This window comes from Zea mays, chromosome 4 (assembly GCF_902167145.1).
Source record: "Zea mays cultivar B73 chromosome 4, Zm-B73-REFERENCE-NAM-5.0, whole genome shotgun sequence".
NCBI classification, from domain to species: Eukaryota; Viridiplantae; Streptophyta; class Magnoliopsida; order Poales; family Poaceae; genus Zea; species Zea mays.
This window is the reverse complement of record NC_050099.1, coordinates 220,004,028-220,076,116: the sequence shown is the minus strand read 5'-3', so window position 1 is coordinate 220,076,116 and position 72,089 is coordinate 220,004,028. Positions and strand designations below refer to the sequence as shown.

Genomic DNA, 72,089 nt, shown 5'->3' with positions numbered 1-72,089 from the left:
TCAAATGGACTCGTTGAAAGAGCCAACGGCATTATAATGACAGGAATAATGAAGTTAATCTTCAATCAACCCAGAGGAAAATGGCCAGATCAGTTAACCAAAGTGGTGTGGAGCCACAACACGACAACATCAAGGTCTACAGGCTTCACTCCATTCAAGTTGTTATTCGGTGACGAAGCAATAACTCCAGAGGAAGCTAAAACCGGATCAATAAGGATAGTAGCTTCGGCAGAATCAGATTCCGAAGCTGCTTATTCTATAGAAAAAGATGCTTTAGAAGGGATCAGACTGCAAGCCGTGGAGAATATCAATAAATATCAAGCCGAAACAGTCAAATGGCGGGATAGAAAGGTTTGGCTAAAAAATATTGAGCCAGGGCACTTGGTGCTTCGGAAAGTGGCCAACCCAGAAACAGTGGGCAAATTGCAGTTGAAATGGGACGGACCTTTCTTAGTAGCATCTTCGTCAAGACCCGGTTCATACAGATTGAAGGATATGGACGGCAACGACATTCCTAGGTCTTGGAATGCGGATGAGCTTCGGCGATATTATGTATAATTCGATGTAATTTTTCATATTTTTTATTTTTTTTTCTTTCATGGCACCCTTTTCCTTTCCAAAGTGGGAGAAAGGTTTTTAATGGGGCCAGCATATGTAATTTTCTTTTTTAGTTCTATAAGAGCAAAATCCCCCAAAGAATGTAAATGTAAAAGCTGAGAGCGCACCATCGAGTGCCAAAAAGTAAAGGCGAAGAAGCTCCAAAGTCGTTCCTAAGGGAATGCAGAGCTTACAGCGAAAAGTCAACGCTGATTCCGCCAAAAGTAAAGGCGAAGAAGCTCCAAAGTCGTTCCTAAGGGAATGCAGAGCTTACAGCGAAAAGTCAACGCTGATTCCGCCAAAAGTAAAGGCGAAGAAGCTCCAAAGTCGTTCCTAAGGGAATGCAGAGCTGAGGTGTGATTGTTTTTAAGAAAATAATGGCTATGAATATGGCTTCGGATATGTGTTTGGCCAATCATTTGCACATCACATTACATCATAGCATTTGCATTCATAAACATTCATCTAGGCATATGTAGGATAATCATCTTCATCGCATAAATGGTTGCTTCGGCAAAAAGAGAAAAAAGAAAAGGAAAAAAAAGAGCTTCGTGCACAAAGAAGAAAGGAAAATGTTGTTTTCTATGCTTCGCTGCGTACGAAAAGAAGGGAAGGTGTTTTTTCGCCTTCGGCTCAAAAGAAAATTTCGTTCACATCAAAGCATTTCTCATACACCAATGGAAGGATAAGGATATATACCAAGGTATGAACAGAATTCATTAAAGACAAGTTTTGGCTACATTTACAAAAGTTATCTCAAAAGTTTTTCAAGTACTGTCTACAGTCTACTATCTAAATTTCCAAGGAGCTTCGGCTTCGGCGTTATTTTTAATCATCAGCTTCGGCTTCGTCATCCTACATGAATAAGGTCGTTGGAAGTCAAAATCAAGTTTACAGGAAAAGGTAAGCGCAAGGTATGGTTTCTTACTGGTTCAAGGTGACTACGAGCTTCGTCTCCAGCCTTCTCTCGCCCTCCTTTTGTCCATATCATTTTTACAAATCTGTTCGAGATACTTCGGGCAAGGTCGGGAATGTCGTCCAGGATTGATGGTGATAAAGTGAAATTTGGCCTGTTGACAATCTTCCCATGATCACAGCCAGCCTTCAGGAAAGCTGCAGCAGTCCCTCGAGAAGCCACCCAGGCACAGAAGTCACCATGCCCAGCTATGACTTCGTCGAGCTCGTCAATCTCCCCCTCAATATGTTCGAAGGTCTTCGGTAAATCTTCAGCTGAGGGGGTGAATTTTTCACTGCTGGCTCCAACTGAGTAAAAAATCTTTCTTAATCGTTGAATGCACTTGTTGCTAAATTCCAAGCATTTTTCTTGAAGACTTGTCAGTAGTTTTCTCAAATCTGAATTTTGCTGAGCTTCGGCTTCAAGTTTTGCATTAAGATCTTGTCTTTCTTGTTCGAACTGCTCAGACTGACGGAGAAGCTTCGTGTTCAGTTCTGATATTTTTGCTTCAGCTTCCGCCAATAAACCTTCGGTTGCCTGAAGCTCAAAGTTCTTTTTCTCAAAAGCATCTGATTGCTCCTTTATTTTGTTTTCCAAATTTCCAATTATAACTTCATGCTTTTTATCTTCAAGATCTTGCTGCATTTGCAAGGCTTTACTCAACAGCATACTCTACACAAACACAACCTTCGTCAGACATGTTTTTATTAGAAGCAATAAAAGTTAAGGGACAAGTTATTCACCTTGAAGTTGGAGTAAAATAAACTACCAACGACATGTTGTCGTCGGTAGCGGCTGATGTCTGCTTCTAGCTTCGGGAATCCAATATTCTTGGACAGAGTACTGATAACTTTGGCCCCTGTTTGGTCTCGAATACACTCTAATTTCTCATCATCAACGCCTCCGAAGAGGAGTGCTCCAGGTTTGTACCCACAGGATTTGGCATACTCTTTAAGCTCTTCTATTTCAGCTTTGGATAGATGTTCTCCAACTAAGTTTTGGAACACGAAGGCTTCGTCTTCTGAAGCTTCATCAGCAACTTCTTTTCCTTTCTTTGACGCTGCGGTCACGACCTCTTCGGCAGCAGTGGTAGCTTCTTCTGCAGCCATGTCTAACAGTATTTGGTCAATATGTTCAATTGTGCTCTCCAAATTCAAATCTTCAGCTGAGGCAGCTTCGGCAGCTGCGGCCTCCGAAGGTGCAATTTCAATATCTGCCCCCTCTGCAGCCGTTTGTGTTTTTTGGGCCGAAGCTCTTGGCGGCGTCTTGTCAATCACTTCTGTCACAGTGATAATTCTTTGTTTCTTTGCCCTGATTGTTTTCTTCGATTTCTCGGGCTCCTTGTCCTTCTGAAAAAACTTTGTCAGTTGAGGACCCAGTGGACTTAGCTTCGCAGGTAAGGATTCAGTCATTACCTTCAGAATTTCCTCAACGTCAGCAACAGCAGGTGATGCGGGGGTTTCTTCTGCTTCGGATATTTGTTGCTTCGGAGACGTTTTCCTCTTCTTCGGAATTTTCTTCTTTAATGGTTCTTTTTCTTCATTCACGGCCTCAGTTATCCTTTTTCTTTTTTGACCCCCAGCACCTTTGTTCAGGTTTTCATAATCAGGGTAATCAAAGTCCAAGGCATCCAACACTCGATTTAGCCTTCGTTTCGGACGGGTTCCGAAGGCTGCGGTCATCAATTGATCTTCTTTTTTGGAATAGTTGCCAAGTATTTCATTGCACATTGCTTCAATTGTTTCCAACCACTCTTGGCAAGGTGTTTTAAAATATTTCTTAAATTTAAAATAGTAAGGCAAACGCACAAGTTCACCTTCTTTCTTTTTCCCCTTCAGCTTCGGCATTTCCCATTCTTTTAAACTAGGAAAGACTTGGAAAGCCAAGAACTCCTGAACCAGGTCTCTTGTACTAATATGCTCTGCAACAATTCTGAATTCATCCATTGCTTTTTGTGTGGTACCGTCTACTGACATGTTGCAGAGAGGCCGGGTCTCTCCGAAGATTAGTTCGAGTGGACTTTGCACGAGTTTCTCCTTGTCATCATTAACCTTAACATAAAACCACTCAGACTTCCACCCTGCTGCCCATTTACTCCGATAGCTGATTACAGGAAACTTCGTAGTCTTCCGATAAGCAAAGTTGTAGCAACCAAAATTATCATGCAAGCCATCCTTTCTAGCCTTCGTCTGATAATGCAGTTCGTGAACCCGGCAGAAGCTGTCCGCAAATGGCTCCACTGCTTGGCTTCGGAGTGCCCAGATATAAACACTGAGCCTAACGATAGCGTTAGGGGTCAGCTGGTGAAAATAGATACCGAACCTCTTCAGCACCTCTGCAATAATCCCGTGAAGGGGGAATCTTAATCCAGCCTTTAAAAAGCTCTTAAAAATGACAATTTCATCCTTTTCCGGCTTCGGGGTAGTCTCTTCTCCCCCGAAGCGTAGTAGCTTCTTCTGATCCTCATTGAAAAAGCCTGACTTTACCATTTTGGAGAGATCAGCCTTCGAAACGGTGGATTTTCCAAAGTCCAAGTGGCTGGGCTTACTTGGCATGGCAATACGATAATCGTCCTCGGGATCAGTTTCCTCAATAACTTCTTCTTCTACTCCGGCAGCTGCTTGTTGTGTTTGTTCTGCACCCTCACCAGGAATATCTTCAGAAACTACCAGCCCGGATCGTTGCATGGCTTCGGAGATGGGAACAGTCTCCGAAGCTTCAGTTTCGCCTCCCTCACGCTCAACCCTGGCAGTAGAACGCACTCTGGCCATTTAACTATGAACTTGCGAAACTTTAATACTTTCTTCCTCCGAAGCAGGTTTCAAGCTGGAGCTTCGTTCGATTCCGACGGACAAGCTTCGGCGATGGTTAAAAATTTTGGCAGCAAAACAGTACAAATAGCAATGAATGCTGTGGTAACTTCACACCTACTCGTCTGTTTATATAGTGCTGCAGGTAAGAAGGCGAAGCGCCAGAATCTTTACACCAGGCGGACACCCGCTCGCACTCGCTGCATGGTGGACCGCAGAGACCGAACAGTAACTCTGCAAGGTGGGGCCGTTACACGCTGGGAGATTGAATCGTTTCTCGACAACGAGCTCAGGGGAGGTGTTTTTTAGACCTTCGGCGCCCCGAAGCTTAAGAGACTTTTTTCACGGATCAAGCTCGTTACGAAAAACGATCTAGCACCGCGAAAGGGGCTACTGTTGGGCTTATGCTTCGTCGCCGAAGGTCTTATAAGAAGAAGTGGTCCTCGGCTGAAGCTGTTTGTATAAGATAGCCGAAGGTTCTTCTTCGTGAAGCTTCGGCATTATAAACCGACTTAAAGATAGAATGACCTTTTAGTCCATAAAGGTCTGAGTCAATGTTGTAAGTTTTTATAAGGGGCATACTTGTAATTCCTCACAGGCTGCGTCCTGTGCCTATAAATAGTGAACAGTATTCCGTTACTGTTCACGCATTCTGACGATTGCAATCGCATCTTTCGGAATTCAATCTTTGCCAAGGCATAGGTATTATGGTATTTGATGATTCAATATAGTAAATAAATGTAATATAATTAGTATATGATTTATTTACATATATTATACCTTTTTGTATTATCTTGAAAATGCCTACTGAAATATGATTACAAAGGTTCAACTTCGTAATCATATTCTTATTAACCTTCGTCCAAGATTCATTATCCCGAAGGGAATAATGTTTTAAGGACGAAGGGCGTTATTATTTAACATTTTATGTTGCCTTGCTCTTGATTTATAGCATTTGAGAGCAAGTCTCCAACAGGCCGGTACAGGATCGCCGGAGATCGGCCTGACGCCGCTCACCGTCGTGGATCGGGCGGTGTAAAGAAATAGAAATCCAGGGACCTTTCTGCAGATGTCAGCGACTCATGAAAATAGTGCAAGAACTCGCTTCTGGTTATCCTGAAAGGCAGGGCTCTTTATGCAAAATTGCCGCGCGGGCGCGCTTTCACCCATTGTTGGGCCGCCTGGATTGAATTCGGCTCAGCACTGTTTAAGCTTTTCCCTTTTCTTTTTCATTAAAACTTTGGAAATCTGTAGAAAATTGTAGAAAAATTCTAAAAATGTCCAACCAATTTTCCTAGATTCCTGATTTTCCATAGTATTTATTAAAAATAGTTTCATGATTTTTAGGTCAAATAAGGAATTTTGGAGCATTTAAAATAGCCTAAAACATTGGTTCTAGATTTTTAGAAAATAGATAATAATTCCAAAATTGCCCAAACTTTTTATTTGAACTCTAAACATTATTTAGAAGCCTTGGGTAGAATTTGGTTTGATTTGGACCTTGTTTGATGCTTAGAACCCAAAACCCTACCCCCTGCTCTTTGAACTTCACTGTTGACTCTGGAAACCCTAAGTTCTCGGAGTTCCGTGAAGCAAAGTTGTATTCAAGACTTTAGATAATAAACTCTTATTATCTTTGCACTCTCATGAACATTACATGGCATTCATTCTTATATATATATGGTTATATTTAGAAAACGAGGAAGAAGTTGAAGTAGAAGAGAAGACTTCACCACCACCACCTGCGGAACATCAGGCAGGAAATTGGTTTTACTTTGACATCTGCGGATCCGAGTCTGACTCACCTATAAACGAAGGCAAGCACCGGTGCATTTGCCAACACCTTGTGTTCTAAAAATCTTTTTCACTTGCTTGATGCATTAGGTGATAGGAGTTGATTGCTAAAACAATTCCTGCATTACCTTCCTTGATCACCCGTTTTACAAAAGATTTTTTATGCTTAGCCTTCCTTTAGAAAAACAAAATGTTTTGTTTTTACAAAAGATGATGTGGAAAAAGTGGCTGGGATGTTTTTGAAAATAAAACTTGATGGTGGATCCATCATGGTCGTGATGGGTTCAACATCGGAAAAGATGTACCTCTGCCAGGTACCAGACTTTGGGTTTGAAATGATTAAGCTGAGACCGGGCGGGTGACTTGCACGAGAAAGGAGTATCAGTGTAGTGTCTCCGTCTGATTCGATTAAGGATCGCCTCGATGTAGGTTTGCTGACCGAGGACCCTTTAACTGGTCACACGCCTCGTCATGGGTAAGCTTTGCCTCGGGCAGACTAAGGCCAGAATAAGATAACACACAATGGGAGTGGAGCGATGGCGAGAGTAGCGTGTACCCTCCGTGGCAAGAGGCTGGACGGTGGTGTATCTGTGCTCTCGGTTGACGTGAACCTGATCTGGTCTTAAGAACCCCGGTGGCGGGTTGACATATGCAAGGGTTAAGTGCTACATATGTCGTGTGATTGGAGATCCTCAGCTGAGTATAATCGATTCGGATCGCCGTACCTTCGCAGTTATGAAGACTTGGTCACTGACTTATACGTAGAACTCCAGTAAAGATTAAGGGTTGTTAAGAAATTGGCTAGTGCAGGTCAAGTGTTTGAACTAGGGTAGAAAGAACTCTAGTTGCAGGTAATCTTACTTAACCTGACAAATTAAAATTGGATTTTTAAGGATCCACTTTTAGTAAGCATTTCTGCAAAACAGAGTCTTTGATCATTGAGAAACCTTACCTTGACTCCCTTATAACCAGCATACCCTTGAGAGTCTTTTCTTTAGTCGGGTAAGACTTGCTGAGTAATTCCATACTCAGGGTTTTATTCCCCATTGTTTTAGGTGAGGAAGCAACCAACTTTTGTTGCTTCTGTTCTAAGGTGGTACCGAAGGAAGAACACCAGGAGTAAAGCTGCGGGAGGAAAGGATCCTCCATAGGAACTTTTGTTTGATACTTATCGGGAGGGGGTTTTGCCTCCCTTGGTGTGTAATAATATTACTCTGCACTCATAGGTTATATTCTGGTCTGTAATATTCAACTCTATCTTACTTTTAAATAAAGGTAAGTTAATGTAATTGCTTCCGCATTTTCGTAACTCCGATGCTTGTAATGTCTGCGTGACGGGTGAAACGCTCTTGGGAAAGGTAAGAAAAGTAGATACCGAACTTGTCAAGTGATTCAGGGGCACCTACAGGGTTGTCTGAGGTCCGTTGGACAAGGACAACTATAGGTGGGCCTAATGACTTGGGAGGTTCTGCCACATGTTTGGCATTTTACAAACTTTGTCCTTTCAAATCTTTTACCATGTGCGAACCCTGTTGTCGAAAGTATGATATTAAGAGCATCCTAAATTTTCAGATGGCAGGAAGAGCGTGCCGTGGACAGAATGAGTGCATTCCTCCACCACTGCCGCCGCCTCCTACCATGCAAGAACTGATGGCTCAGCAGAATGAGATTATGCGACAGTTGGCTCAGCGTCAGCCACCACCTCAGCACTATGGTGGTGGTGATCACCATCAGCGTCCCCCAACAGCGGCCACCTATCAGGAGTTCCTCAGCACTAGGGATGGCAACGGGGAATTCCCCGCCGGGGAATAGCTCCCCATCCCCGTCCCCGCGACGAAAAAACTTCCCCGCGGGGATCCCCACGAACGCTTGCGGGGAGCATTCCTTCCCCATCCCCGTTCCCCGCGGGGATAAATCCCCAACGGGGATCCCCATCTCCGTTTAAATTACAATTAAGACATACGTACTTTGCTATTAATGTTAAATATTGTCACTTATACACATTGTCAGATATAAGAAATCATTATGCATACATCAAAATGAACACATTTGTACAATTCGAAGTCTCTTGATAAGGTAATTATTTATTTTTGTCGTTAACTAGTACACAAAAACATAGTCACGTGCAAGTTTAACGGGTCCACGTGGGGAACGGGGATGGGGAATGCTTCCCCGTCCCCATCCCCGTTTACCCGTCGGGGGATATATTTTCCCCGTTTATATCCCCGTGGGGGAAGTTTCTTCCCCATCCCCATCCCCATCCCCTAATGGAGGAATTCCCCACGGGGAATCGGGGATCGGGTCCCCATTGCCATCTCTACTCAGCACTCAGCCGCCATTGTTCACTCGGGCAGAGGATTCGCTTGATGCTGATGTGTGGCTTAGGGTAGCGGAATCCAAATTCCCACTGCTTAATGGAGTTTGTTCAGATGTGGCTAAGGTTCGGTTCACCACCCAGCAGCTTCGCGGACCCGCGCGAACATGGTGGGACCACTTCCTCGCTATGCAGCCATTTGACTACGTGGTAGAATGGGGAGAGTTCAAGGTAGCATTTAGAGGGCATCACATACCGACAGGCATCATGGACCGCAAGCTCAATGAGTTTCTGGCACTCACTCAAGGGAATCGTACAGTGTTGCAGTACGCTCACGCTTTTAATGACCTGTGTCAGTATGCAGGCTATCATGCTGACACAAATGAGAAGAAGAGGGATAGCTTTAGGAGGGGCCTCAGTACTAAGCTCCGCGACCGTCTCAACACAGTCAGGGCCAACAGTTACAATGAGTTAGTCACATGGCCATTTCTCAGGAAGACTGCATCACAGCCCGCCAGGCAGAAAAGAAGAGGAAGACCCCTATGGCAGGACCTTCAGCTCAGCCTCAGCGCTTCAGGATTGTGTCCGACACTCAGAGTAGGGGACCTCAGCAGCAAGGACGATGGGTGATCCGACCACAACAGCAGCAGCAGGCACCCAACCGCTCTCAGCCCTCAGTTTAGAGGAACAACAACTAGCCATAGCAGCAGTACCGTCAGGCCAACGACAACAGATGTTTTACTTGTGGCAACATTGGGCAATATGCCAAGAATTGCCCCAAGAACCAGCAGGGGCAGAATTCAAACCAGAACCAAGGCAAGAGGCAGAAGGTGCAGGTGAGGCAAGGCAGGCTGAACTTCACCACGATGGCTGACATTCCAGAGGGAGCACCCGTCATGACTGGTATCTTCTCCATTTCGAATTATCCTGCAGTCATTCTTTTTGATTCAGGTGCATCACACAGTTTTATCAGTGCAAAATTTAGTGCCAAATGCTAGTTACCTTTCCATCACACAAATGGGGGCATTACAATCTCAACACCAGGAGGCAGGGTTGCCACCTATCAAATCAACAGGCAGGTACCTATAAAATTTGGTAGCCTTATAATTAAAACCTCCCTCCTTATCTTGGGATTGGATAGTGTGGATATCATATTAGGAACTGACCGGTTATCATGGCATCAGACAATAATTGACATCGCCGCAAGGGCCATTGAGATACACTCACCTACTTGTGGTCAAATTACGTTATATCTGCCTAACCAGGGTTGTACCTGTTCCTGTGCCTTCACCCTAATAGAGTCACCTGTTGAGAGAATTCCAGTGGTATGAGAGTACTCGGATGTTTTTCCAGATGAATTGCTAGGGATGCCACCCGACCGAGACATAGAGTTCGCAATTGAGCTACAACCCGGAACTGCACCTATATCCAAGAGACCCTATAGGATGCCTCCCGCGGAGTTGGCAGAATTGAAAAACCAATTGCAAGAGTTGTTGGACAAGGGATTCATTCGCCCAAGTACTTCACCATGGGGATGTCCAGCATTGTTCGTGAAGAAAAAGGATGAGAGTCTGAGATTGTGTGTTGATTACCGCCCTCTCAATGCGGTAACCATCAAAAATAAGTATCTGTTGCCCTGCATTGATGTATTGTTTGATCAGTTGGTGGGAGCCACGGTGTTTTCCAAGATAGACCTTCGCTCTGGCTATCATCAAATCAAGATCAGGGCCAACAATATTCCGAAGACGGCTTTCTCTACCAGATATGGACTCTATGAGTACTTGGTGATGTCTTTCGGGCTGACCAATGCCCTGGCATATTTTATGTATTTGATGAACTCAGTGTTTATGCCAGAGCTAGACAAGTTTGTGGTGGTTTTCATTGATGACATTCTGGTATATTCAAGGAACGAGCAGGAGCATACTAAACACTTGCATACAGTACTTCAGAGATTGCGCGATCATCGTTTATATGCTAAGTTGTCCAAATGTGATTTCTGGCTGAAGGAAATACATTTTTTGGGTCACACCATTTCTCAGGATGGGGTATCAGTCAATCATGAGAAAGTGCAAGAAGTGATGGATTGGAAGCCCCCTACCACTGTATGGCAGATTCTGAGTTTTCTGGGATTGGCAGGATATTATCGGCGATTCATTCCAGATTTCTCCAGGATTGCAAAGCCAATGACTGAATTGTTGAAGAAAGGAGTAAAGTATGAATGGAGTCAGAAATGTGAGGATGCCATTCATGCATTAAGGCAGCATCTAACAATAGCACTCGTGCTAGCACAGCCTGACAACACCAAACCCTTTGAGGTTTATTGTGATGCTTCAGGCAGTGGATTGGGATGTGTCTTGATGCAAGACAACAGAGTTATTGCCTATGCATCCCGAGCACTTAGGCCTCATGAGCAGAACTACCCCACCCATGATCTTGAATTAGCAGCCGTAGTTCATGCTCTGAAGATTTGGAGACACTATCTAATGGGAGCTCATTGTAATATCTATACTAATCACAAGAGTCTCAAGTATATTTTCACTCAGGCTGATCTTAATATGAGGTAGAGGACATGGTTGGAATTAATCAAGGACTATGATTTGGAAGTACATTATTGTCACACCCGGTTTTAGAAGGCAAACCGAATGCGAACCATGTACGTGCCAGGATCAGTTATTCACGTACACAGCAGTTACATAATATGGACATCATCACACAGTGCTCAAAATAGTATTAAAAGGGGAAATAATAGTCGATTACATCATACGTCTGAGACGTCCATATAGTTCTTACAATAAATCAAAGTGCGGAAAAGAAACGTAGATAACACGGCCTTCACAGGCAGCCGACTGGGGGTTGCCGCTAACCCACACCTAGAACTCGTCGTAATCTTGGAACTCCTGGAAGTCTCCTTCCACAGCTTCATCTTCGCCTGAGCAGTGGTTGCAATGCTGACAACCTGGGGGGGGTTTGGTGTGTAGAGCAAGGGTGAGTACACATCAACATACTCAGCAAGTATCCTGTTTGGCTGTAGTGGACTAGCTTTATGTGGGGATAAGTCAAGCAGTTGCTTTTAGTTGGTCAGGTTATTACTTACTAGTAGAAAGCCAGGTTTTAACATTAACCCAAGTTATTAGCCCAATGTATCCTTTCCAAACGGAAAGAATACCACTTACCAGCACCATAATCATAACCAGAACCATCAATCTCATAACCACCTGTACCACAATATCTCTGATCAAGTACCACTAATCACTGGAGCTCCCTTGGCCGCTCATAACCGCGAGCACGGCTGATATATCAGTTTCATAACACTCTGCAGAGGTTGTGCACTTTACCCACAAGCCGTGATTCCCATTCTGCCCGGAGATCATGACTCTCCATTGATCACTACCAAGGTGATCCAGCAGGGCATCACTACGAAGCCTTTACAAAGATTCCCCGGGGCTGTAGCCACCCGTTAGGTTTCCTAAATGCACCGCACTCCTCCCCAAGGGGCGAACCCAAACTTGGCAGAGCGAGCCGCATACACCGAGCCCCATTGACGGCACGACGGCTAAGTGAACTACACCCCGGATCCTCTAATTATTCAGCTAAGGGCACCCCATTCCACCCTCATGGTTGCACTGTTTTCCCGGGCGGTCATCCATAGAACAGGTCCTTACGGAGAGGCACTCGAGAAACCGCTCGAGTCCCCTTGAAAACCACAAGTATAATCATAAAGAAGAGCGGGAAAACAGCGTATCATAGATAGTCACATCATGTTCATTGATTAGAGTTGAGCAATAGCATCAGACTAAGTAGTAATAATCCGACCCAAATAGGTAAACAAGGACATGGATAACAAAAGCTAGTCAATCCTTAGGTATAAATGTGTAAAGCGGGAGGTGAATTAAAGAATGAATAGGACATAGATAGGTCAAAGGACACTTGCCTCCACCAAACGACTGCTGCTCAGGGGCTTCTCCTGCGAATTCCTCGGGCTCTTCGACCGGATCGTTCTCTATGCGAGCGCAAACATACATACATACATCCACATATTTAATACAAAAGAACAGTACACCATACAAGATAACAAATAAAGCGAATATGCATCAAGTATGACATTCGATAACGCATTTGTTATGGTCAGAAAGAAACGGGAAAGGTCTCGCAGGGGGGGTTAAATCTTATGCACTAATGACACAATTGGTTTTTAACAAAAGAATTCTGTTACATATACACTAATGGAAACCTAATCACTTTTAGTTGATCAACATTGCACAGGGTAAACAATTAACTACGTGCATCAATAGCATAACGGAATTTTAAATTACACTTCCTATTTTCCCATAGCATGAACAGTGATTAGCCTACTTAAAATACAGTAATTATGATTACAGAAAGTAAATAAAATAAAATAAAAAAAATAAAAAAACAGAAGGGGGGGGCGGTTGAACCGGCCCTAGGGCGGTTGAACCGGCCCTAGGCGGGGCGCGGGCGCGGGCGGCTGAACCGGCGGGGCAGGGGGCGGCGCAGGGGGCGGCCGAGCCGGGGGGGGGCGGCCGAACCGGCGGGCAGGGAGGCGGCGCAGGGGGCGGCCGAGCCGGGGGGCGGGGCGGCCGAACCGGCGGGCAGGGAGGCGGCCGAACCGGCCATGGGGAGAGGGGAGAGGGGATGGGGGAGGGAGGAGAGGGGGAGGGGGAGCTCACCGGGGAGGGGCGCGACGGCGAGGGGCGGCCGGCGGCAGGGGCGGCCGAGGGCGGCGGTTGGGCAGGGGGCGGCGGCGGCTTAGGGCAGGGGTAGGGGCGGCGGCTTAGGGAGAGGGAGAGAAAATGAGAGAAAATGAGAGGGAGAGGGAGAGGGTTTGGGGAAAAAGGGGAGGTGGGGGGGGGCGGTTGGGCCTATTGGGCCCAGGGGGGGCGCGCAGGGGCGGCTGGGCCGGCCGGGGTCGGCCCACGGCGCGGGAGAGAGAAAAAAAAAAGGAGGAGAGAGAAAGAGAGAGAGAAAAGAGAAAGAAAAGAGAAAGAAAACATTTTCGAAATCCGATCCTTCTACATGAATGCATTTGCACTTTCAAAGCAATCAAAGGAAATGCAAGGTTCGGCATGGTGCATCGAGCAACATAAAGCATTTAGGGTTTTTCTTACACGGGAAATCCAAACCGAATCCCGCTAGAACTTTGGAAAAGGTCAAGGTTTAGCGAGGGAAAAAGAAAAGGAAAGGTAACGCCCGAATTTTGGCGAGTAAAGAAAAGAAAAAATTCAACTGCAAAAATTCGGGGCGTTACAAACCTATCCCCCTTAAAAGAATCTCGCCCTCGAGATTCAGGGCTGGCTAGCAAAGAGCTCCGGGTACTTGGCCATCAGATCATCTTCACGCTCCCAGGTTGCTTCTTCCTCAGAGTGGTGACTCCATCTGACTTTGCACATCCTGACGGTCTTCCTTCGGGTGACTCTATCTGCAATCTCAAGGATCTGAGCTGGCTTCTCAACGTAGGTCAAGTCCTCCTGGACTTCAAGACCTTCCACTGGCAACTGCTCTTCTGGCATACGCAAGCACTTCTTCAACTGAGACACATGAAAGACATCATGCACAGCAGACAAATTCTCTGGCAAACTGAGCTGATAAGCCACTTCTCCACGTCTTGCAAGAATCTGATACGGACCAATGTAGCGGGGTGCTAGCTTGCCTTTCACTCCGAATCTTCTGACTCCTCTGATCGGTGACACTTTCAGATAGACAAAGTCTCCGACTTCGAAACTCAGCTCTCTTCTTCTTGTGTCTGCATAGCTTCGCTGCCTTGATTGCGCTATCTTCAGATTCTCTCGGACCATCTTGATGTTCTCTTCGGCTTCAAGCAAAATGTCTGGCCCAAACACTTGCTTCTCTCCAGGCTGATCCCATTGCAACGGAGTTCTACAACTCCTTCCATAGAGCGCCTGAAATGGTGACATCTTCAAACTGGCCTGATAACTGTTGTTATAGGAAAACTCTGCATAAGGCAATCTCTTATCCCATCCGGACTGATCTTGCAATGCACAGGCTCTCAACATATCTTCAAGAATTTGATTGGTTCTTTCAGTCTGACCATCTGTCTGCGGGTGATAAGCTGAACTGAAATTCAGATGCGTGCCCAAGGCTTCATGCAACTGCTGCCAGAAATGAGAGGTGAACTGCGTTCCTCTGTCTGACACTATCTTCTTTGGCACACCATGAAGACAAACGATCCGAGACATATACAATTCTGCCAATACTGCACTGTTGTAGTTGGTCTTGACAGGTATGAAGTGGGCTGACTTGGTCAAGCGGTCCACTACTACCCAAATGGAATCGTAGCCGGCCCGAGTGCGAGGCAATCCGACTATGAAATCCATACCAATTTCATCCCATTTCCACTGAGGGATCTGCAACGGTTGCAACAATCCAGCTGGTCTCTGGTGTTCTGCCTTAATTCTTCGACAACTATCGCACATAGCCACATGCTCTGCGATTTCCCTTTTCATTCCGTACCACCAGAATTTCTTCTTCAGATCCTGATACATCTTCTCACTGCCAGGGTGAATCGAATAGGCTGTCTCATGAGCTTCCTTGAGAATCAACTCCCGAATAGACTGGACATTGGGAACACACAAGCGGTCTTTGAACCATACCACTCCTTCTGCATCTTCTCGAAAATCTTTGCCTCTGCCATCTAGAATCAATCGCCGAATCTCACTGATCTTCTCATCATTCTTCTGCGCGTCTTTGATTTCGCGCTCCAAGGTAGGTTCCAATTCAACTGTGACTCCTCGAGAATTGTTCAGAAATCCGAGACTCAACCTGTCAAACTCCTTGGCCAACTCATAAGGCATCGGGCGAGCAACCATCAGATTGACTTGACTCTTTCTGCTCAAAGCATCTGCCACTACGTTTGCTTTGCCTGGATGGTAATGAATCTCCAACTCATAGTCTTTGATCAATTCTAACCATCTTCGTTGCCTCATGTTCAATTCTGACTGAGTGAATATGTACTTCAGACTCTTGTGGTCTGTGTAAACATCGCATTTCTGTCCATACAAATAGTGCCTCCATGTCTTCAGTGCGTGAACCACTGCTGCCAACTCTAGATCATGGATTGGGTAATTCTTCTCATGAACCTTCAGCTGTCGGGACGAGTAAGCCACAACTCTTCCCTCTTGCATCAACACACATCCCAAACCTGTGTAACAAGCATCGCAATACACCGAGAAGGGCTTGTGCACATCAGGCAAGACTAGGACAGGCGCTGTTGTCAACTTCTCTTTCAGCGCTTCAAAGGCCTCTTGGCATTTCTGGGTCCACTTGAACTCAACCTTGTTGCCTAGCAACGCTGTCATTGGCTTCGCAATCTTCGAAAACCCTTCAATGAATCGCCGATAATATCCGGCCATTCCAATGAAGCTCTTGATTCCTCTAGCATCTGTTGGCGCTTTCCAGTTCAGAATGTCTGCCACTTTCTTCGGATCCACAGCCAATCCTTCTTTGTTGATTATGTGACCCAAGAACAGGACTTCACTGATCCAGAACTCACACTTGCTCAACTTTGCATACAACTGGTGCTCTCGCAATCTCTGCAACACCATCCTCAAATGATCTGCATGCTCTTCTTCACTTTGAGAATAAACCAGAATGTCATCAATGAATACCACCACGAACTTATCAAGATAATCCATGAATACACTGTTCATCAAGTTCATAAAGAATGCTGGCGCATTGGTCAAACCAAAAGACATCACTGTGAACTCATATAAACCATACTTGGTAATGAATGCCGTCTTCGGAATGTCCGAAGGTCGGATCCTGAGCTGATGATAACCTGACCTCAGATCGATCTTGGAGAACACACTGGCTCCTCTCAACTGGTCGAACAGATCTTCTATTCTGGGCAAGGGATACTTGTTCTTGATCGTGACCTCATTCAAAGCTCGATAATCAATACACATCCTCTTGGTGCCATCTTTCTTTTCCACAAATAGGACAGGGGCGGCCCAAGGCGAGGTGCTTGGCCGGATGTAACCTTTCTCTGACAGCTCATCAATCTGCTTCTTAAGTTCATCCAACTCTGGTCCGGATATTCTGTAAGCTCTCTTGAAGATAGGGGCGGTTCCAGGAAGAAGCTCTATAGCAAATTCAACTTTCCGCTCTGGTGGCATACCCGGTAAGTCCTTTGGAAACACATCCGGGAACTCGGAAACAACCTTGATGCTCTCAATTGGGTCTGCTTCACTGCTATCGACAGCCATCTGATAACAACTTCCTTTCTTTGGCTCAGGCGGGACTAACTCGGTCACCACTTCCTCTCCTAGTGGGGACACCAACTTGATGGTCCTTTTATCACAACTGATAACTGCCTGATACTTATCTAACCAATTCATCCCTAGGATGACATCTATTCCCTGAGTACCCATTACTATAAGGTTGGCGGGAAACGCTATCCCCCTTATTTCCACACTTACATTTAAACAAATGCTATCAGCTCGAATTCTACCACCGGCTGAGTCAATTTGAATGGGGGTTAACATGGTAGTAGTTGGAAGATTATGTGCTTCTACCCATGATGCAGTAATGAAAGAATGTGTTGCTCCAGTATCAAATAACACTTCTGCAATATGGGAATCGACTGGGAACATACCTACTGTCATGCCGGGGGTCTCCTGAACTGCTTCAGCTTCCAAATGGTTCAGCCTTCCATGATTATAGCGCTGCTGAGAGCGATTGCCTGCTCCAGGCTGAGGCACATTCTGCTTTGCTGGGGCATTGGGGCCTGACTGCTGCTGGGCTGCCTTCTTCGGACATTGCATCACCCAGTGGCCTTGCTCTCCACAGTGGAAACATGCCCTGTTTCCAACTTGAGCTGGTGCTGCCTGACTGTTCTGCTGATTTGCTGGGGCAGGAAGACGAGGTGCTTGCTGATTCTGCTTCTGAAACTGACCTCCTGACTGATTGCTCTGACGGTTCTGGTACTGATGCTGAGGATACTGCCTTTGGAACTGCTGATACTGCTGACGCTGCTGAGGTGGACGCTGGTTCTGCCTGAACTGCTGAGGTTGATTGCCTGAGAAACGGGGACGGCTGCTGCTTCCAGGCTGGGGTCCACTGATCTTGCGCTTACGATCTTCCATCTCCTTACGCTTCCTTTCTGTCATGATTGCTCTGTCAATCAGGTGCTGGAATGTCGGGAAGGTGTGATTCATCAGCTGATACTGCAGAGGGTCAACCAAGCCTCTCAGGAAACGGTACTGTCGCTTGGCGTCGGTATTGACATCTTCGGGAGCGTAGCGAGACAATTGCAGAAACCTGTCCCGATACTCACTGACAGACGATGACCCTTGCTTAAGGGCCAGGAACTCCTCCTTCTTCACTGTCATCAGACCTGCAGGCACATGGTACTGACGAAAGCTACATCTGAATTCTTCCCAGGTGATGGTGTCGGGGTTGGCATGGGTGGCGAGGTAAGACTCCCACCATGACTGGGCTGCTCCTCTCAACAGACGGGGACCATACAGAACTTTCTCCCTGTCATCGCACTGAGCGGTATGCAACTCCCGCTCCACAGTGCGCAGCCAATCTTCAGCATCCATGGGGTCAGAAGAGTGAGCGAACGTTGGTGGATGACCTCTCATGAATTCAGCACGCTTATCTCTAGGCATCTGAGGCATCTGAGGCTGGGGTGGTGCTTGCTGCTGCTGCTGCTGCTGCTACTGAATGGCGGCCAAAGTCTGACCGATAGCTTGAACTGCCTGAGTCTGCATCAGAAACATCTGCTCAATCGACATCGGGGGCGGGGGCGGCAGGTGCTGCTGCTGGGGCACCTCATCCTGCGGAGCGGCTCGCTCCTGCTGAGCACGCCTTCCTCCTCTACGCCTGTTCTCTGACATCTGCAGAACGCAACCACACATCAGAACTGATCTGGCAAAGCTTGCAGCATAAGAAAAGAGTATAGAATTCTCCAACAGCACTGAACAGATGAGCATCTTCACTGATCTCCAACACAGACCACACAGCTTCTCAGATAAAGAGGAAAGGAGAATAATGGGTTTCCCAACTATATAACTAACTTCATTGACATAGTATGTAAACCAAAATGCAGGGGATACCCACACTCTGGTGACAATCATTACAAAGATCCAAACCAAACATAGTTCATCATGACAAACATAGATGCACAGGATATAGCAAACTACCCTGTCTAACTAAAACTAACTAAGATCGAGACTAACGCTAAGACTGAAGCTTCCATGTATATATTTCGTATTAATTACAAGATCCAACTCTAACGATCTATGGTTCTAGGTTGATCTTGGTCTTGCAGGCGGGATTGCCATAAGACTGGTGTCCACGCTGAGGTGAGCGGTACGGGTGCTGAGTCCCAACGGGAGCGGGGGATCCACCGTCCAGAAAACGACGTTCCGCGCGCTCAGCCCGCAGCAGGGCGATCTCAGCACGAGCCCTACTCAGCTCGTCTAATGCATGGTCCAGCTCCGTGTTTAGCACGGCGGCTAGGTTGACTGTGCTGCTCAACCTAGGATTGCCCTCACCGACAGGTGAGACAATCACGCCTCCTGTGCTGCCAGATGAACGGCGGGGGTAATACTTCAGGTCAAGGCCGTCAGCTGCCCCACCGAAAACCGAGCAGTAGTGCGAAAGCGCACGCCGTGCAGCATCTTGCATGGCTGCCTCAGCTGAGTCCCGCTCAGAGATAGAATAGTGCTCTGAACAGGCCTCTGCACCCTGGAGACTGTCCTCCGGGCAGCGCACCAAGCAAGTCGCCTCCCAGCGGTCCGGGTAGACCCCGCGACTATGCTGGTAGACCACACAGCGATACTCGACGGACCAAGTATGCCGGTCAAATGCCCGACGTAGCAGGGTGTCGAGCGCATCGTGGAAGTGACACCCGCGAGCAGCGTCGCGAGTGATGGGTCGAGCAACCCATCCTTCCGGCTCAGGATTAGCAGAGAAGTCGGTGTCGTGGCTCGAGCTGTCGTCGCCTCCTCCGTCGTCTGGGTCTCCTCCAGCAGCTACTCCAGAAGCTGGGGCGCCCAGTGGTGGTGCAGGGGGCGGCTCCAGAGAAAGCACAGGGGAGCAGCTCCTCACAGACTCTATCTCCTGGTGGAGCGAGAGGGAAGAGCTCCGCTGCTCCTGTCGTCGACGTTCCTGCTCCTCACGCAGGCGGTGGTGTAGTCTCTCCAAGTGGCTGGACTGTCCGGCCACGGGACGGCGAAGCGGACGCTCAGCAAGGCGGGAGGGTAAGAAGGGGATGACTGACTTTCGTGCAGTGTGTCTAAGTCGAGCCATCTACAAAAGACATCGCAAGCAAAAGGGTGAGAACAGAATTAATATGACCAGCAAATAATGAATCATAAGTAGATGAAGGATTAGAATAAAACATGATTTTCAGCAAGGTATAATATATAGTAGAACATAGGTTTGGTCAGTAGGACCAACTTTTGAAGGGATATCAAAGTCAAGGAAGAGACAGAGGTCTATAATCCTTAGAACGACCATTCTACTCTAGGTTAGCGGTCCTACAGTCAGCACGGCTTTGATACCACTTATGTCACACCCGGTTTTAGAAGGCAAACCGAATGCGAACCATGTACGTGCCAGGATCAGTTATTCACGTACACAGCAGTTACATAATATGGACATCATCACACAGTGCTCAAAATAGTATTAAAAGGGGAAATAATAGTCGATTACATCATACGTCTGAGACGTCCATATAGTTCTTACAATAAATCAAAGTGCGGAAAAGAAACGTAGATAACACGGCCTTCACAGGCAGCCGACTGGGGGTTGCCGCTAACCCACACCTAGAACTCGTCGTAATCTTGGAACTCCTGGAAGTCTCCTTCCACAGCTTCATCTTCGCCTGAGCAGTGGTTGCAATGCTGACAACCTGGGGGGGGTTTGGTGTGTAGAGCAAGGGTGAGTACACATCAACATACTCAGCAAGTATCCTGTTTGGCTGTAGTGGACTAGCTTTATGTGGGGATAAGTCAAGCAGTTGCTTTTAGTTGGTCAGGTTATTACTTACTAGTAGAAAGCCAGGTTTTAACATTAACCCAAGTTATTAGCCCAATGTATCCTTTCCAAACGGAAAGAATACCACTTACCAGCACCATAATCATAACCAGAACCATCAATCTCATAACCACCTGTACCACAATATCTCTGATCAAGTACCACTAATCACTGGAGCTCCCTTGGCCGCTCATAACCGCGAGCACGGCTGATATATCAGTTTCATAACACTCTGCAGAGGTTGTGCACTTTACCCACAAGCCGTGATTCCCATTCTGCCCGGAGATCATGACTCTCCATTGATCACTACCAAGGTGATCCAGCAGGGCATCACTACGAAGCCTTTACAAAGATTCCCCGGGGCTGTAGCCACCCGTTAGGTTTCCTAAATGCACCGCACTCCTCCCCAAGGGGCGAACCCAAACTTGGCAGAGCGAGCCGCATACACCGAGCCCCATTGACGGCACGACGGCTAAGTGAACTACACCCCGGATCCTCTAATTATTCAGCTAAGGGCACCCCATTCCACCCTCATGGTTGCACTGTTTTCCCGGGCGGTCATCCATAGAACAGGTCCTTACGGAGAGGCACTCGAGAAACCGCTCGAGTCCCCTTGAAAACCACAAGTATAATCATAAAGAAGAGCGGGAAAACAGCGTATCATAGATAGTCACATCATGTTCATTGATTAGAGTTGAGCAATAGCATCAGACTAAGTAGTAATAATCCGACCCAAATAGGTAAACAAGGACATGGATAACAAAAGCTAGTCAATCCTTAGGTATAAATGTGTAAAGCGGGAGGTGAATTAAAGAATGAATAGGACATAGATAGGTCAAAGGACACTTGCCTCCACCAAACGACTGCTGCTCAGGGGCTTCTCCTGCGAATTCCTCGGGCTCTTCGACCGGATCGTTCTCTATGCGAGCGCAAACATACATACATACATCCACATATTTAATACAAAAGAACAGTACACCATACAAGATAACAAATAAAGCGAATATGCATCAAGTATGACATTCGATAACGCATTTGTTATGGTCAGAAAGAAACGGGAAAGGTCTCGCAGGGGGGGTTAAATCTTATGCACTAATGACACAATTGGTTTTTAACAAAAGAATTCTGTTACATATACACTAATGGAAACCTAATCACTTTTAGTTGATCAACATTGCACAGGGTAAACAATTAACTACGTGCATCAATAGCATAACGGAATTTTAAATTACACTTCCTATTTTCCCATAGCATGAACAGTGATTAGCCTACTTAAAATACAGTAATTATGATTACAGAAAGTAAATAAAATAAAATAAAAAAAATAAAAAAACAGAAGGGGGGGGGGGGGCGGTTGAACAGGCCCTAGGGCGGTTGAACCGGCCCTAGGCGGGGCGCGGGCGCGGGCGGCTGAACCGGCGGGGCAGGGGGCGGCGCAGGGGGCGGCCGAGCCGGGGGGGGGGGGGCGGCCGAACCGGCGGGCAGGGAGGCGGCGCAGGGGGCGGCCGAGCCGGGGGGCGGGGCGGCCGAACCGGCGGGCAGGGAGGCGGCCGAACCGGCCATGGGGAGAGGGGAGAGGGGATGGGGGAGGGAGGAGAGGGGGAGGGGGAGCTCACCGGGGAGGGGCGCGACGGCGAGGGGCGGCCGGCGGCAGGGGCGGCCGAGGGCGGCGGTTGGGCAGGGGGCGGCGGCGGCTTAGGGCAGGGGTAGGGGCGGCGGCTTAGGGAGAGGGAGAGAAAATGAGAGAAAATGAGAGGGAGAGGGAGAGGGTTTGGGGAAAAAGGGGAGGTGGGGGGGGGGGCGGTTGGGCCTATTGGGCCCAGGGGGGGGCGCGCAGGGGCGGCTGGGCCGGCCGGGGTCGGCCCACGGCGCGGGAGAGAGAAAAAAAAAAGGAGGAGAGAGAAAGAGAGAGAGAAAAGAGAAAGAAAAGAGAAAGAAAACATTTTCGAAATCCGATCCTTCTACATGAATGCATTTGCACTTTCAAAGCAATCAAAGGAAATGCAAGGTTCGGCATGGTGCATCGAGCAACATAAAGCATTTAGGGTTTTTCTTACACGGGAAATCCAAACCGAATCCCGCTAGAACTTTGGAAAAGGTCAAGGTTTAGCGAGGGAAAAAGAAAAGGAAAGGTAACGCCCGAATTTTGGCGAGTAAAGAAAAGAAAAAATTCAACTGCAAAAATTCGGGGCGTTACAATTATCATCGGGGCAAGGCAAATGTTGTGGCAGATGCCTTAAGTCGAAAGGCCCAGTGTAACTGTGTAACTATGGACTCTAAAATCGCCACCCTATGTGACGAGTTGTGCAAGTTGAACATGGAAGTTGTTTCCTCAGGTACCTTGAATTATATCTCAGTGGAGCCCACTTTACATGAGCAGATAATCATGGCACAGATTGGTGACAAGGGTGTTCAAGTCATTAAGGAAATGCTCGAACAGAAGGTGGATAAGTACAAATGCTTCCGTCAGGACGGCAAGGGAGTTCTATGGTTTGAAGACCGATTGGTGGTTCCTAAAAATCCAGAACTCAGGAAGAAAATATTGGATGAAGCTCATCTTTCCAAATTTTCCATGCACCCCGGCAGTAACAAGATGTATCATGATCTCAGATCCTTGTATTGGTGGACCAGAATGAAGAGGGAAATTGCTAAGTATATATCTAAATGTGACACTTGCCAAAGAGTCAAGGCTAGTCATTTGAAGGTAGCAGGTACCTTACAGCCCCTTCCCATACCATCTTGGAAATGGGAGGATTTTTGCATGGATTTTATTGTGGGATTGCCCAACACCTCCCGACACCATGATTCTATTTGGGTCATTGTGGACAGATTAACCAAGGCAGCTCATTTCTTGCCAGTACATACCACCCACAAGGCAAAGAAATATGCAGAGATCTATATCGACCAAATAGTGCGTTTGCATGGAATTCCGAGAACTATTGTATCTGATAGAGGAGCACTGTTTGTGGCACGTTTTTGGGAGCAGCTCCAAAGGTCACTGGGAACCACTGTGATTAGAAGCTCAGCATACCATCCTCAAACAGATGGACAGACGGAAAGAGTAAATCAGATTCTTGAAGACATGTTGCGAGCCTGTGTGCTACACTATGGTAAGAATTGGGATAAGTGCCTTTCATTGGCGGAATTCTCTTATAACAACAGCTACTAGTCCAGCCTAAAGATGGCACCTTTCGAGGCCTTGTATGGTAGAAGGTGTAGAACGCCGCTAAACTGGTCACAAGTTGGAGAAAGAGAGATTTTTAGACCTGACCTAGTGCTTGAAGCCGAGGAGAAAGTCAGAATCATTAAGAAGAACTTGGAAGCTGCTTAGACCAGATAGAAGAGCTATCATGATAAGAGGAGGAAGCCTCTACAATTTGAAGCAGGGGATCACATATATCTCAAGGTGTCACCCGCCAAAGGTGTTCAGAGGTTTGGAATCAAGGGCAAGTTAGCTCCTCGCTATATTGGGCCCTATGAAATCAAAGAGACTTGTGGACCTATAGCATACTAATTGAAGTTGCCACCTCCTATGTCAGCAGTTCATGATGTGTTCCACGTATCTCAGTTACGGAAGTGTCCGCTTACCCACGGAAGTGCTACCTGAACCAGAATTGGAGATAGAACCAGACTTGTCTTATCAAGATCACCCCATCAAGGTATTGGACCAAAAAGAAAGATCAACTCGAGCAAGGTCAATCCAAATGTATAAGGTTCAGTGGAGCAACCATTCAGAAGAAGAGGCTACGTGGGAAACTGAGGATTTTCTACGTTCTCGCTTCCCCGACTTTCTGCCTAAAGGAGTCGGTACGTAACCCAAAACACTCCCCACCTAACCTTTGAATCTAAATATAAGAGAAACCTAGTAAATAGGAGTAGAGTAAGTTATGAAAACAAATCTAGAAGGACTTCCTTCTGAAGTTGCAAAGAGGATGACATTCGAAGAGCAGTTAACTAGAGAAACTTGGTTAAAGGAAACTGCAACACACCAACTTACACCTTCTTGGTACCCCACTAAAGGATCCCTACCCAATCTTGGGACGAGATTCCTTTAAGGGGGGAGGGCTGTAACACCCCAGGTGTTACCCAAGGCCCTGACTCAATACATGCACTTATAGCCTTTTATCACATGTGTTTAAGTGGGGGAGAAGGGTGCACCAAAACTTTAGAAACCATGGATTAATTAAGGAATGATTATGACAAAAGAAATACCCAAGATTTTCATACATCTTCACCTTGGAAAAGGTGGCTCAAACCCTAGACCCCCTCTTGAGCCATTAGACCTCCAAGCATAGGATTAGTGGGAAAGCTATGCAAATGACCATTTCACGACTTAAACCCTTTACCAAAGTTGAAGTACATTTATATATCTACAAGAAATAGTAAGGAAAGTATTCCAAAAAGGCCCCACAAAATACTCAAATTCAGCCCCCAAGTGAAGAACACTCAAGAGCAACCAATTTTTCTCTAAGTTAAAAATCAGCCCTCTTCCAAAGATCAGGGATGTTCACCTAGTTGCTGGCGCCAAATCCATGAGGTCCAATTGACAAAAGGGAGCCAAATTACCTAAGGCACACACTGGAAAAGTTTGAACCGAAGCCAAGACCTTTTGACACGAGTTGACATCCATTTTGTCTCGGGATGAATAGTGCCGACAGACCCAACTTGGCGCCCGCATATCTCCCAAGCTAGGGCATATCTTCCCTTGGAACTCACATGAACTAGGTAGCCCTAGGTGCAGGGAAGAGATCTCACAAAAGTATTATGGCGAGATTCGCATGTTTGGCTGCTCAGCAAGGGCTAGAACACGGGCAGAAGGAAATGGCCACGTGTTTGACGCGCCCTGGCGACGCTAGAGCATGCCCCGGCGCTCGGCCCCGCGCACGCCGCGCCGCGCCAAGCAATACCCCGTGCCCTTGCCCACGTCCGCGCCTATAAAGCCGACCCCGGCCTTGACCGTACACCCCCGCTTGCTCTCCACCTCGCCGGAGCACAAGTTCGCCGGCGATCGCTCTGCGCACGGCGTGCCAGAGGCCGCCCGAGACCCAACCACCGTAGACCGGCCACCCTAGCCATTCTCTGCCCCATTCGACCCTCGGGATAGCCTCTACGGACCTCGGTGAAGCTTCCAGAGCCAGGTATTGAACTCTACCTCGCCGGAGACACCAGATCGACGTCGCCGGACATCACCCGACCACCGGCGCACGTAGACCGAGCTCCACGGTGAGCCCTTCTTCGATTCCTTACGCTGGTAGCACCCTTAGCCTCCCGTGAAGCTTCCTGTGCGGTTTAATTGAACTCTATCGCCGTGAGCAGGCCGGAACATACGTTACCGACGAGCCTGACCACCTGCAGACGTGGCCCGACCAATTCCGGCCATCACCGTCGATGAGCCGTACCTCGACGTGACCGCCAGGACCTCCCGGAGCTAACTCCGCCCTTCGCCGGACCTCCCTCGCCGTCGGTAAGCCGCGCCACGCTATTTATTCCCGCGGTTACTATTTCAAAGGGGGAGGGAGCTCGGGGAAAAAGAAGAAGAAGCCCGGGGGGTTTTGAATAGTCAGTGACTCATGTGAACAGTTCCGCAGGGGTATAAGTTAAAGACTTGGTTTAGGAAAAGCCCAGGGGTCTCGATGTAAACTGGTTTTTCATAAACCTTTTAAACAGTATTCTTTTAAATGTAAACAGAGCTTGTAAAATTCATAGCTTCCGTTTTATCCAACCAAATCTGTTCAAACTAATTTTGCTAGGTTCTAAATAATATGAACAACTTAGGAAAAATACCAAACACCCTAAGTATTACAGGAGATTCTAAAGTTTAGATTTAAATAGTAAACTGACCAAAAGTTAAATAAAGAAGGGAAAAATAGCTACACTTTTAGACTAGGATTCAGAAAAATCAGAGAGGTACTTAACGACTACCTAGCCTGTTTAAAAATAATAAACCCCTCAGTACACCAGATTAGGGAAGGGTTTGCCATTTAAACTCACTTTGACTTAAAGTGAAAGAAAATAGAAAAGGGAGATTAAAATAAGAACCAGGGGGCAACCACATTTTTGATAGCTTACTTCGTTCACATAGTTCACTGGAAATTTTTGTTAAGCCCTCTGTTAGCACAAAAGAAATGCACCACAATTTATTTCATGAAAATAATGAGAAATTAGAAAAATCCTAGAAAAATAATCCTGAGGAGAACCCACCCCAATCCCTGGGATAACTAATAATATGCTAATGTGAATCTAGAAAAAATGTAAGTTCTGTTGTTTGATATTTTTCAAATAACAAGTTAGTTATAAGTACCTTTTTTACTTTAAACTTTAGAAAATCACAACTAAATATCCAGTGGGTCTTTGTGATTTTTAACATAGAAGCCTTTGGAATCATGGCAAAAATAAAATTTAGTGCAGAAACCTCACCTAAAGCAGAGCTATAGTGTAAAGTGCCCTTTTACCCTTACTTTTATCATTTTTGCACAAGGAGTATCTGAATTATTTTCAACCTCAAATTTATAGAGTGAAACCCAGAGGTCAATGTTTACCCACTGTAATTTTTATAACATTTTTGGAAAATTCTAAATTGCCATGGTAGTTCAAAAATACTTAATAAGAAGCACAATAGGAGGAAAAGGGGGAAATTTTGGGAGAACTTAATAATGTATAACTAAATCCTTCTAAGAGTCCCATAGAACCTAAAAGATGTAATTAAAGGTTTTAAGTTCATTCAAAACCCTAAAGATGAAGGTATGAAACCCTTAAGGCTAACAACGGAAACCCTAGTATACCCCTATTTTAATACTGTTTCACTATGCTTAGTGTTTCCAAAATGCCATATCATTAATATGCATATATCTTATTCATTGCATTTGATAGACTGTAATCTCGCTGACGGGGAGTACATCCTCGTTCCGGAGCAAGGAGTTGCTCAGGAGGTAGCCCAGGAGCCAGCACCAGAACCTGCCATCGAGGATCTGCCTGCCCCAGCTTTGGAAGGCAAGCCCCGGTTTTATGCATAACCAATTCTATATGCTATTTTATTGCACCTAATGATTGTAGGCTTGTGTTGTGCACTTAAGTGTAGGAGTTGACTGAAACCCTAGTTACATGAACTCAGGATTCCTTTGAGATGGATACTAGTATGCTAGGTCGAGTAGCTGCTTTACTAATTAGGGATCTCGGTAGAAGTCAAGTGATTTTTCTAGCACTCGCGCGACGTCAGGAATTGATTGTATCCATTTTGATAACGAAATGATGATGGTCTGTGGACACGGATCCATGGGGATGCGTGGTCTACGAGATGAGATTGGAATAAGGATTAACGTGCGGATACCTGTGTCAAGCGTTTGAATGTACTAAGCACATGCCGAGAAATATGGTAAATCGGTAAGCCTAGTACATGAGTGAACCTGCCCGCAGACTTTACTCCTCACGCGACCTGAGAAGTAGTCTCCCATTCCGGTTATGGTGGGTACAAGTGTGGTCACTGCACGACGGCAGTCGGGGTCAGTGAGGCATTGTACGCCAAGGCGGTGAGCCCTGATCTGTTGCCAGGGAATCGATGGGGACGGTTGATGTGTGTGGGGACGGAGTGCCTCGCAACATCGTGTGTTTAGGTTTACCTTGCAAGAATAAAAACTCGATTCGAATCGTCTGCTTCTCGCTGCTAATGAGACTGCTTGATCCATTATACTGCATTGAGTAACAAGTGGAAATGTGTTTGGCAAAAGATATTGATTGCTATATGTTTGATACCATGTATGATTAGCTAGGTGCACATTTAGTCTTAAAAGAGTCACACTAAAACTTGAAAAGCTAAAACTTGATTTTAGACTCAGCTAGTGCTTTTTGGCAAACCAAACCCCCCTCAGCCAAACAGCTGCATGTCTAGAGGTAGTGGAGTAGACTCCTCACACCAGGTAAGTCTAGCTGAGTATTAGTATACTCAGCCTTGCTTGTGGCATAATTTTTTACAGGTTCTCTGGAGGACATGGTTGCTGGAGTGACTTGGCCGTCCATCTTGCCACCAGGTTGGACAGTCGAGTGGGACCCTACCTCGGCAGAGGAGGAGCATGAGGAGTGATGGGCCAGGCTTCCCCATCCCTCCGTTTATCTATCGTTAGTTAAATTCCGCTGCATTCCGAACAATGATCACTACTTTTGATAAACTCCGATGATGTTGTAATAAATTTAAGTACTCCTTAATGTATGGTTTTATGCTTTATTGTATTTGCTCTGTGCCTCACCTTCGAGTGAGTGCGTGGTACTTGATCCTGTTAGTGGCCTCGTCGGACTAGATCCGAGGGACTGATGTTTTATTCCTATTTAAGTGTGTTCTAGCCTCTAAGGCGAGACTTAGGCACTTAAGTTGGAATAATTTGGGCGGTTCCGCCAAAAGTCAGGCCTACTACCAGAGTAGCACACGAAGGAGAAGAAGCTAGAGCTACTGTGACGGCCCCTATCTCAGAAATGATGAATTGTTCTGGGTTAGTTGTACGAGAGGAAGGAAAGTTTGTTCCAACAGAAGATGTTGCTGTTGCTGAAGCTAAACTGACTATTGCCGAAGCCGTTAGTGATGACGAGGAAGATGATGTCATGTTGAGTCCAAACAAACCTAGCCACATAGAGTTTGGAAAATCCCCAGTTAAGGCGAAAGATTTGGTTTTAATGAAGAAATTATGATACTTTGGAGAGAATGATGACGAACTAGTTCAGTTTGCTGGGGAGGAAGTGATTCCAGAACCAAGGAATGATGAAGTTGTAATTTTTAAGAGCTTCTTCAGAGCGGGACTTCGGTTCCCTCTGTACAAAATGATCGGCGAAGTGTTAAAGAAATTTGAAATCTACCTTCATCAACTAACTCCAAATGCCATAGTCAGACTTAGCGTGTATATATAGGCTCTTCGAAGCCAAGGGAAGAGTGCCAACACTGAAGGATTTTGCCGGGTGCATGAACTCCACTACCAGACTAAGACTAGAGCTGATGGACTGCATAAGAACTTTGGATGTTATAAGTACAAGGTGGGCTGCAAATTTCTGTTCTATCGTCATCTCCCTATCAAGATATCCCTCAGCATCATAATGACCCGAAAAAGATGGTATAGAAAATTTAATCTTAGCATAAGGGTCGTCAGGAGCACGATTGTTATTACCTTGCTGGCGGTGTTGGTGTGGCATACCTTCCGTGTTTTGTTGAAGACAGCGATGTAGGCGCAAATCTCTGGTGGCCGCTTCATCATAATTACCTTCTTCATCAAACACCGCATCATCGGGAAGACGTGGACGAGGAGGTGGTGGTGGTGCTTGTTGTTGCGTCTCCAACACAGCAAGTCTGTCGACGATCTGGGACAATCGTCGATCCAGCCTCTCGTAAGTCTTGCCAAGGTTCATGTCAATGAAGGCATCATGTACTGACTTGTGGACCGTCTCCTCCATTTGCTCCTTCAGGAGCTTGTTTTTTGCCTCAAGATCTTGGCGGCTAACACATTCATCAAAGTCTGCAGGGATCCTTGCTTCTTCGTCGTTGCCTGCCATCGAAACACAAAAACAGGAAACAAACGATAACGGTTATCCCTAATAATTTCACTACACGCTCCTCTTAGGTGGAACACAGGAACACGCTCTAATGTATCTTACCAAGCTCTTACAAGTGTCTGATGAAATACAAGCAAAGGATGGTACAATCGGAGGCTGGTTCGTGATACTTACCAAGAGGTAGTGAAACCGCGATTGCAAGGTCAAATCTGTATTGATCAGAAGATATAGTATGTGGAGCTGTAGGACAGGCACAATATGTATGTTAATGTGGAACAAAATCGAGTGCAGATGAGCGAAGTTCAATAAATATCCAAAGCACAAGTCATAATTGCTGGCTAAGAGATGTATCCGAGGCGTATCACAACAAGTTGGAACAAAGAACAATGGAAATAGCAGAATGGCGGTACCGTAAATATTGTACTCGCGAGGCCAAAAAGGCACTAGTAGGATTCACTGGTGATTTCGTTTTTATTTTTTGTATGATTTTTTTGATATTTTTCTCAACACAAGAAGTAACAAAATAGGAGCTACACCAAGTTTCACCTAAAACAGAGATCAGATGTGGTCTACAGAAAATGAGCAAGTTCTCTAAAAAGCGTACAAGAGCTTTGATAATTTTTTTCTTTATTTTCCTGAATTTTTTTGACAATTTTATCGAAACCGAACAGACCGTAGGCAAGTTTGGCTGGCCTCAGAATGGTGTCAACAAGCTCCTGTAAAAATTTCAGATTTTTTGGACACCCGAGTGAAACGTTATGCCCAGTTTAAGGAAGGTACCTCAAGTTATGTTTTTAGAGGCACGACTAGAAAGCGGCGATTAGGGCAAAAATTCCCTATCTGCAATCACAGCGGTTAGGGCAAGTCGATTAATGGGGTGGATCGACTTGTGATCTGGGTAATGGTGGATGGAATAGCGGCTAGCGAGGGCTGTTGATCTACGACAAAGATACACCCTAAACCAGCAACACGACTCGACCACGGACACGAACTGAACAAAGCCAAACTGAAAATGAAATTGCAAAGGCTAAACAAAGGTTCTAGGACAGCGGAAATTTTTTTTGTATGGCAATTATCTGGAGTTATAGGATAAAAAACCTAAACTAAACTAGGGTAAGACTGACGGTAATACCTGAGTCTTTGAATACCACTTGATAGGAACGAGGGTGCCCGATCTTCCGTCAGGTGAAGGTAACTATCGATTTGGTGGAGATGTCACACAGACGACCTGGCTTCTAATCAACACGACTAGAACCCCGCAATCGCAGCACCACTTCTCCTCTGGTTATCAACCGTGCACTGCGCGATTGTCCTCGCCACGAGGGCTAATTCCTTCCTGAGAATCGAAGACACAAGCAAGAACAAGAAAAAACGCAATCTAGAATATTGCGGATGAATGATTAAGCTCACAAGTTGGGGTCTCACAAACCGATCTACGGCGACTGTTCTTGACAGATCTAACTTAAGCAAAACCTGAGCCCTAATGTGGTGGCGACTACTGATTATATAAGGGTTAGGAGCGTGACTCCCTCCCTGGACGTGCCCTAATGGGCCCAACAAAGATACACGACCCAAAGCCCAATTACAGTGTCGCAGCACCGAGACAGATTACGGATGTCAGTTTGGTCCCCACCTTGATCCGAACGTCCTTGCTGGCCTTCCACGCCTCAAAGTCCTTCACCATGTCCTTGCTGATCCTTTCCTTCATTCCTAAGTACAATTAATTCATTAGGTAGCACACTATTCTCAAATGCACAAGAATAAGTACATAGGAATGAGCTCACCTGCAAATTCAATTGTCTTGCGTGTGCGCGAGTAATCGGACCTTGAACATCAACTAGGGGAGTGTTGTTTGTATCCATGGTAGTGATGTCCTCATCAGACACTAAAGCTCCTATGATCGGATATCGCACCAAGTGGCCTACTTGTTGGACAAGTGAATGGTTTTATGTGAGAGCTAATGAGAAGAGAAGGGAGAAGCTTATGACTATGGTGATGAGTCGCATGAGATTGAGCTTCGGCATGACTAGGTCGTTATTCAATATGCAGCTCGGCTCTCCCTGCCAGTTAGCCGAAGTAGACTTCAGGTTCATGGCTGAACATATTAGTACTTGAGATCTGGTTCAAGAGTACCTGGCATATAAATTTTTCCCGATGTGAAGTGGATGGGCTCTGCCAAAGAAGAAAGAAGAAAGGAATAAATATGAACTTGTACGGCTTCCCTATCGTTTAAAATTTCAGAAAAGCTTCAGCAAGCCCTGTGCCGAATGGCTGGAGGTTATCGAAACAATGTGTAACGAGATCCTCGAAAATTATACTAAGAAAGAGGACTAGCTAATGGCCGCTGCCTTCGATACGTGAGAGAAATGGAGACTGAATCGGGTGATGGATGCCCTGGGCTTTGAGTACCCTAACTATGAAAGACTTGACGAAGAAGTTGGGGGTTGAAAAGAAAAAGGGTTGTAGGTGTCTTGAAAAGGCAAGCGCAAAGATCTATTGAAAATGATAAGAAGAAAAGGTTGACAAAGAATTCAAAGTTCACACCAGAGCCTTCAACACCAAATAAAAGGAAGGTTATGTCTACTGACCGCGGAGAAGAAGAGGGACCTTCTCTACCAAAGCATTTAGAAGAGACCCCTTCGGCAGCTTCCATTGGCGTGACAGATATTCTAGAGGTAATGACTGCACCCTTACCTTTCTTAATGCTAAGTCCTCTAGGATCAGAGCTAACAAGGTTATTACAGCCACAGAAGAAAAATGTTGAGAGAACTACCGAAGCATAGGTAAACAAGGATCCTTCAGCACCCGGCGGAGGGAACACTTAGAAGAAGTGTCAGATGATGAATGTGATGAGGGCTGTTCTTGACACCCCTCCTCTAGTGATTCGAAAGAAGATTACTACCGCTATGGATGACGAAGGTCCTTAACAAGCTAAAAATAGTGGTGGTCCCCTTGGTACAACCTTATCAGAAATCGATAGACTTATTGCTAATGTTGTACCTGGGAAAAATACTGAGGGGCAATTGCTGCAGAGACATCAGCATTGAAGGAAAAAAGAACTAAATAAGACTCTTCTAAAGACAAAAGCTTTGATCTTTGGAACTTGGGCGGCCAACAGCTTTCTAAAGAGGATATATCAGAATTGAAGGAATTTGCTATATCTGGCGGCTACCAGCCTAGTTCCGTTCTCTTCGGTGGCGTGGATGAAGAGATTTTAGGATGTATCCGTGATCTCGCCGGGGCAAAATTTGTGAGCATGCTATCAAAGAGTATCGGATTTCCGAAGCTAGAAAAAGACATTAGCTATTACAGAAGACAACATGTTATAGGCAGCTTATTCTACTCAAATTTAAAGGTATGATTCCTCTAATGTTTTCCTTCGTCGGGCTGATTTTAGCATTTCATTAATGAAGGTCTAACACAACTTCATCCTTTAACTCAGAGCTTACTGCTGAGCAAGGCTCTGAAGATGATGAAAGCAGGAAAAATGAGTTTGTTATCAGTGGCTTGGAGAAAAGGATTGAAGAACTTGAAAATTCGTTGAAGGAAAAGGACGTCTTGCTCAGCTCAACTGAGGGTTCTCTTGCCGAAGCTTGGGCTCAGAATGAGAAATTGAGTAAAGAGCTGAAGCGAGCCTTGACACTTTTGAAGGAAAACTCAAATCGATTCAGCCGTGAGTCCAAAGCTTTAAACATGACAATCAAGGCTGAGGCTGAAAAGAATCTTAAGCTGAGCGGAACACTTAAAGCTCTTCGAGATAAATGCTTTAGTTTTGCAACCCAATGTACTGCTCGATTAAAAAATATCTTCATTTCTGTCAGAGCTATGTCTGAAGAAGCCAACCTTTTTGCTGAAGATATCCCAGGAGCACTTGGATGTATTGAGAAGGAAATTGATGTCCTTGACGAAGTTATAATTGGTCATGGTGATTTTTGTGCGCTAGTGGCTTCTCGTGGGTCAGCTGCTGCTTTCGCCAAGGCTGGGTGCTATCATGTAAGAACTGTTAACAAACCAACCTTCAGCCTCTCACCATCAGACTTAGTTAATATCCCAGCCGAAGCCAGAAGTATGGGTAACAGATTTATTACCTAGATCTAGACTAAGGGCGGCCAAGAGATTGCTGGAGATGAAGCTCGAGCTTTGATTGGAAAAGTATGACAATTTCCTTTACTTTCATGTTTTTTTCTTATTATGTTTCTCAATACTTTTATCTTTCTGTTTTTTAGGGTGATGTTGATGAAGACAGATGAGTCGAAACTTGCTCTGAAGCTCTGAAGAAAGCTTCAGAAGCTTTTCCTTCTGCTGGTGACTAAAAGACGCTCTTGAAGCTTCTTTGTAAAAACCATATTATTTAGCAAAAAGTTGTCATTGAATGTAAAAATCTTTGTAAATATTCATGGATACCTTGCAATGTTTCTTTACCTTTCTTCCACTATTGCTTGCTTTGCTATGGACGAAACCAATGCTCCCAGCTTTTTGAGCCGAAGGCGAAAAACACCTTCCCTTCTTTTCGTTCACATCGAAGCACCTTTAGAACAAAATCAAAGAATGGCCATTTCATTCATAACGAAGCATTTTCGCACTGAAGGCAAAAACGTTCCTTTCTTTTTCCATTAGTGTCTTGTGCGATATGCCAAGATGCAATGAAGCTACATATGTCTAATGTATGTCCGTTTGAATGCAAAAGATGATGTGATGAAGTATGCAAGTGCATGCCAAAGATAAAAAAACTCACGCAAATACACACCCAGACTCTACATCTCCTTAGGAGCGACTTTAGAGTCTCTTGACCTCTTACTTAGGTGGTATTTCAGCTTTGCATTCCCTTAGGAACGACTTTGGAGCTAAGCTCTGCATCCCCTTAGGAATGACTTTGGAACTTCACCTTTGACTTAGGTGGCATTTTAGCTCTGCATCCCCTTTGGAACGACTTTGGAGCTACTGCACCTTTTACTTAGGTGGCATTTTAGCTCTGCATCCCCTTAGGAACGACTTTGGAGCTTCTTCACCTTTGACTTAGGTGGCATTTTAGCTCTGCATCGAGACGACTTTGGAGCTTTTTCATATTTTTACACTTGATGGTGTAATCTCAGATCTTTACATTTTACATATGGGGGAAACTAGCCCTTGTATTGTACAGAGCTGTGTAAGGAAAAATGAAAATTACAACCTATGGCCCCATTAAAAACCTTTCTCCCCTCTTGAAAGGAAAAGGGTGCCATAGGGAAAAGAAAGTAAGTTACATGGTTTACACATAGTATCTCCAAAGCTCGTCTGCATTCTAGGATCTTGGAATGTCATTCCCGTCCATGTCTCTTAACATGTATGATCCGGGTCTTGACGAAGATACTACCAAGAAGGGGCCTTCCCAGTTGAGTTGTAGCTTCCCCACTGTGTCTGGGTTGGCTATTCTTCAAAGCACCAAATGTCCTGGCTTAATATTCTTTAGTCTTACTTTCATGTCTCGCCACTTGACTGTTCCTCTGCCGAAGCTAGAGTCCTTATCGATCCTGTTCTTGCTTCTTCCGGTGTTATTGCTTCGTCTCCAAACAAAAGCTTAAACGGAGTGAACCTTGTTGACCTTGAGACAACAGTGTTATGATTCCACACTACTTTTACCAATTCGTCTGGCCACTTTCCTTTTGGCAGATTAAAAATTGATTTCATTATTCCTGTGATGCTGATTCTGTTGGCTCGCTCTACCAAACCATTGGATTCTGGATGTCTCACAGATGCAAAGTGTATCTTCGTGCCAATTTCATCACAAAAAGTTTTAAATGTTTCAGCATCAAATTGTGCTCCATTATCAACTATGATAGCCTTCGGTACACCGAAACGACAAATGATGTTCTGCCAGAAGAACTTTTGAACTATGGCCGAAGTTATCATGGCTAGAGGTTTAGCTTCGATCCATTTTGAAAAATACTCCACTGCTACCACAACATATTTCAGATTCCCTTGTGCTGGTGGAAGTGGGCCTAGTAAGTCTAAGCCCCACCTTTGCAGTGGCCAAGTGGGCGGAATCAGCTATGTTAGAGATGAAGGTTGCTTCTGATCTCTGGTGCACTTCTGATAGTTTTCACATTTTTTAACCAGATTTGCTTCGTCCGAAGCAGCCTTCGGGCAATAGAATCCTTGTCTGAAAACTTTTCCAAGGAGTGGCCTAGGTCCGATGTGGGCTCCACATATTCCTGGATGTATTTCTTTCATCAGCTCTTGACATTCGGCTCTAGATAGGCATTTAAATAGTGGGGAACTGTGACAGCCCTCCCAAGTTATCAGGCCCACATGCACCAATCCTTGCCTTAACAGCCTCATATGGTTGTACACGTGTACGAGATAACTTAACAAGGCTATCGAGTTCAACAACTTGAACTCATTATCCCAGAGATCTCCCACAAAACATGTATATTATAGTAATCACCTTTGATACATACATACATTGGAGATAGAGCAGAAGACTTTACAAAACATATTTTACAATTCCAAATCTCAAGCTTTACATCATAGAAAGAGTTGTAATTATTACAAGTCCTGATAGTACTCAAAGTGCATAACTTATTACACAATAGGGAAAGGTGAAGCCTTTCCAGAAGAAATACACCTAAGTATTAAAATCTTCAAGACCTCCACACAAAACAACTATCAAGAGCTAAAGGTAGCAATAACCCTTCCTGCAACAACATAGGGAATAGACTAAAGAAAAAGACTATCAAGGGTATGCTAGATTTGGGACTCAAGGTAAAGCTTATCAATTATCAAAGACCCCCTTTGGCAGAGAAACTTACTACCAGTTGATCCCTAAGCCAAGTTTTAATTCACAAGTTAGGTATTTACCTGAATCTAGATTTGCCTAATCTAGTTCAAGCACTTGGCCTATAGTAGCTGAATTTTATCCATAATCATATTTCACTTGCTAACTACGATGATGGTCACCGGGATGAGTCTCCATAACCGAGGAGCAATGACGATTCGAACCGATTATACCCAGCTGGGGATCTCTAACCACACGACATATGTAGCACTTAACCCTTGCATATGTGAGCCGTTCCCATGGAGTCCTCCACTACATGAACAAGTTCGCGCCACCCGAGAGTACATTACCCTACCAGGCGTGTTACTATGCCAGGAGGGTACATGCTACTCCCGCCATCTCTCCAATCCCAGTGTGCGATTGTCTCTTCATGTATGTGGCTAGTTGCAAAGTCTTAACCACAACAGGCTAGTCAAATGTACGGTCCTTAATCGACACAGATGGACGACCATATCTGCTTAGCGTCTGGTCTCAATTTATTCAAACCATTTTCCCATTTTTGGTACCTGGCAGGGGTATTCTTTTCGGATGATGAATCCACCTGGGCCCTGATGGACTCACCATTAAGTTTGCTTTGATTTTTGAACAAAAAGCCTGTAACCAGTGTTACACATCATTCTTTTTTAAAAACAAACGATTTTTAAGTTCTAAGCAGTAATAATTCTTTTTATAAAACAAGGATTCAGGAATTTCCATGGAATGTTAATGCATCAATTGTTTATCACCCAACTCCAATCACCTAATGCATCATATAATGTGATAAAGCATTTAAAACACAAGGAAGGAGCAAATGCACCGGGCTTGCCTTTTGTTGCAGAGAAGAGGTTCTAGATTCTTCTATCAAAATAACCAGTTAGATGGCTCCATCCACTTGATGAACAGGCACTGGAGCAAACACCTCTTCAGCTACCACTTCATCTAGAATCTTCACTCCTTCTGTTGGGAGCTCTACATTAAATGATATGATCATGGATGCTTATGTTTATGCAGTTTGCAACAAAAATATTAAAAAGCATTACCAGACTACACCTTTCTAAAGGTGTAGACAAAATTAACCAAACAACATGGGACTTCTAACATGAGGAACTCTAAAGGCTACACCTATAAACTTTGACTACCAGGGGACTAGAACACATTAGATTTCATCCATAAACTTACTTCATCTTTTCCAAAAGGATTTATTCATCCTATATGTGACTTCACAAGGCTTTCTGAGCAAAGGACTTCCAAATAGCCTCCAAATTTTACCAAATGCTTAAATGACCAAAACAAGGTTATTCAAAAATTACCATAATTTTTGTCACTGTACTTTTATTTCTAAAATCCAATCCTATTAATTAGACCCAATAGCCAGAGCAATGAATCAGCTCACCATAATCCAAACCGAGTCAACAAACGTGAAACGACATGGTTCTCTAGTCTAGACCTTCTTTCGAGCGCTTGGCGAGTGCCACGCTGATTTCACTTTCATCACCAGAAAGGATCTTCAATCACATATCTAGGGCCTCGACCAGAACATAGACATGTTGAAAACACTATGTCAAACCATAGATCGACACATCAATTTTCAACTCAACAACTGATTAAGACGTTCTCACGTTCAACGGAACTGGTGCTTGTGGCTGGTGGCGACGATTAGATCATCGACTTTGAATGGCATCTCTGCACAAACACACCTGAAAACTTGGCGATGACGAACCACGGGGAGATGGGGACGATCAAACTACTCGTTCTATCGAGCAGGTGGCATGCGACGGAAGATGAGCACGCACGCAGCGATGGAAGCCGGAGGAATCGCGCGCACGGCACAGTAGCAGAGCCGAGTGGAGGGGCGCTGATTTGCAAGGGAGCAGGGATGACCGAACCTGAGAGAGTTCGATGGTAGGTGCAGAGTGTTACTAGGGAGCCGGGGAGGTGCTGCAAAGTGAGCAGCAAGAGAGCTGATGCCGAGCTCTACAGCTACTGCTGCTCTGGCGTGCTGCGTGGGTGACAGGAATGGTGGGAGGAAAAGGAGACATGAGAGATAGGAGTGAGAAGACTGATAGAAGAGAGTAGAAATTGAGTATATCTTCTTGCATGAGAAGGAGCGCACATGAGTAAGCTTCTAGACCGTGCATCAACTGGATAAGAACAAGAGCATTCCAAAGATTTGGTCGACCTAAGGATAAGAGAAAATGTGTGACAGGGAGGGGATAAGGAGAAACGGCTAGGAGATAAAGGCCATCGGCCAGCACATGGAGAAAGGTGATTTTTCCTTCAGATATTGGAACCACTGAACGGCTATACATCACTGAAACACAGTTTCAGTCTTCGGAATCCACCGAATCAGCCAACACTGCCCATTGCCCAGTTCTCTGTTTGATCCCCTTTTATCTCACAAATTCTCTTAACAACAGGCCCATCTCCCTTAACTAAATTTACTCCCTAAGCATAGTCTTTCACTTTGGTATGACGCCCATAGGTTGGAAATACTCAGAAAAAGTTGTGATGCGCTAAAGTATAGTATAAATACTGAAAAATCCAAATTTAGCTAACTGAACAGCACAGTTTAAGTCTGACAGAGGGATTTGCAATAGGCTGTTCTCTAAGTTCCATACAGTAGCAAGCCAACTCATTGCACAAACCTTGATTATCTATATCAAGTCTCTCATTTTGCTACAGACTATTAACCCAAATATCTATGGATTCATTACCATAGAGCTCCAAATGTGGGTAAAAACACACAGATTCAGACTTAATGTTTTACTGTCTGAAAATCCCCAACACCTGACAACTGATCTTTAGGCAAACATTGCTCTACTTTTCATCTAGCACCATGTCAATCTCACCTTACGAAACGTATTCACCATACTGTGGTATCCAATTTTTCTATAGAAACTACAGTCTAAAACCACTCATATTGATCACAAAACAGCTCCAAACTAGGCATTCCACACTAAAATTCAGATTTCAGAGACAGAAGAAAATTCAGCCCAAATAACTTGACAGTCCAATTTTGAGCAACATTTTGTCCACATTTTGTGTAGGCACACCGATCCACCTTAAATAAATATGTACATCAACCTATGGTCTTTAACTCCTCTATAGACGTCGCAGCCCAAAGCTCCTTAGATTTTCCACAAATGAGCTCCAAAAACAGCACAAACACTGCAATTCAGACTTATTGTTCCTGGTTTGAAAACTGAAAAACATATCAGCCCCAATCTGGATACCATTTTCACCTAGTTCCAAATGCTTCTAGGGCTAAGTGGCTTAATCAAGGTGGTACTCCTATTGTTTCTCTACAAGTTTGGTATAATGTCCTTAGCTAAAACCCTATGGATTCTAACTTACCAAAGCGCAAAATGTGCTCCAACACACAAAAATTCAGGTGCCGATTCTGTTTTAATTCTGAAACTCACAAACTTGACATCCCTATTTTGGAGCACTATTATACCTAGTAGCATATGGTTTTAGGGCTATCACACTTAATAAAAGTTGCTCTCCTATAGTTACTCTTCAAATTTGTCAGAGCAACCCTGTACCAAAAGCCCATAGTTTAAAAAATACTAGGGTCCAAAAACAGCTAAACCAAACTGTTTTGTGCTGAATCCAATTTGAGCAAATCTGAACTTTTGCAAATTACTCCAAATCTTTCCACACAAATTGGAAATCTCCAAATAAGAAAGTTGTTCACTTTTCCAAACTCTGCAACTTTGGTATATATACTTTTATCTAACTCTCTTTAGATTTTGAATTCCTCTTTTGGGACAAGTTAGAGTTTCAAATGTGGTCTCTTTTCATCTAGTGATTCATCAACTCAATCCAAACTCCTGAAAACAAAGTTACTCCTTACTCTCAATCCACTTAGTATATAGAACCCATGTTCAGAGTGTTACTGGTTTAAAAGTTGTTTGCTTACTCAGAATTCCAAGCAAGGTTCTCAGCCTAAGTCCTATAATCAACATATGACATCACACTTTTGAAAAAAAATTAACCTAGTAAATGCACTCTAGGTGTAACAGAAAAGTTAATGCAAATGCTTATGATCAGAGTTTTAGTTATCGTAACACCAGTGGTGTTACAGGAACAAACTCCTTGTTTGAACAATTCCCCTTCTATGATCACATATGGCCTTGTCCAGACATGTGTCATTTTTATGTAAACTTCGTCATCCGAAGGATAATTGCCTTAAAGGAAAGATACAATTTCTGTTCTCCAATCCTTGCTGTGCACAGGTGAAATTGTAAGTACCGCTCGCTCCATGAGCTCGACCGAAGATGCTTTGAGAGTTTCGAAGAATAATTCTGAGGGGAGTGGGAGCTCCTGTGCCGCTGATTTAGCTAGTAAATCTGCCTGCTCGTTGTCTCCTCTTGGGATGTTTTTCACTGAATACCCTTCGAAGGAGACCTCCATCCTTCGCCCTGTGTCAAGCATTGGAAGGACGAAGATTACTACCTATTATTATCCATTGCAACCACAACATCGCAAGTGCAAGCATTTATCACATTCGCTCTAATCTTTCATTAGTTCCTTTATTATTATACTAGTTAAGTACACTTCAATTTGCTATGGCTTCTATATAGACAAACTTAGTTGTTGGGGACTTGTTCTCAAATGCTATGAGTTAAGAACAAGGCAACACAAATGTTAATGGTTCACCTATTTATAGGCACAGGGCGCAGCCTATGTAAAATTACATTCATGCCCTTCATGTTTACTATTGACATTAGGACAATCTATCGAAGACTAGATAGCCTTTTCCTCTTTAAGTCGGTTCTTTTCTGCTACTGAGCCGAAGCTTCCTTGCGCGTATCTCCGGAGCTGGTTCGACCTTCATCCCGACCATGCTTTTCATATTGTGAACAACTTCATCCCGAGTCCGAAGGTTCCTGTAAATATATTACACTTGGGAAACATTGTTAATCATGATTTTGAGTACCTTCAGAAGACGAAGACCCCCAACATTAGTTAAAAGGGGATACTCACTTAATCGGGTTCTACCAATATTCACAATATCCTAATGCAAGCACACACCCAAGAAAACACACATGAAGTGATATCCTAATCGTACTGCTTATCATACTAGTTTAATGTGATTGATTATTTAGTAATATTAGATTAGCTACGCAAGTATTAACTACTTCACAGTATTAACGTTGATCGAAGCTAATTCACTTACTAGACTTCAATAACTTAATTTACTACTGCACTAGTTACTTATATATATATCCAATCATATAATATACTAATATGGGGATCATGAGATAACACTATCAATCCTACTCAAGCGAGACAAGAGAGTAGAGCAATCCACCACAATCAACAAGATTAGGACAGCAGCACAACAGTTACTTGTTTTAGTCATAACTCACAAGGTATCTATCCAAAAATAGTGAACAGATACTTTTTGGAAAGCTTAAGAAACACTCTACAACTTTGGTATTGTCATCTCAAGGTGATTAGACACTTAACAAGTTTAAATAGTGCTAAAATGACAGCTATGTCTAGATTTGAACAGATTCAGACTTGCGACTTCAAAAATTCTTAACTAGAGATTTAGGCATCCAAAGCAAGTGGTCCTAGCTTTCTAGAAAGCTAATGAAATCGTCTACAAATCATTTATAAACAACTCGGGCTGATTTAATATGTATTAAGGGTAAAAGACACTATGAAGGCCTTGCGGTCCAGAATTGGACAGATTCAGTCTTCATACTTAAAACATCTATAACTTGAGTTTTATACCACCAAAAATGATGATTCAAGACTTTTTGTAAAGCTTAGTAAAAGTACTACATAACTTTTACAATCACCAAGAAGTGGTTCCAATTTTAATTAACCTAAACAGTACAGTTTTCGAAATCTATCCGGACAGTGGTCAGAACACAACAATCATTTTGTAAAATTCATAACTCTGAAACTATCAGGCCTATGGTTATGAAATTTTAACACAACCAATATAAATAAGTTATCTACAACTTTCTTATGACCACCAAGAACTGATTTTAACATTAACTTAAGCAACCATTCCAGTCCCTGAAATCTGTACAGAAATTGGACAGATTCAGTCACTGAACTTTTGAAAAGCATAACTTCTAAACCATCAATTCTTAGATCATGAAGTTTTAGGAAGAGCTAGATACACAAGTGAACTGTAACATTTATATAGCACATATCTACAGAAAACATACTTTATTTTACTAGATTACACGCACAACCAAAACTGTACACGCATGAATTTCAGTTTGCTAGCACATGAGCACTTAACTAAATCACCAAACAAAATCATCGAGAGATACTACCAGCAATTTCTCAAGTTTAAATTATTATGACTTAGTTATCAAGTTTCTATTTATATTTAGACACTTAAGATTTTCAAGAAACGTGCATGCTTTTGTTTACTTCTAATTTTTCACTAACTATTCTTATAATTATAAAATTGGTGTTATTTTAGCACCGTATGAAACTATCAAATTTGGGGCTGGAAGTTTGGTGAGGCATAGGTAATAATAAATTATGACTAATGTATAAATTTCACATGCTCAGGTTTTATATTGTATTTATTACAAAAATAACAAATTGTTAATGCAATAAAGCATGTGAGAGCAAGTTAAATCTAAAACTAATTATTTTCTATGGATGCATGACCATATCAAATTTTCTTAGGCTACTATAATATCATGCAAGGACAGTGGAATACCATTTTCTATTTTTACATTTATATATTATATTTAAATCATTTAAAACTACTTAATGTGCATCAAGCAAGTTAAATCACTAACTCAGTGATACGTGCACCATAATTCTTAAACTTTGTACCAGTAACCAAGAATCACACAGGGGGTCTACTGTAAAAATTGCAATCTATTTGGAGCACTAGAGCTGCATATCCAAAAATAACAAGCAAATCAATAATATTTTTCCTATTTAACATGATTTAATTAACACAACAAGAAAACAGTAAACAACATATGGGTTTTATATTTTTCTTAGCTAGAGTATGACATCATCTAACAAACAAAACAAGTCTCATCATTTTTGGATTTTTTAAATTAAAACTATGGAGAGAAGCAAGTTCATTTATTTTCTAAACCAGTTTTAAATACGAATTTCTATAGCAGAAATTTTCCACTAAAACATGCCAACTTATAGATTCAATATGTAGATAATTTATAAGAAAGCCAATGAAATAGGTTTCACAATTTTAAGAGCTCTCAAACTCAAGATATGATTTTTTAAAGAAAGGGCAAAGATCTGAAACTTTGAGCATTCTTACCCATGGCCTTGAGCCCACATATCATAGAGATAAAGGGGCTTCTTCTTCCCTGGACAACTAGACGTGAGTAGTACTGCTGCTGCGTGCTCCGGCTTGCTGCAGGTTGGGGGCTCCATACACGGCTTGCTCGAGCAGAGGGGGGAGTTGAGGAGCTGCTCGACCTACTGCGCCGAGGGGAGGAGATCCGGTGAGCTCAGCCATGGTGGGGAAGAGGAGCTTGGGCTGGGCGCCGTGGGAAGGGAGGAACAGGGAGCGTTAGCCTGTTGTCTTGCCGCACGGAGGAGGGAGCTCGGCTGGAGCTTGAGGGAGGCGGCCATGGAAGAGAGGAGGTGCCATGGGTGGCTATATCGGGTGGGGGAGGAAGAAGGCCAGCTGGAGCAGGCAATAGCGTGGAGGGTAAGGGAGAGGGCAGGGGCTGCCAATCCTGCCATTTATATAGCAGAAGCTCTGGACATGTCAGCCAGCTCCAACAGGTGGCAGGGACGAACGTTTTTGGCGTTTTCCCGTTGGATTCGGATCTTGATCACTGTAGGAGATATTTTCCTTAATCTACACTCTAAATCTTACATAGAGATTGAGGTATTTTAGGCACCGGTTAGGGAGTTATGGATCCATGAAAATTGGTTTGTCAGTGGCTTAGAAATCAATGGAAACTTGTAAAAATTGAGTGTCAAAACATGTCAAACGGAATCAGATGAATGCCATATTTTAACATGTTGGGCCTCTATTAGTTATTAACAAATTTTATATTTAGGGAAACTCGAGTTGTTCAACAAAAATTTGGGAACGCGAGACATCAATCCGAACGACACTGATTTCAGTCTTAGAAGGATTTCAAATCCTAAAATCAGATTTTTATTCCGACTTGAGGGCACTGTTTGAGATACTTAGAGATTGAATCAAGGCTATGTGTAATCGTAATATTTGTTGTATAACACAGGTTCTACAACTTCTATTAAAGGCAAAACCTCATATCTTGAATATAAATCAAAGTTTCACTTTGTCAAAGTAGTATTGTTATAAAACTTCAAATTATATTTTTAAGGCAATCGGAGTATTTTTCTCGACATTTTCTTGGCATGGACCTTTAATAACTTTTGTTGTAGAGTTCATATAGAGTTGTTTGAGCAAGATGGCAAGGCTTGGTTGATTTTCAAAATTTGCATTTGTTCAAATGAGCAGTTTCAAGCAAGCATAGGATTTATCTTTTCATGTGAGTATTTGGTTCAAACTTCTAGAAATCTTTAGAATACGCTTGATGGATAGAGACGAATGATGATATAGAGATATCAAGTCGATTTGCATAAGAATTAATTAGAGGTTCGCACAACAGAGATTCCGCTGGAGAATGCGGATTCATATTAAATAGTCGGACATAGATTGAAGTCGAGAAATCGGATTCAGACACAGATCGAATAACAACTGTCAAGAGTTCAAATAAATGAGTCTGGACGGAATTTGCGAGACGAGATTGACTTTGAAATTTGCATTTGCTTCAAGAAACAAACGTTTTATCAGGCTCCAAATCTAGCCTTTCTCGAGATCGATTAACTCGGAATTCGGTGAAACATTAACGATTAACTTGGTAAAGGGAGATAGACACGATCGAGAAATAGAAATTTTCGCTGAGCATCCAAGCTTAAGATAGATCTCCCGACATAACATGAAATAGACACCCGGGGTGTCACAAACAAATCCACAGTAACACATCTTTAGGAAATAAGTCACTGACACAAGTTTCAAGGTCATATTTCTAGGCTGGGTTAATGAATGTGAAGGAAGAATTCCTTAGGAGGGGACAGTTCTAAGATGGTAATGGCCAAGAAATTAGGTTCTAGGAAGATATTTAGATTAATGGTTTACCGCTCAAGGAACAATTCCTTAACTTATATAATATTTTACGATAGAAGAATGCCTTAGTCGCAGATGTGCTACACATGCAACACAAAATTTAACTTTTCGCATATCGATTGTTGGGGTCAAATTGAAAGAATGGCAACACTTGTTGAATTTGGTTGATAACATCAATATTGGGGCAGAAAGAGATCTCTTTATGTGGAAGGAGAATGCATCCATACATTTCTCGGTTCGGTCTATGTACAATATTCTAATGACCACCCCAAATTCAAATTAAGTCAACCTTGCTGGTTGTGCAACCTAAAACTTTCCCTTAAGATCAAAATTTTTCTTTGGTATTTTGAAAGAGGAGTGATTCTTACTAAAGAACACTTGAAAAATATAAGGTAGATAGGAAGCCTGAAGTGTAGTTTATGTGACAAAAATGAAACAGCCCAACACCTCTTTTTTTGTTGTTATTTGGCTAGAGTGGTTTGGAGGGTTATTTTATTGCTCTAAATATAGAAAGACCCATTATTATTAATCATATTATAGGGACATGACAAAGTATAAATGAATTTCTTATAAAAAACAAATATTAATAGGGGTAGCAACCATGTTTTGGTCAATCTAGCTCTATCGTAATGAAATAGTTTTAATGGAAGACAGATACCTTCAATTATGCAGGTGGTTTTCAAGGGGTCTTACTAGCTCAAATTTTGGAGGATGTTGTAGTAGGAGGAATTACACCAAGACATCAAAGATGTTTGCCGCACAATAGAAGTGGTGACAATAGACATCTTTGCAATATATGGATGGCGATGCAATGCCATAATTGAGTCTTTAGTTTGCTTTTTCCATGAAAAACTGTCATATTATGTGTTTGGTTAGTGTTGGGTTGAGTATGCTGATTGTGCAATGGTTCCATATGCATCCTTGATGCAAAAGGCTAGAATATGTTGTTCCATAAAGTAGTATATCGGATGGCCACTATAACGAAACCTCCCAAGATATTAGGCCCCACTTACTGATGTCCTTGTCCTAAGGACCTCAGACAGTCGGCAGGTGCGCTCAATAGCTCGACAGGTCCGATTACCTGTATCTCCATCACATCGCCCAAGAGCGCTTATCCCATAATGCAGACATTACACACCATCGGAGTAAGAGGAAGAGATTACAATAACATAATTTACATTTATAGTTACAATATATATAGAGAGTTTTTATTACATAACCGGGTTCTGAGTGTTTATTACATCACAGGAAGGCAAAACACCTTCCAAAGGTAGTTCTTAATTTTCTTCCTCCTGCTTTGGAACAACCTTGAGCAGAAACAACAGAACTCAGCAGTTTCATCACCTACAACAACATGGGTTTGAAAACCCTGAGTATGGAGGGTACTTTCGCAAGTCTTACCCGTCTAAAGAAAAAGACTCTCAAGGATATGCTGGCTTTTGGGAATCAAGGTAAAGCTTATCAAGAAAGCTCTTTTTGCAGAAAAGCTTACTATGAGTGGATCTTTAAGAATTCATTTTACTCATCAGGTTAAGTAATTACCTGCATCTATATTCCTTTCTATTTTTAGATCAAGCACTTGGCCTATACTAGCCATCTTTTATCATCCCTTCAGTTCACTTGTCGCTACGTGTAGGGCAGTGACCAAGTCTTTATGTTCGAGAAGTAATGGCGATCTGAATCGATTAATACCCAGCTGGGGATCTCCAACCACACGACATATGTAGCACTTAACCCTTGCATATGTCAACTCGCACTCGGGTTTCTCAAGACCAGAATGGGTTCACGCCAACCGAGAGCACAGATACTCCACCATCCAGCCTCTTGCCATGGAGGGTACATGCTACTCTCGCCATCTTTCCACTCCCATTGTGTGGTAGCCTTTCTGGTGTTAGTCCGACCGAGGCAAAGCTTACCCATGACGAGGCATGTGGCCAGTTAAAAGGTCCTCGATCATCAAGCCTACATCGGCTCGGTCCTTAAACGACTCAGACAGAGCCACTACACCGAGACTTCCTTCTCGTGCAAGTCACCCGTCCGGTCTCATCTTTATTATTTAAAAACCCAAAGTTTGGTACCTGACAGAGGTACTATTTTTAGATGTTGGACCCATCACGACCATGATGGATTCACCATCACAATTCTTTTTTTTGTAAAAATTCCCATCCAGTGTGAAGTATCACCTTTTGTTTTAAAACAAAACATTTTGTTTTCTAAATCAAGGCTAAGCATCAGAAAACTTGTTTGATAAAATCAGGTAACAAGGAAAGGTAACCAATATTTCAAGGAAGGGAATGCATCAATTGTTTAGCACACAACTCGTATCACCTATTACATCAAACAAGGTGATAAAGTTTTTAAAACAACAAGGAAAGGGATAATGCACCGGGGCTTGCCTTGTGTTGTAGGAGTTTCTATTTCCACTCTGCAGGTGTCGAAGTAAAAGTTGTTCTCCACTGGAGGATTCTCGGTTCGCGAGCCAAATTCCTCCTCTACTACGGATTCTTCCTCGTGTTCTATACATGATAATACATGTACATGAATGCTCATGCTATGTCATGAATAAGCAATCATACAATAGAAATATAGTAAGTTGAGTTTTGAATACAACTTTCCTTCACGGTACGAACCAATCACTAAGATTTCCTAGTTAAGTGTTCCTTTAGGATTACTATTAAATGATTAATCTTATGAAGCTAGTTATTGGGTTTTTTTGGTCAAATAGTGCCCAAACCACTTCAAACTTTACTCAGGGTCTCTGACCATCATATTAAGCCTACCCAAAAAGTTTTACGATTTTTAGAATTACTAAACTATTTCTAAAATTATAAAAGACTTTATTTAAGCACCTTTAAATGCTACATAATTCCGGGTTTGAAATAAAAATCTTGAAATTGTTTGTATTAAATACTACTTGATTTTAGGAGTTTAACAAATTTGGTCTCATATTTTTACCATTTTCCTACTATTTTCTATAAATTTCTCAGGTTGATAGCAAAAGGGAAAGGAAACTGATGAACGGTATTGGGTCGAATCTAGCCCAACAAGCCCAATTCCACGCGGAATCCGAGTGTGTCCACTCCCGCGCTGGCAGATTTGCGCCGAGGTCCCTGGCGTTTTGAACATCCAGTAAAGAGTCTGTGGCACTATTCACATGTCTCACTGATAGTTTTTACATAAGCCCTTCCCTTTCTATTTCTTCAAAACTCAATGTCCCTAACAACGGCACGCTCGCCCGCCGACCAATCCCCGATGGGACCTGCTTCTAATGGCGACGACCGTCAAACCCGAGCATCTAATTGTTATCCACGGTCCGAGATGATCCAAATCCATGTATTAATTGGGTTAATCTAGTCCGAAATCCCTTATGTCCACAACAATGGCAGATTCTGAGGGTCGTCGAGCTTGATCCCAGTGACCCAGCGTGGTAGCGGTTGAAGTGAAAGTGCGATGAGCTTCAGTGACTCACCAGGACTCAGGGACGACGACCGAGAAGGTGGACGAGGGACTAGGACAGTGATTCCACGTGGAGATGGCTCGCAGCGATGTTCACCGACGACGAAGTGATGTTCTTAAAGGGTCACTAAAGTATAGTTCGATTTACCAGGTCAATGAGCAACCAAGAATCAAAGGGATGCCAGAACAAGAACTAGAGAAGTATAAACTCACATGAGAAGATTTGGCCACGACGAGACTCATCACGACGACGCCCATGACCGATTTCAGAGAATTCCAAAATTTGTGAGCTATGGTGGATGGTAGGATGCGGTCGGGGTTGCGTTGGGTTCGTAACAAGGGGGTGGAGCAGGGAGAGTCTTCAATTTAAAGGAATCGGCTCGGCTACTCACGGATTTGAACGAAGTTAGGCTCACAGCGGTGACAAGATGTTTTTACTAAGGCAAGTTCATCGTGGCACGCAATGGAGCAATGTCCTAGGGCAATCATTGGCTACTCTTCATGACTTGCGACGACATGGTAAGATGGCCTATGGCGTGGCGCGATTGAGGTCACTGGCAGCCACGACAGCATCGGCCACTCGGCCACGTCGTAGAGCAAATGAGTGCGGCCGATGAGTTCACGCTAGAGACCATATCCACCTCCCTTCCGATCTTTTTACTTCTAGTAGTTATCCACGCACCATCGGGCATGAATCGTAACACCAGCGTGGATCGCGACGCGGGGATCACTGGCAGCAGGTTCTATGAATCCGAGATCTTTTTAGTTTACTGTACATACTGAATGCCATTTTGAAATCGCCTGACAGCCCGACTTTGGGGGTGTTTTACTCTAATTTCTGTACAACACTAGGTCCAACTCGGTATAAAGAATTTGATCTCCAATGCAAGACCTACAACTTTGCTATAATGATCATAGTCTTTAACCCCATGAATCAGGCACGAATTAGCTCCCAACTTGGAGAAATGTCACTGGTTTCTCAGTTTCAGTGTTACCCTAGTATGACAACACAAGTTGGGAGACGTTTTACACTAAGCTCCAAACAATTTTAGGGCTAGGTTCCTTACACAAATTTGTACTACTATAGTAGCTCTACATCTTTGTTATGGTGACTCATAACAAACTCCTCATAGATCAAGAGATACAGAGGCTTAAAGTTGGCTTGTTGACACTGTTTTCAGAGTTTAAAAAAAACAAGGATGCTCATGGATCTTTTTTGCAATTTACTCCAAGTTTCACCACAAAATATGGAAATCCCCAAACATGAAAGTTGCTTAACTTTTGTTACCCTATCATCTTGATTTATACACTTTTGACTAAAAGTGCATAGAACCTGAAATCACCCTATAGGGCACTATTTAGGGTTCCAGATTAGGGTTTTGAGTGTTCTAGGATACATGTAGCACTTAAGCTCTCCAAGATAATATTTCTTGAGCATTTCTACCAACTTGTCAAGATCATCCTTTAGTACTCATCTTACAAGGCCACATGTTTCTAATTCTTAACGAGAGATATTCTAACCTAGGGTCAAGAATCCCTTTTACCAAGTCAGATCATCACACAAGCATCACATCACATGTTGGTTTTGAAATAGCCTAGTGGATGCATCCTAGGTGTATCATACATAATGTAATACTAATGCATATGATGTCATGCCAAAGTTTTAGTTCTCGTAACACCAGGGGTGTTACAGCTACGGTCTATGATCAATTCCCAGATCGTGAGTTGTTTGGCATGACATGTGTTTGACTCGTGCCTTGTGTCGAGTCGGGTCGACATGTGTCTGCCTAAACGCGTTAAATTTTTTGGTTAGATCGAGTTTTTTGATTTTGGGTCAGATTTTAGATAAAAATTATGGCCTATATTCGACTTATAGATTATTGTGGATCAAAAAATATGGCCCGCGTACACCGTATTGGTGGGATTAGGGCTGGAAAAAAGCTCGAGGCTGGCGAGCCAACTCGAGCTTGGGCCGACTTGGCTCAGTTTGGCTTGAGGCGGCTCGCGAGCCTCAAGCGAGACGATGCAGGTTTTCAAGCTCGTTAGTCCAGTGAGCCAAGACGAGTTGGCTCGCGAACTATGCCAAATTAATCAACGTATTGAATATTAAAAAAATTAGAGATATCTAACTCATTCATTAGCCTTTGATGATGAAAATATAACAATTTATAATCTAGATTATTCATAATAATGAATGATAATTATATTTTTCACATTTATATACTATTAAGTCACTATATATGTAATACTCCCTCCGTCCAAAATATAATTCTTTCTAGTTCATTTTTTTCTGTCCATATTCAATCAAATAAGAATAAATATAGACACACATGTAACCTACATTTATATGTTATTTAACGAATATATGATTAGTTTAAACGAATTATATTTTAAGATAAATAGAGTATTATTTATCAAAGTATAGCTCATGAGCCGAACTTCGTTCTAAAGGTCATTGAATAGACGAGCCAAATTTATTAAGGGTCTGTTTGTTTCGCATGGAATGAAGGTGGAATAAATCTGACTTGGATTTCTTTAATAACTACTATAAGTTTTGGAGATTTGGAATTAATCCTTCCAACAGAAACGAACAGGCCCTAAGTCACCTAGCCACGCCGACTCGAGCCAAGACCAACTCGTTTCCAGCCCTCGTGCGATTCGATAGCCCATCCTCAGGTGTAATTCTCGCCATGTCTCCGGGCCCACATGCAGCCTCACGTGATCCCGTTCCTAAGTTCTAACTACCCGCGGCGCTGTGCCCGTGGAACTTGGAACGAGTATTTACTGTATTTTGAGTCACAACTCACAAGGGTAGTTCAAAGTCCGGAACTCCAGACTCGCGTTCGCACGCCGCCTTTCGCGCTGCGTTAGCGCCTTAGCCTGCTAGGGCTCGTCGATTCATCGCCGGCTCGACTTCTGATCTCGCGGGCAGAGCAGCGCGCCGGCGCGATGGCTTCGGATCCGGATGTGTCCGGCGGCGAGCAGGCGGAGCCGCCCGACGATGTGGACGACCCCGACGTCGACGAGGTCGACCCCACTGGCCGCTACTTCAGGGTATGTGCTGCGCCGCCCAACCGCCGTCCCTTCGCTTCTGCTGCTAATGCCGCCATGTTGATAAGTCTCGTCGGGTTGCCGGGTGGGTTGGCGCTGGGGGCTTTCAGTTTCCTGAATGTTGAATCTTGATTGTATTCTGAGCTTCTGCGTTTATTCGTCTGATTCTGAAAACTATAGATCTTTCCCTGATCTCAGCGGTTTCGTGCGTGCATTGCAGTACAAGGAGGTCGTGGGATCAGGGGCCTTCAAGACAGTGTACCTCCCTTCCCTCTCCTCAGCAGTTTATGCAGTAATTAGTATTACTAGTTTCCTGGATTTCAGGCTGAGTTTTCGAGAAATCATAAAGATTCAACCTTGAATACCAGATTATTTTTGTTTTTTTAAAAATATGACGTGAAAACTTCTTGCTTGTGTTTGTTGATTCACGTGATCGATTTGGTTGGCAGCTACAAAGGTTTCGACGTGGTCGAAGGCATCGAGGTGGCATGGGCTAAAGTGGAGATAACCGGCCGGACCATGGGATCCCCCAAGGAGCTCCAGCGGCTCAAGACGGAGATCCAGCTGCTGCGGTCGCTCCATCACAAGCACATTCTCAAGCTCTACGCCTCATGGGTCGACAACAAGAAGAGGGCGGTCAATATAATCACTGAGCTTTTCACGTCCGGCAACTTGAGAGAGTATGTAAATATAACATAACCCCTCCCTATATGTGCTGCTACGATGGAGTGTGATTGTTTTTATTATTTGTGCCTAGTACCTTATTTTGTGGCAAGGTAAATGTTCAGTTATTTACTAATGGCAAACAAAATCTGAACAACTCTTTCTTTTTTCAAATTTAAAATCTAATGGTAGTTTTAGTTTTCACTTCTCAGGGGACAAAAATAAATACAAAGTTGGTTCTTTTTTCCTTTCCATTCAGAAGGACAGCAGCTGTACAGAAGTAGCTAGCTTCACCATCCCCTTTCATGATCTATGTTATGGTGTGGTTAGGTACCGTACGAAGCACAAGAAAGTTGACATGAAGGCAATGAGGCGATGGGCCAAACAAATACTGACAGGGCTAGCCTATCTGCATAGTCAGAAGCCACCAATCATACACAGGGACTTGAAGTGTGACAACATTTTCATCAATGGGAACCATGGGAAAGTTAAGATTGGAGACTTCGGTTTGGCAATGGTGATGCAGCAGAGGAAAACACAGAGTATACAAGGTACGGTTTTCTACAGGCTACGCTGCCACATATTTCTGAAGCATAGGAGATCTGTGGTGAGCTTGATATGGTTATCGGTAACATGTAACCTGAAACACAGGCACCTTAGAGTTCATGGCACCAGAGCTGTTTGGTGAAAACTACAACGAGTTGGTGGATATATACTCTTTCGGCATGTGCATGCTTGAGATGGTGACTGGTGAGTGCCCTTACAGTGAATGTCAGGGCTTTGTTCAGATATACAAGAAGATATCTGAAGTAAGTGACCTGTCACCTAGATAGTACTTGTCTACTTCAAGAGTTCGCTAAAAAATAACCAGATTGTTCCTTTTTGTTTTATATGAATGGTGCAATAATGGTATAACTGCAGGGTGTAAAACCAGTTGCTCTCTCCAAGGTCAAAGATGCAGAAGTAAGGAGTTTCATAGAGAGCTGCCTAGCTTCAGCTGCTGATAGATTGCCAGCAAGTGAGCTCTTGAAGAGCCCTTTTCTCATGATAGATGACATCATCATCAATGATAAAACCTCTAATCCTGTGCAAGAACCTATAGCATTCCCGCCAAATTTGGATCTGGATCTTGAAGCCACACCAATTTTTATATCTTTGCTACCAAATGGAACCGTTGATAATGGGAAGGGATCTTTCAGCCTAGTGCTTCGAAGGGGTGGATTCGTACTAGAAGGAGATATGAGTGGTAGCAACCCTGTTAATTTATTACTAAGGATTCCTGTCCCCAATGGTAACTGCAAGCATCAAAATATCATCTTTGGTTTGTACAAATCTCGATTTGTACCATTCACTGATGCTGCGTTTTTATTCTTTTGGTCTTGTACAGGTAAATGTAAGAACATTGAGTTCGCGTTTGACCTGGAGAATGATACAAGTCTTTTGGTGGCTACAGAGATGGTGCAAGAGCTTGAACTACCTTCTTGGAGCATGCCTATTGTGGCAAAGCTGGTAGATGCGTTCCTGCTCAAAACTGTTCGTGGTTGGAGGCCGTGTGTTCAGGTCGGTCAGATGATTCAGGCAGTGCAAAACACTGCATCCGTGAATGGAAAAAGCATCTGAATCAATGTTTGTAGCTGATGCATTATTCTGCACCTTATGTAAATATATCATGCCCGAATGCAACGCCAGGCCTTGCTGACTAAGCACATCTTCTTTTATCTGATGCTGGTTAAAGTTTGGGCATGATTCCTAATTAGAATAGTGGTATGTTTCGTATTTTTTTTGGTTCGTATTGTTAGAAAGAGGTTCAGAGATAAGAGAAATTAAGAATGCTGTAACAGCCATCCTTGCTTTTTTTCAGTTTTTTTTAAAAGCCTTACCATGTGTCTATTTGGTACTGCTCAACTTCATGATTTGCAGCTTAGCTTTACAAGAAGTCTGTTGTTCACTTGTTACCAAATGCTATGGATAAAAAACAAGACAATTGTTAAGGATAAAGGACATTCATCCTCCGAAGCATTGTTTTTTCTTGGATCCAATGTTCATCGGACGAAGGTCATGAAAACATGCATTCATCATATCATTACTCATTAATAGGTTAATATATACAGATATCGATATAAAAGATACAAGTTATTGATTCATTGATATTTACATTCCATAAGGCATATATGAATGTCAATATAATTCGTATTACAATAATACATTCGGCTTGCTCGAAGGTGAAGACGCGAGAGAGCAATTATAATCCAGCGTGAATAGTACGATGCTACTGTTCATCTATTTATAGGTCCGAGTAAAATTGCATTCATGACCATCGACATCTATATATAGACATAACTTAAATTACTAGGGTCTATCTAGTTTTTTCATCCTTTCCTTGATCTAAACCGAAGCTGATGGTAGCTTCGACACTTGGCGTCGTTGCTTGTAAGCGAGATCTTCGTCTTGAGAAGCTTCAGCAGAAGGAGGTAAGACTTCAGTATCGCTTTGCCGAAGGTGTTTTTATCTCGAGAACCTTTGCGGTGCTAGATTGTTTTTTCATAACGAGCTCGATCCACGAAAAACACGAAGGTTTCAGAATGCCGAAGATCCGAAAAACATCTTTCCTGAACTTGTTATCAAAAAACGATTAAAATATTCCGAGCGCTGGTCGGTCCACCGTTCAGCCAGTATACACGCTTTGGTGGTTCGCCTTCTTCTCCTGCAAGGCTATATAAACAGACGGGTTGGTAAGAAGTTACTGCATCATTCATTGCTATTGCACCATTGTGCTGTTGAAAATTTTAACCAAAGACGAAGCTCTCTGCATTGTGCTTTCAAACAAGCACTTCGTCACTTAAGATTAACTTCATCTAAAAGAAGCTGAACATTGAAATGGCCAGAGTAAGATCCACTGCAAGGGTGTCTGAAAGTCACCTAGAGGGGGGGGGGTGAATAGGCAAATCTGAAATTTATAAAGTTTAAGCACAACTACAAGCCGGGGTTAGCGTTAGAAATATAATCGAGTCCAAAAGAGAGGGCGAAAACAAATCACAAGCGAATAAGAACGAATGACACGGTGATTTGTTTTATCGAGGTTCGGTTCTTGCAAACCTACTCCCCGTTGAGGTGGTCACAAAGACCGGGTCTCTTTCAACCCTTTCACTCTCTCAAACGGTCACTTAGACCGAGTGAGCTTCCTTCCTTGATTTTCCGGGTCACTTAGACCCCGCAAGGACCACCAGACAATTGGTGTCCCTTGCTTAGCTTACAAGGCTTTGAGAGTAAGAATGAGAGAAAGAAGAAAGCCAACCAAGCAACAAGAACAACAAAAGAACACAAGTCGATCTTCTCACAAGTCCTAAAAACTAGAGCTGAATTGTGGACTTTGATTCGATCGGTGGCTTTGATTTGTGTCTTGGAGTGTTGTGTATTGCTCTTGTATTGAATGAGGAGTAGTGAATGCTTGAGTGTCTTGAGGAGTGGTGGTTGGGGGGTATTTATAGCCCCAACCACCAAAATGGCCATTGGGGAAGGCTGCTGTCGTATGGCGCACCGGACAGTCCGGTGCGCCAGCCACGTCACCCAACCGTTAGGGTTCGACCGTTGGAGCTTCTGACATGTGGGCCACCGGACAGTCCGGTGGTGCACCGGACAGGTCCTGTTCACTGTCCGTTGAGCCATCTGCGCCTGCTCTGACTTCTGCGCGCGCAGTTTGCGCATTGTAGCGTTGTCAGCCGACCGTTGCGCTGGCGACCGTTGCTCCGCTTGGCACACCGAACAGTCCGGTGAATTATAGCGGAGTGGCTTCCCAAATTCCCGAAGGTGGCAAGTTTGGAGTTGATCTCCCTGGTGCACCGGACAGTCCGGTGCGCCAGACCAGGGCAGCCTTCGGTTGTCTTTTGCTCTTTTTATTTGAATCCTTTCTTGGACTTTTTATTGGTTTGTGTTGAACCTTTTGCACCTGTAGAACTCATAATCTAGAGCAAACTAGTTAGTCCAATTATTTGTGTTGGGCAATTTAACCACCAAAATCATTTAGGAAAAGGTGTAAGCCTATTTCTCTTTCAAGCTCCCCCTTTTTGGTGATTGATGCCAACACAAACCAAAGCAAATGAATAAGTGCAGAATTGAACTAGTTTGCATAAGGTAAGTGCAAAGATTACTTGGAATTAAACCAATATACATTTCATAAGATATGCATGGATGCTTTCTTCTATTTTAACATTTTGGACCACGCTTGCACCACTTGTTTTGTTTTTGCAAATGTTTTGGAAATTCTTTTTCAAAGTCTTTTGCAAATAGTCAAAGGTATATGAATAAGATTTTGAGAAGCATTTTCAAGATTTGAAATTTTCTCCCCCTGTTTCAAATGCTTTTCCTTTGACTAAACAAAACTCCCCCTCAATGAAATTCTCCTCTTAGTGTTCAAGAGGGTTTTAGATATTAATTTTGAAAGGGGTTATACCAATTTGAAATTATATCAAAAACAAGATACCCATTTGAAAAACTTCTTTAATACAAATTGAAAGAACATAATTTTTGAAATTGGTGGTGGTGCGGTCCTTTTGCTTTGGGCTAATAATTTCTCCCCCTTTGGCATGAATCGCCAAAAATGGATACTTGTGAGTGAAATATAAGCCCTTTGTCAAACTTTCTCCCCCTTTGGTACATAATATAGGAGTGAAGATTATACCAACTTTGGAGAGTGGTGCGAAGCGACGACGAATGATGAATAATTCGATGGAGTGGAGTGGAAGCCTTGTCTTCGCCGAAGACTCCATTTCCCTTTCAATCTATGACTTAGCATGAAATACAATTGAAAAACACATTAGTCATAGCACATGAAAGAGATTATCAAAGGTATATAAATGAGCTATGTGTGCAAAATATCAATCAAAGTTTCTAGAATCAAGAATGTTTAGCTCATGCCTAAGTTTGGTAAAAGTTTTCTCATCTAGTAGTTTGGTAAAGATATCGACTAATTGTTCTTTGGTGCTAACATATGCAATCTCGATATCCCCTTTGTTGGTGATCCCTCAAAAAGTGATACCGAATGGCTATGTGCTTAGTGTGGCTGTGCTCAACGGGATTATCCGCCATGCGGATTGCACTCTTATTATCACATAGGAGAGGGACTTTGGTTAATTTGTAGCCATAGTCCCTAAGGGTTTGCCTCATCCAAAGTAATTGCGCGCAACAATGGCCTGCGGCAATGTACTCGGCTTCGGCGGTAGAAAGAGCTACATAATTTTGTTTCTTTGAAGCCCAAGACACTAGAGATCTTCCCAAGAACTGGCAAGTCCCTGATGTGCTCTTTCTATCAATTTTACACCCTGCCCAATCAACATCTGAATATCTAATTAAATCAAAAGTGCATCCCTTGGGGTACCAAAGACCAAACTTAGGAGTATGAACTAAATATCTCAAGCTTCGTTTTACGGCCCTAAGGTGAACTTCCTTAGGATCGGCTTGGAATCTTGCCCACATGCATACGGAAAACATAATGTCCTGTCGAGATGCACATAAATAAAGTAGAGATCCTATCATCGACCGATATACCTTTTGATCTACGGATTTACCTCCCGTGTCGAGGTCGAGATGCCCATTGGTTCCCATGGGTGTCTTGATAGGCTTGGCATCCTTCATTCCAAACTTGGTGAGTATGTCTTGAATATATTTGGTTTGGCTGATGAAGGTGCCCTCTTAGAGTTGCTTGACTTGAAATCCTAGAAAATACTTCAACTCCCCCATCATAGACATCTTGAATTTTTGAACCATAATCCTACTAAACTCTTCACAAGTAGATTTGTTAGTAGACCCAAATATGATATCATCAACATAAATTTGGCATACAAACAAATCATTTGCAATAGTTTTAGTAAAGAGAGTAGGATCGGCTTTTCCGACTTTGAAGCCATTAGCGATAAGAAAATCTCTTAGGCATTCATACCATGCTCTTGGGGCTTGCTTTAGCCCATAAAGTGCCTTAGAGAGTTTATAGACATGATTAGGGTACTCACTATCTTCAAAGCCGGGAGGTTGCTCAACATAGACCTCTTCCTTGATTGGTCCATTGAGGAAGGCACTCTTCATGTACATTTGATAGAGCTTAAAGCCATGGTAAGTAGCATAGGCAAGTAATATTCGAATTGACTCAAGCCTAGCTACGGGTGCATAGGTTTCACTGAAATCCAAACCATCGACTTGTGAATAGCCCTTGGCCACAAGTCGGGCTTTGTTCCTTGTCACCACACCATGCTCATCTTGCTTGTTTCGGAAGACCCACTTGGTTCCTACAACATTTTGGTTAGGACGTGGAACTAAATGCCATACCTCATTTCTTGTGAAGTTGTTGAGTTCTTCTTGCATCGCCAACACCCAATCTGAATCCCTTAATGCGTCTTCCACCCTGTATGGCTCAATAGAAGACACAAAGGAGTAATGTTCACAAAAATGAGCAACACGAGATCGAGTAGTTACCCCCTTTTGAATATCGCCGAGGATAGTGTTCACGGGGTGATCTCGTTGTATTGCTTGGTGGACTCTTGGGTGTGGTGGTCTTGGACCCTCATCATCTTCCTTGTCTTGGTCATTGGCATCTCCCCCTTGATCATTGCCCTCCTCTTGAGATGGCTCATCATCTTGATCTTCATTTTCATCCTCTTGAGCTTGATCTTCATCTTGGGTTGGTGGAGATGCTTGCATGGAGGAAGATGGTTGATCTTGTGCTTGTGGAGGCTCTTTGGATTCCTTAGGACACACATCCCCAATGGACATGTTCCTTAGCGTGACGCATGGAGCCTCTTCATCATCTAGCTCATCAAGATCAACCTGCTCTACTTGAGAGCCGTTAGTCTCATCAAACACAATGTCACAAGAAACTTCAGCTAGTCCAGTGGACTTGTTAAAGACTCTATATGCCCTTGTGTTTGAATTATATCCTAGTAAAAAGCCTTCTACAACCTTAGGAGCAAATTTAGATTTTCTACCTCTTTTAACAAGAATAAAACATTGGCTACCAAAGACTCTAAAATATGAAACATTGGGCTTTTTACCGATGAGGAGTTCATAAGATGTCTTCTTGAGGATTCGGTGAAGGTAGAGACGGTTGATGGCGTAGCAAGCGGTGTTGATTGCTTCCGCCCAAAACCGATCCGAAGTCTTATAATAATCAAGCATGGTCCTCGCCATGTCAAGTAGAGTTCTATTTTTCCTCTCCACTACACCATTTTGTTGAGGTGTGCTTGATGCCCATGTCCTCAAGAAAGCCTTCTATTTGTGAGTTCTTGAACTTCGTCCCGTTGTCGCTTCTAATCTTTTTGATCCTTAAGCCGAACTCATTTTGAGCCCGTCTCAAGAATCCCTTTAAGGTCTCTTGGGTTTGTGATTTATCCTGCAAAAAGAACACCCAAGTGAAGCGAGAATAATCATCCACAATAACTAGACAGTACTTACTTCCGTCGATGCTTATGTAAGCTATCGAGCCGAATAGGTCCATGTGGAGTAGCTCGAGCGGCCTGTCAGTCGTCATGATGTTCTTGTGTGGATGATGAACACCAACTTGCTTCCCTGCTTGACATGCGCTACAAATCATGTCTTTCTCAAAATGAACATTTGTTAGTCCCAAAATGTGTTCTCCCTTTAGAAGCTTATGAAGATTCATCATCCCAACATGGGCTAGTCGGCGATGCCAGAGCCAACCCATGTTAGTCTTAGGAATTAAGCAAGTGTCGAGTTCAGCTCTATTAAAATTAACTAAGTATAGCTGACCCTCTAACACTCCCTTGAATGCTACTGAATCATCACTTCTTCTAAATACAGTAACAACTATATCCGTAAAAAGACAATTGTAGCCCATTTTGCATAATTGAGAAACAGAAAGCAAGTTGTAATCTAAAGAATCTACAAGAAAAACATTGGAGATAGAATGGTCAGGTGATATAGCAATTTTACCAAGTCCTTTGACCAACCCTTGATTTCCATCCCTGAATGTGATAGCTCTTTAGGGGTCATGGTTTTTCTCATAGGAGGAGAACATCCTCTTCTCCCCAGTCATGTGGTTTGTGCAGCCGCTGTCAATTATCCAACTTGAGCCCCCGGATGCATAAACCTACAAAACAAATTTAGGCCTTGTTCTTAGGTACCGAAACGGTCTTGGGTCCTTTGACATTAGAAACAAGCACCTTGGGTACCCAAACACAAGTCTTTGAGCCCTTATGTTTGGCCCCAACATATTTGGCAACTATTTTGCCTGATTTGTTAGTTAAAACGTATGTTGCATCAAAAGTCTTAAATGAAATGTTATGATCATTTGATGCAATAGGAGATTTCCTTTTAGGAAATTTTACATGTGTTGATTGCCTAGAGCTAGATGCCTCACTCTTATACATAAAAGCATGATGAGAGCCGGAGTGAGACTTCCTAGAGTGAATTCTCCTAATTTTGTGTTCGGGATAACCGACAGGGTATAAAATGTAACCCTCGTTATCCTGAACCATGGGAGCCTTACCCTTAACAAAATTAGACAATTTTTTAGGGGCATTAAGTTTGACATTTTCTCCCTTTTGGAAGTCAATGCCATCTATAATGCCAGGGCGTCTCTCACTATAGAACATGCTTCTAGCAAATTTAATTTTTTTCATTTTCTAAGTCATGCTCATTAATCTTAGCACTAAGTTGAGCTATGTGATCATTTTGTTGTTTAATTAAAGCTAGGTGATCATGAATAGCATCAACATTAATGTCTCTACATCTAGTGCAAATAGTGACATGTTCAACGGTAGATGTAGAGGGTTTGAAGTATTTAATTCAACAATCTTAGCATGTAAAATAGCATTCTCATTTCTAAGATTGGAAATAGAAACATTGCAAACATTTAAATCTTTAGCCTTAGCAATTATTTTTTCATTCTCAATTTTAAGGCTAGAGAGAGATGCATTCAATTTGTCAATCTTAGCAATCAAATTAGCATTATCATTTCTAAGGTTGACAAGAGAATCATCACTAACATTTAATTTCTCAACCTTGGCAATCAATTTATCATTTTCACATCTAAGGTTGGAAATAGTGTCATGGCAAGTGCTTAGCTCATTAGTCAATTTTTCACATTTTCTATCTCCTGAGCATAAGTATTTTTAACTTTAACATGCTTCTTATTTTCTTTAATAAGGAAGTCCTCTTGGCTATCCAAGAGTTCATCCTTCTCATGAATAGCACTAATCAATTCATTCAATTTTTCCTTTTGTTGCATGTTTAAGTTGGCAGAAAGGGTGAGCAAATCATCCTCATCATCACTAGAGCTAGCCTCATCACTAGATGTTGCATATTTAGTGGAAGCTCTAGATTTTACCTTCTTTTTTACGTCCTTTGCCATGAGGAACTTGTGGCCGACGTTGGGGAAGAGAAGGCCCTTGTTGACGGCGATGTTGGTGGCGTTCTCGTCGGAGGAGGAGTCGGTGGAGCTCTCGTCGGAGTCCCACTCCCGACAAACATGGGCATCGCCGCCCTTCTTCTTGTAGTACTTCTTCTTTTCTTTCTTATTTCCCCTCTTGTCGTTATCCCTGTCACTATCACTAGACAAAGGACATTTAGCGATAAAATGACCGGGCTTACCACATTTGTAGCAAACCTTCTTGGAGCGGGGTTTGTAATCCTTCCCCCTCCTTTGCTTGAGGATTTGGCGGAAGCTCTTGATGATGAGCGCCATCTCCTCGTTGTCGAGCTTGGAGGCGTTGATGGGGAGCCTACTTGATGTAGACTCTTCTTTCTTCTCCTCCGTCGCCTTGAATGCGACAGGTTGCATTTCGAGTGTGGAGGAGGCGCCTTGCTCAATGATTTTCTTGGAGCCTTTGATCATCAATTCAAAGCTCACAAATTTTCCTATAACCTCCTCGGGAGACATTAGCTTGTATCTAGGATCACCACGAATTAACTAAACTTGTGTAGGATTAAGAAATACAAGTGATCTTAGAATAACCTTGACCATTTCATGGTCATCCCATTTGGTTCTCCCGAGGTTGCGCACTTGGTTCACCAAGGTTTTGAGCCGGTTGTACATTGCTTGTGGCTCCTCCCCTTGATGAAGCATGAAGCGACCGAGCTCCCCCCTCGATCGTTTCCTTCTTGGTGATCTTGGTCACCTCGTCTCCTTCGTGCGCGGTCTTTAACACGTCCCAAATCTCTTTGGCACTCTTCAACCCTTGCACCTTATTATACTCCTCTCGACTTAGAGAGGCGAGGAGTATAGTAGTGGCTTGGGAGTTGAAGTGCCGTATTTGGGCTACCTCGTACGAATCATAGCCTTCATCCCCTACGGATGGTTCCTACGCACCAAACTCAACAATGTCCCAAATACTAGCGTGGAGTGAGGTTAGATGGTGCCTCATTTTATCACTCCACATACAATAATATTCACCGTAAAAAACCGGTGGTTTGCCTAGTGGGACGAAAAGTAAAGCTGTGCGTTTGGAAATGCGAGGATAGAGTAAGGGGATCTTACTGAACTTCTTGCGCTCATGGCGTTTAGAAGTGACGGAAGGCGTGTCAGAGCCGGAGGTGGAGGGCGATGAAGAATCAGTCTCGTAGTAGACCACTTTCTTTATTTTCTTCTTCTTGTCGCCACTTCGGTGCGACTTGACGCGGGGAGGTGATTCCTCTCTCTTCTTGTTACCGGACTCCCCCGATGGAGCCTTCCCGTGGCTTGTGGCGGGCTTCTCGCCGGTCACCATCTCCTTGTTGGCGTGAGCTCCCGACATCACTTCGAGCGGTTAGGCTCTTAATGAAGTACCGGGCTCTCGTACCAATTGAAAGTTGCCTAGAGGAGGGTGAATAGGCAAATCTGAAATTTATAAAGTTTAAGCACAACTACAAGTCGGGGTTAGCGTTAGAAATATAATCGAGTCCGAAAGAGAGGGCGAAAACAAATCACAAGCGAATAAGAGCGGATGACACAGTGATTTGTTTTACCAAGGTTCGGTTCTTGCAAACCTGCTCCCCGTTGAGGTGGTCACAAAGACCGGGTCTCTTTCAACCCTTTCCCTCTCTCAAACGGTCACTTAGACCGAGTGAGCTTCCTTCCTTGATTTCCCGGGTCACTTAGACCCCGCAAGGACCACCACACAATTGGTGTCCCTTGCTTAGCTTACAAGGCTTTGAGAGTAAGAATGAGAGAAAGAAGAAAGCCAACCAAGCAACAAGAACAACAAAAGAACACAAGTCGATCTTCTCACAAGTCCTAAAAACTAGAGTTGAATTGTGGACTTTGATTCGATCGGTGGCTTTGATTTGTGTCTTGGAGTGTTGTGTATTGCTCTTGTATTGAATGAGGAGTAGTGAATGCTTGGGTGTCTTGAGGAGTGGTGGTTGGGGGTATTTATAGCCCCAACCACCAAAATGGCTGTTGGGGAAGGCTGCTGTCGTATGGCGCACCGGACAGTCCGATACGCCAGCCACATCACCTAACCATTAGGGTTCAACCATTGGAGCTTCTGACATGTGGGCCACCGGACAGTCCAGTGGTGCACCGGACAGGTCCTGTTCACTGTCCGGTGCGCCATCTGCGCCTGCTCTGACTTCTGCGCGCGTAGTTCGCGCACTGTAGCGTTGTCAGCCGACCGTTGAACTCGACCGTTGCGCTGGTGACCGTTGCTCCGCTTGGCACACCGGACAGTCCGGTGCTACACCGGATAGTCCGGTGAATTATAGCGGAGTGGCTTCCCAAATTCCCGAAGGTGGCAAGTTTGGAGTTGATCTCCCTGGTGCACCGGACACTGTCCGGTGCGCCAGACCAGGGTAGCCTTCGGATGTCTTTTGCTCTTTTTATTTGAAACCTTTCTTGGACTTTTTTTTGGTTTGTGTTGAACCTTTTGCACCTGTAGAACTCCAATTATTTGTTAGTCCAATTATTTGTGTTGGGCAATTCAACCACCAAAATCATTTAGGAAAAGGTGTAAGTCTATTTCCCTTTCAGTGTCCCGTCTGGGAGATGAAACTGAAGTAACTGAGATAGCACCCATATCAGAAATGATGAGGCGATCAAGGCTGGTTGTACAAGAGTGAGCTATTGCTGAAGGTACCTCTAACGCCGAAGCTGAACAAGCTGTGGCCGAAGTTGAGAGTGACAACGAAAGTGAAGAGGACGATAGTATTCTGTGCCCAACTAAGCCTAGTCATGTTAAATTTGAAAAATCCACAGTAAAAGCAGAGGATCTGATTGTGATGAAGAAACTGGGTTATTTTGGAGAGAATGATAATGCATTGATTCACTTTGCTGGAGAAGAAATAATTCCAGGGCCAAAGGAAGATGAAGTTGTGGTGTTCAAGAGCTTCTTCAGGGCGGGGCTTCGGTTCCCCCTTTACGAGATGGTAGGGGAAGTTTTAAAGAAATTTGAGATATATCTCCATCAGCTGACCTCGAACGCTATCGTCAGGCTTAGCGTTTACATTTGGACTCTCCGAAGCCAAGGGAAGAGTGCTAACACCAAAGGTTTTTGCCGTGTTCATGAACTTCATTATCAGACAAAGGCAAGAGCTGACGATCTCCACAAAAATTTCGGATGCTACAACTTTGCATACCGGAAGGATACGAAGGCCCCCGTGATAGGCTACCGAACCAAGTGGCCCACTGGTTGGACGAGTGAATGGTTTTACGTCAAGGCAGACGAGAAGAAGAGGGAAAAGCTTATGAGCATGGTGATGGGTCCACTAAGACTGAACTTCGGGATGACTCGGCCTCTGTGCAACATGCAACTGGGGTCTCCTTGCCAACTAGCTGAATTGGAATTTAGGGTCATGACTGAGCATATTGGCACGAAAGATTTGGTACAAGAATACCTGGCAAACAGGACGTTCCCTACTTCTGGCGGCTGGGGAATGCCGAAGAAGAAAGAAGAGGGGAAGAAATACGAGCTTGTTCGTCTTTCGTACCATTTCAATTTTCAGAAAAGATTTAAAGAACCATGCACTGAATGGTTAGAATTGATAGAAACCATGTGCAATGGAATTCTTGGAAACTATACGAAGAAAGAAGATCAGCTAATGACTGCTGCCTTCGGCACCCGGCCGAAACGAAGGCTGAACTGTGTAATGGATGCTCTTAACTTTGAGTATCCTGACTACGAGCGGCTTGATGAAGGGGCCAGAGGAGTCAAGAGGAAGAGGATTGTCAGTATCCTTAGTAGGCAAGCTGTCTGGTCGGTTAAAGAGGACCAAAAGGCTTTGAAGAAGCGAAAAATTGTACCGGAGCCAAAAGTATCGGCTCCCAAAAAACGGAAGCTTGCCAAAATGTCCTCTGAGAAGACGAAGATGCAAGATGTGCTGAAGCAGACTGCAAGCCTTTCTTCGTCTTCTGCTGCTGAGGTCTCAAAGATTTTGAAGGTAATGACTGAGTCTTTCCCATTTGCACTGCTAAGTCCTCTGAGGTTGGTACTAACTAGCCTCTTATAGACAAGGGAAATCTCTTCGGCTGCCGAGGGGGAAATGGGGGCCAGAAGAAACGACGTATGCTGAATATACTGGAAGCCATTGAACATACCCCACCCTCAGCTTCGGCAGAAAAAGCTACTAAATTGACTGATGCTGAATCTACCGTTGCTGCCGAAGACGAAAATCTCACAACCACCCTGTCCGAAATCGACAGACTCATATCAGACGTGGTTGTAGAGAAAGAGGTACCCGCAGTAGTTTCTGATAAGGGGAAGAAAATTGAAGAAACCTCTTCGAAAGGTGTGAATTTCAACCTACGGCACTTGGGCGGCCAACAACTCTCCGAAGAGGACATATCAGAGCTAAAAGAATTTGCTATCTCCTGCGACTACAAGCCGGGGTCAATGCTCTTCGGCGGGATCGATGAAGAAATTGTGGGATGCATCCATGACCGCGCCGGTGCTAAAATTATAAGCACCCTGTCCAAGAGTATTGGATTCCCGAAGCTTGAAAAAGACATCAGCTGCTACAGAAGCCAGCACATCATCAACAACTTATTTTACTCGAACTTCAAAGTAAGGTCCCTTTGCGAGTTACCGTTGATATCTTCGTGTTGACTTAGGTATTGTAACTTCAATTCATTTTACAGAGTTTATTATTAAGCAAGGCTTTGAAAATGCAACAAGATGATGAAGACAGAAAGAACAAAATTGTTGTCAAGGGTTTCGAAGATAAGATCAAGAAACTTGAAAATTCTTTAAAAGAAAAAGATGATTTGCTGCATTCAGCCGAAGGATCGCTTGCCAAAGCGCAGACTCAGAATAAGAAATGGAGCAAGGAGCTGAAAGAGGCTCAGAAGCTTTTGGAAGAGAACTCCAGCCAATTCAACCGTGAAACCGTAGCTTTGAACATGACACTCAAGGTTGAGGCTGAGAAAAACCTAAAGCTCAGTGAAGCACTCAGAACTCTCAAGGATAAATGTTTTGACTTTGCAAGCCAATGCACTGCTCGACTAAAGAGTATATTCAATTCAGTTGGAGCTGCATCCGAGGAAGCCAGCCTCTCTGCCGAAGATGTCCCCGGAGCTCTTGAATGCGTCGAGAAAGAGGTTGACATCCTCGATGAAGTCATAACTAGCCATGGTGACTTCTGTGCGCTAGTGGCTTCTCGTGGTACGACCGCTAGTTTCATAAAAGTCGGATGCAACCACGCAAGGGCCGTTAACAGGCCAAATTTCATCCTTTCACCATCGGACTTAGTTGATATTTCAGCCGAAGCTCGAAGCATAGGCAACAGGTTTATCACTCAAATCTGGGCTAAGGGCAGCCGCGAGTTAGCTGGAAACGAAGCTCGAAATCTACTCAACAAAGTATAGCTCTTTACCTCTATTCTTTTATTTTATGTTTTTCCTTACCATATCCCTCATTACCCTTTCCTTCGTCATTCTTCAGGGTAATGGTGCCGAAGGCTAGTAGACCGAGCTAAGTCTGATCGTTTGAAGAAGGCTTTTAGAGGCTTCCCTTGTTGATATCTGTAGAAACACTTTTTGGAAACTCTTTGTGGAAGAGAAATGTATTATTTGGCAAAAGATTGTAATTGAATGTAAACGGATAATTGTAAATGTTTGTAAATGCTTTGTAATGCTATTTTAACTTTCATTCATGTGCCGCCTGCTTTGCTGTGGACGAAACCTATGCTTGTAGGCTTTTGAGCCAAAGGCGAAAAACACCTTCCTTTCTTTTCATTCATATCGAAGCACCTCTTGAGTAAAATTAAAGATCGGCTCTCATAACCAACGAAATTTCCTTTAAGCCGAAGCATCTTCGTATATACGAAGCATTTTCCCATTGAAAGCAAAAATCCTCACTTTTCCTGTTAATGCTTTATGCTTTATGTCATGATGATGGATCTACAAATGCCTAATGTATGTTTGTATGAATGCAAATGATGATGTGATGAAGAATGCACATGTATACCGAAGATAAAAAACACGCAAATACACACCCAGACTCTGCATCCCCTTAGGAACGACTTTGGAGTCTCTTCACCTTTCACTTAGGTGGTTATTCAGCTCTGCATTCCCTTGGGAACGACTTTGGAGCTAAGCTCTGCATCCCCTTAGGAACGACTTTGGAGCTTCTTCACCTTTTACTTAGGTGGCATTCTAGCTCTGCATCCCCTTAGAGACGACTTTGGAGCTTGTTCATAGTTTTTTACAGTCGATGGTGTAATCCCAGATCGTTACATTTTACATGTGGGGAAATTTGGCCATTGTATTGCATAGGGCAGAACAAAAAATGAAAATTACAACCTATGGCCCCATTAAAAACCTTTCTACCCTCTTTGAAAGGAAAAGGGTGTCGTAAGGAAAAAATAAGAAAATTACAAAATTTACACATAATGTCTTTCAACCTGTATGATCGAGGTCTTGACGAAGAAACCACCAAGAAAGGACCTTCCCATTTGAGGTGAAGTTTTCCCACTGTATCCGGGTTGGCCACTCTCTGAAGTACCAAGTGTCCTGGCTTGATTTTTTTAGTCTTACCTTTCGATCACGCCATTTGACTGTTTCGTCTTGATATTTGTTGATGTGATCTATTGCCTGAAGTCTGGTCCCTTCTATGGTGTCTTTTGTTATTTTACAACCCTCCTCGTTTTCTGCCGAAGTTAGGGTCCTTATTGAACCCGTTCTTGCTTCTTCCGGTGTTATTGCTTCGTCATCGAACATAAGCTTGAATGGGGTAAATCCTGTTGACCTTGAGACAACAGTGTTGTGGTTCCATACCACTTTTATTAACTCGTCTGGCCACTTTCCTTTTGGCTGATTGAAGATTGACTTCATTATCCCTGTTATTATGATTCCATTAGCTCGTTCCACCAGTCCATTTGATTCTGGATGTCTCACTGATGTGAAATGTATTTTTGTACCGATTTGGTTACAACAAGCTTTGAACGTTTCGGCATCAAATTGAGTTCCGTTATCAATTGTAATGGCCTTTGGCACACCGAAGCGACAAACAATATTCTGTCAGAAAAACTTTTGAACCGTGGCCGAGGTGATTGTAGCTAAAGGTTTAGCTTCAATCCACTTTGAAAAGTATTCCTCCACTACTACAACGTATTTTAAATTTTCTTGCGCTGGTGGAAGTGGGCCTAATAAATCTAGGCCAAACTTTTGCAATGACCAGGTGGGCTAGATTAGCTGAGTTAGAGACGAAGGTTGTTTTTGGTCTCTGGCACACCTATGGTAGTTTTCACATTTTTTGAACTAAATCCGCTGCATCCGAAGCTGCCTTCGGCCAATAAAATCCTTGTCTGAAAACCTTTCCAAGTAAAGGCCTGGACCCAATATGAGCTCCACACAGTCCTGCATGTATCTCTTTCATTAGCTCCTGACCTTCGGCTCTAGACAAACACTTTAGTAATGGAGAGCAAACTCATTGTTTATACAATTCTCCTTCTATGATTACGTAGGGCCTTGTCCTAGCTTCCATTCTTTTGATATAAGATTCGTCATCCGAAAGAAAATTGCCTTTTAGGAAAGACACAATCTCAGTCCTCCAATCTTCACTGTGCACTAGTGAGATCGTAAGCACTGCTCGCTCCATGAGCTCGACTGAAAGTGCTTTTATTATTTCAAAAAATACTTCTGAGGGTAATGGGAGCCCCTGTGCCGCTGATTTGGCTAATAGGTTTGCATGTTCATTTTCTCCTCTTGGGATATTCTTTACAGAGAAACCTTCGAAAGATGCTTCCATTCTTCGGACTGTATCGAGATATTTCTCAAGCTTCAGATCTCTTGCTTTGCTGCTTTTGTCAATGTGGCCTGTAATAACTTGTGAGTCAGATTTGAAGATTGCCATTCTTATTCCCTTTGCCTTAAGCTTTTGAAGCCCCAAGAGAAGGGCTTTGTACTCTGCAGTGTTATTTGTGCAGTTGAACTCCAGCCTTGCTGCGTAGCAGGTTCTGATTTTAGATGGTGAAATTAGAATGACAGCTGCTCCTGCACCGAAGGTTTCCCATGACCCATCACAAAACACTGTCCAAACTTCATCATCTTTTATTCTTTCGTCGTCCTGAGCCCCTGGCGTCCAATCAGCAATGAAATCTGCTAACGCCTGAGATTGAATTGAAGACCTATGCACATAATCTATGGTGAATTCATTCAGCTCTGCAGCCCACTTCCCAACTCTTCCTGTGGCTTCTCTGTTCCTTATTATATCTTTGAGAGGTTGAGAAGAAGGTACTATGATATGGTATGACTGGAAATAGTGCCAAAGCTTCCTTGAGGCCATCAATATAACATATAGTACCTTCTCCAACTCTGTGTAATTTTTCTTTGATTGACTAAGTACTTCAGAGACGAAGTATACTGGCACTTTATTCTTTGCTTGGCCATCTTGCTTTTCTTGTACCAACGCTGCACTAACTGCAGCGTGAGAAGAAGCTACATACAACAGCAATGGGGCTTCTGACGAAGGTGGGGTTAAAGTTGTTAGCTCTATTAGGTATTGCTTCAGCTCTTCGAAAGCCTTTTGCTGATTTGGTCCCCACTGGAAGACTTCAGCTGACTTCAATACTTCAAAGAATGGCAAGTTCCTTTCTGCCGATCTTGAAATGAATCTGTTCAATGAAGCCAATCTTCCTGTCAGCCTTTGGGCGCCTTTTCTTGACTTCAGTGGCTCCATCCGAAGTATTGCTTCTATCTTGTTTGGGTTTGCCTCAATTCCCTTTGTAGACACGAGACACCCAAGAAACTTCCCTTCTTCACCCCCAAAACACATTTTTTTGGGTTGAGCTTGAGATCTGCCTTTCTAAAATTAGCAAATGTTTCTTGTAGATCAGTGATGTGATTTTCTTGCTTAGTACTTTTGACTATGATATCATCAACATATGTTAGAACATCCCTGTCAATTTGCGAGCAAAGAACTCTAGCAGTCATTCTGCTGAAGCTTCGTCCTCCAGCATTCTTGAGCCCCTCAGGCATCCGAAGGTAGCAGTAAGTCCCACTAGAGGTTATGAAGCTTGTTTTGGGCTCATCTTCTTTCTTCATCCAAATTTGATGGTATCTTGAATAGCAGTCCAATAGACTCATGAGCTCTGAGGTGGCTACGACGCCCACAAGGGAGTCTATTCCTAGCAAAGGGAACTCATCTTTCGGACATGCCCTATTGAGATCTGTAAAATCAATGCACATCATCCACTTTTCATTAGCCTTCTTCACCATCACAGTATTGGCCAGCCACTCTGAATATGTTACCTCTCTAATTACTCCGGCACTCAGGAGCCTTTTGACTTTGTTTCGTGCACCTTCGGCTTTGTCATCGGACATCTTCTGAAGCTTCTTCTTTCTTGGCCTGATAGCCGGATCTACATTAAGCGAATGCTCGATGACATCTCTGTTAGCACCACAAAGATCATTGGCTGACCAAACAAAGACATCCTTGTTGTTGAACAGAAATCTCAACAAAGTTTTTTTCTTGTTCATCAGACAATTGAGATCCCAGCAACACCTTCTGCTCAGCTATGTCTTCGCATAGAAGCATGGGCTTCGGTTGGTCTACTGAGGCAGC

General features: G+C 43.6%; 1 protein-coding gene and 2 long non-coding RNA genes across 7 annotated transcripts; 1 reads left to right on the top strand and 2 right to left on the bottom strand.

The window, feature by feature from the left end:
* Positions 1–36,410: 36,410 nt before the first annotated feature.
* LOC103654621 (uncharacterized) lies at positions 36,411–38,989 on the bottom strand. Of its 2 annotated transcripts, none has more exons than XR_566221.2 (2): positions 38,206–38,989; positions 36,411–37,781 (listed from the first exon to the last, which is right to left on the bottom strand). It is a non-coding gene; the product is annotated as an uncharacterized lncRNA (long non-coding RNA). The 2 variants fall into 2 exon arrangements; XR_566222.2 differs by having other exon boundaries at positions 38,510–38,985.
* Positions 38,990–40,913: 1,924 nt separating this feature from the next.
* On the bottom strand, positions 40,914–44,489 carry LOC109946094 (uncharacterized). Its single transcript, XR_002269294.1, has 2 exons — positions 44,089–44,489; positions 40,914–41,704 (listed from the first exon to the last, which is right to left on the bottom strand). It is a non-coding gene; the product is annotated as an uncharacterized lncRNA (long non-coding RNA).
* A 7,618-nt stretch (positions 44,490–52,107) lies between these two features.
* Positions 52,108–55,057, top strand: LOC100284289 (serine/threonine-protein kinase WNK4). 4 transcript variants are annotated; one of them, XM_020551585.2, is made up of 8 exons: positions 52,108–52,449; positions 52,667–52,704; positions 52,896–53,126; positions 53,440–53,660; positions 53,761–53,918; positions 54,031–54,127; positions 54,212–54,400; positions 54,497–55,057. In XM_020551585.2, the coding sequence occupies exons 1-8, from the start codon at positions 52,345–52,347 to the stop codon at positions 54,727–54,729; spliced, it is 1,272 nt and encodes a 423-aa protein (XP_020407174.1). In that variant the 5' UTR covers positions 52,108–52,344; the 3' UTR covers positions 54,730–55,057. The 4 variants fall into 4 exon arrangements, with proteins under 4 accessions (XP_020407174.1, NP_001385903.1, XP_020407175.2 ...); NM_001398974.1 differs by having other exon boundaries at positions 52,195–52,449; positions 54,031–54,400; positions 54,497–54,953; XM_008679103.4 differs by having other exon boundaries at positions 52,232–52,449; positions 52,645–52,704; positions 54,031–54,400.
* Positions 55,058–72,089: the final 17,032 nt, after the last annotated feature.

Coding starts and splice junctions, on each gene's coding strand:
- LOC100284289 (XM_008679103.4), top strand. CDS start 52,361: ATGTGTCCGGCGGCGAGCAGGCGGAGCCGCCCGACGATGTGGACGACC. Junction 53,661..53,760: donor GAAAACACAGAGTATACAAG/GTACGGTTTTCT, acceptor CCTGAAACACAG/GCACCTTAGAGTTCATGGCA. Junction 53,919..54,030: donor TATACAAGAAGATATCTGAA/GTAAGTGACCTG, acceptor GTATAACTGCAG/GGTGTAAAACCAGTTGCTCT.